Below are 63,803 nucleotides of genomic sequence, written 5' to 3'. Positions count from 1 at the left end.
CACAAAGCAGATCTACGGTATCATTTTCCTATAGTAGCCTATTTAATGGACGGATGAACTACATCTCCTCACCCGCACAAACAAGGACTTTTCAAACTCTGCTGCCTTGTGCTTCACAGAAACCTGGCTGAGTGAAGCCATTCCGGAGAGCGCGTTACATCTGCCGGGCTTCCAGCTGTTCAGAGCGGATCACATCGCGGAGTTAACGGGGAAAACGAGAGGCGGTGGATTTTACATCAATGAAAGTTGGTGTACAGTTGTAACAATGTTAAAGAGGATGTGCTGTCCTAATTTAGTAGTGCTCTTTATTAACTGTAAGCCTTTCTACTCGCCGCGGGAGTTTTCCTCGTTTATACTGGTGAGTGTGTATATCGCACCAAACGCGTGTTTGAACACAGCACTGCAACAGCTGTTCGATTGCATGGATTTAAGTGTTTTTGAGGCTGCAGCCACAGACCTGGACGAGCTCACAGATACTGTTACATCATATATCAGTTTCTGTGAGGATATGTGCATTCCTACTAGGACTTATTTAAAGTTCAACAATGACAAACTGTGGTTTACAGCAGAGCTCAGGCATCTTCGTCAGGCCAAAGAGGATGCTTACAGAGTTAGGGATAAAGTCTTGTACAATCAGGCCAGGAACACACTGAACAGGGAAATCAAAGTGGCTAAAAATTGTTACTCTGAGAAGCTGAAAAACTTGTGTGGAGTGGCATGAAACAATTCACAGATTACAGGACTCCTACCCCCAACCCTGTAGGGAACCAACAACTGGCTGACGACCTAAATTTGTTCTACTGCAGATTTGAAAGGCCCAATTTCACACCCCACACCCACTCTGACCTTCACTTCACACAAACACCAACACCTCCTGCAACCCCCCTCCTCCCCCTCCTGCTACTCAACCTGCACTTAAGATCTGTGAAGATGATGTGAACCGCGTCTTTCGGAAACAAAAGATGTGGAAGGAGTCTGCGTAAACTACGCCACCACCTGGACTAAAGCACTGAACTGGTAAGCCAAAGGTTGGTGGTTCAATCCCCACAGCCACCACCATTGTGTCCTTGAGCAAGGCACTTAACTCCAGGTTGCTCCAGGGGGATTGTCCCTGTAATAAGGGCACTGTAAGTCGCTTTGGATAAAAGCGTCTGCCAAATGCATAAATTTAAATGGAAGGCTTCAGGCCAGATGGCATATCACCAGCGTGTCTTTGATCCTGTGCTAACCAGCTGGGCCATCTTCACACTGATTTTCAATAGATCACTGGAGCAGTGTGAAGTCCCATGCTGCTTCAAACACTCAATCAGTATCCCTGTCCTAAAGAAACCAAAAATCACTGGACTTAATGCCCTGATGTCTGTGGTGATGAAATCATTTGAGAGACTGGTGCTGGCCCACCTGAAGAACATCACTGGACCCTTTCTAGATCGAGCAAACAGGTCTGTGGATGATGCAGTCAACATGGGATTGCATCATATCCTGCAACATCTGGACAGACCAGGGACAAATGCAAGGATCCTTTTTGTGGACTTCAGTTCAGCTTTCAACACCATCATCCCAGCTATACTCCAGAATAAATTACACCAACTCTCTGTTCCCATGTCTATCTGTCAGTGGATTACCAGCTTTCTGATGGACAGGCAGCATCTTGTGAGATGGGGAAATTCACTTCCAGCACCTGTACAATCAGCACTGGTGCCCCCCAGGGATGTGTGCTTTCCCCACTACTCTTCTCCCTCTACACCAATGACTGCATCGCCAAGGACCCCTCTGTCAAGCTCCTGAAGTTTGCAGATGACACCACTGTCATCAGCTTCATCTGAGATGACGATGAGTCTGCATACAGAAGGGAGGTTAAACAGCTGGCTGTCGGGTGCAGTCAAAACAACCTTGAGCTGAACACGCTCAAAACGGTGGAGATGATTGTGGACTTTAGGAGGAACCCCCCAACACTGTCCCCCCCCTCACCATTCTAAACAGCACTGTGGCAGCAGAGAAGTCATTCAGGTTCCTGGGCACTACCATCTCACAGGACCTGAAGTGGGAGACCCACATTGACTCCATTGTGAAAAAGGCCCAGCAGAGGTTGTACTTCCTTCACCAGCTGAGGAAATTCAACCTGCCACAGGCGCTGCTGATACAGTTCTACTCAGCAGTCATTGAGTCTGTCCTCTGCACTTCAATAACTGTCTGGTTTGGTTCAGCTACGAAATCAGAAATCAGAAGACTACAAAGGACAGTTCGGACTGCTGAGAGGATTATTGGTTGCACCCCCATACACTTCCAGAGGGAGGAAAAAGGCTGGAAAAATCACTCTGGCCCCCACTCACCCTGCCCACTACCTTTTTGAACTGTTGCCTTCTGGCCGACGCTTCAGAACTCTGAGCACCAGAACCGTCAGGCACAGGAACAGTTTTTTCCCTCAGGCTATCCATCTCATGAACAGTTAAATTGCCCCATTGAGCAATAACTATGCGCAATACACAGTTTAGTCTTTCTTATTTATCCAACACATCCAACCTCTTCTGCCATTTCATTCCTCTGAAAAAAAAAAACAAAAAAAAAAAACATTTGCACTGTACATAACAGATTTGTATTTGCACTATCCATGTGTATGTATGTATGTGTGTGTCTGTACGTATGTGTATAATTCGTTTTATTTTTTATTATTATCTATGTCTTGCTGCTGATTTTGTATTGTTGTGTACTGGAAGCTCCTGCCACCAAGACAAATTCCTTGTATGTGTAAGCATACTTGGCAATAAAGCTCATTCTGATTCTGATTAAACTGCTGAGCATGACTTTTATCAGAAAAGAGGACAATAATAAACAAATAATAATAATTTTGAGTTTCAATAATGTTCTTTCGTCATTGTAAAGGTCATTTCACATGACTTGAGTCGAGGCGTCAACGCTCTGTTCAACGCCAGCGTCAAGCGCCGCATTGCCCTCCACATGACAAGAGTTGCAGAAACGTCACAGAGGGGTGATTTTATGAGTTTGCCACATAAAAAAGCGGGAGGTGTGCACAATAAACATTGAAAACATGTATTTGGAAGAGAGAAAAAAAGCTTGCAGGTGCTTTGATAGCAGAAAATAATAAAAGGACTCGTTTATGTTTAGGTCTAAGCGTTTTCTTGGTGAATTTAAATCAGTTCAATAACTGGGGTCTCTGATATTCGTAAATGATAAGGTAATATTTAATTAAAAGAAATTATGAGACATTCGATGTCTCTTCACAAATTTGGATAGTTTTTAAATATTTCTTGTTGCTTTGTACTTTCATAGACATTAATGTGAAACAAAAACATGTGTGTGAAAAACACTTTGGTGTAAAGTGACGTCACTTCATAGACTTCAATGTATTCTGCAGTGCTGACGTGAGTCATGTGAAAGACCCTTAACGTGTATAAATATGTCACATTTGCATATTAATCATTGCTCTTCACAATCACAAAAGTGACCAATTATGGTTTCAAAATGGCGAATTTCTCCAAAAGATGAGTTTGGATCCCTGAAATTATTATAATAATTTTTTTCATGCATTTATTTATTTTGTGGTATTTGATATTTTTCTACGCTACACCCGTGGCACAGTGGTTGGGAAACACTGCTTTATATCATGTATATGTCTATATTCAGAATATGTTTCACACTCAAATATAAGTGAGAAATGAGAGCAGTCTGCAGGACTCAATAACAGATCTGACATCAGAATGACAGTTTGAACAAAAGGTACACCTCTTTACTAGTGTCACAAAACAGAATACCTACTGTATGTCGTTAAATTAATAATCAAAGATAAATACAATTCCATTATCTTAATATGTAAAAGCATTGCAAAGAAACAGCCTAATATTTCCATTCATTTGACGAGGGACAGCCGCATAGGATCTGTACAGGAAACAGAAATGCCTCTGAAGTACGGAGCCCCTAAAGGGTCAAGGTGGTGGGGAAAAAATTAGTGGCACGGGAAAAAAAAAAAGCAAATGCTTTTACGTTCTCTCGCAAAACTTTTGTATTCCCCCGAGAAACTATGTGTTCTCTCGCAAATTATTTTGCATTCTCTCTCAAAACTTGTGCTCTCGTTTATGCATACCTGCTCCTGAATGCTCTGCAGACTATTGCATTTATGAGAGATACTATAAGTCAAGATGACCGGTGCCGGTGCCTATTTTTGTGGAAAACTTTATCTTGTAAACATGTAAAGTGTGAGAAGATACAGTGACTCCTTTCTGTATTGCATCATTACATCATACATACATCTGATATATGGAATATATATATATATATATATATATATATATATATATATATATATATATATATAAAAAAAGAAAATAAAAAAAGAAAATATATTATTTTAATGCAATTCAAAATGCAGTATATTTTAAGAATGCTACAAAAATGACCATTTTTATATACCGTATGCAGGATTGCGAGGGTTACTTTTGAAATGTATTCCACTACAGATTACAGAATACATGCTGTAAAATGTAATTTGTAACGTATTCTGTTAGATTACTCAAGGTCAGTAATGTATTCTAAATACTTTGGATTACTTCTTCAGCACTGGTAGATTTTTTCACTTGTTTTGACTATAAAAACTCTGCCAGTACAGTAAGACAAAATACACATGTTAAAAATACATTCTCTGAAAAACCGAAATATCTTATGCAGTGTTGTTTCTAAAAAAAAGATAAAGCAAATTGATCTTGTTTTAAGGATTTTTAGACATTTTTACAGGAAAACAATAAAACAATTATCATCAAGAATACGATTTTTGGGGGGGGTGTATATGGAATCTACGCCCCTGTATGTGACTATTTTATCAGTAATGTACGAATGTTAGAGGCTCATTTTGCTCAACACAGGGGTAGAGGGGCACACAGTCGTCATGAGAGGGCGCACTTCTGACAAAAACAAAAACAAATAAACAATCCTCTCCTGTGGCACTGCCTGTCAACCGCCTATGTCCCTATGCTATGGGCCGGCCCTGGTCCTCATGTCCCCTTTGTTGGTGCATTACAGGAAAATATTTTGAAGTATTAACAAAGATTTTTATAACAGAACTTTTGACCAGCATGGTCTGAAAATCACTTTAAAAATTATATGACTTATTTAAGTCAAATTTCACAACTTTTTGCAAAGTTTCTGCTTATAGTCTCTCAGCCAGATAATGAAGACAATATTACAACAATAGGGCCTCCTGCACATTACTGAAACATGTTCAATAAGAACAGCAGACAGACCGAAGATTAATAGAGAAGTTGAGAGTGATCTGAGAGCTCAAGATGGAGAGAGTCTTTTTAAAGATACAACACATACAACACCAACTCACGAAAACAGAAATATGTCTGATTCAACACACAATCCAAAGATTATTACAATAAAATAAGATACAAGTATATAAAATATGAAGAGACGAAAGACACCAAAGTTACAACATGTACACAAGTCCATCATCTTTCACATGAACACAGACAGATGCATTTGTTCTGTAACACACAGTAATAACTGCAGTCTTCACTCTCATCATCACTATAACACAAAACATTATATATATATATGAACAGAATAAAGAATACATGAACACTGAGACAGTAAATCTACAGTATAGACCTGTGCACCCACATCACCATCATTTGTTTTATCTTCAGCAGAATATATTTTCTAACACACACACACACACACACACACACACACACAGAAATAACAGAAGATAATATAGAATATAATAAAATACTCACAGAGTATAAGAGGCAGCACACTGGACTCCATACTGTCACATTAATGATCTGTTTTAACAGTGATGTGTGTCTAAACCAAACACTTCCTGTGTTCAAACGTCATTTCACACCACATAGACAGGGTGGGGGAAACCATTGCTTGCCAAAAAAAAAAAAAAAAAAAAAAAACGATATTTAACTTCTCTTTTAGTGCATTCAAGCTGTTGAAGCTGTGTTCCTCTTTAATTTGAGTAAAGACTTGAACATGAACACTAAACACACACATGCAAATCATGTCGACTGAATCAGACACACAAGTGACTCTGCAGTGAATTAAATTCAGACTGTCTGTGATTCACAGTAAGAATTAAAACTTGTTCATTTCTCCTCTAAAGGAGGGCTGAACCATAACAGTGAGAAGAGGAGCAACATTCAGGCCTTTCTGAACACAGAATGATTTCTAAGAAGGGGAAAATAAATGAACTGCTCACACACTGGCTGAAACCACATATTTCTAAGAAGAGGGATGTACAAATAAACTGACGTGAATCTGCTTGTGGTAGCATTTAAAACATATCAACCAAAGATGCAGAAATGTATTACTATCTTTTGTTCCTCCCACACTGAAGCTGCAGATGAGAAACAGAGCAGAAGTCAAACCACAACTATGAGCTCATTTCTTTTATTAAACAAAAGTAATATGAAATAAATACATTAACAAAATGACAAAGTGATTTAAACGCAATCAGAGTAAGTAAAAATCAAACAAACTTTAATCACAGTAGTTTTCACACAATAACAGGATTGCAGTGGAAAATGCTGATAACGATAAATGAGCCGATAGTTTTTAAAATATATTTATAGCATGTATGTTGCATATTTATTGCATATAGCACATGGTTACTGTGCAACCAAAATCACTTAATAACCAGGAACAAAATTAATATTTGATGCATAACAGGGACTTTTAACTATAAACAAGTCCAAAACATACATCATGGTGGTGCCGCGGATGGCCGCCTCGGTGTGGAGTGCTTCTATTGTTTTGTTGTTTTGTTTGTTTGTCCTGTGTTTAGTAATCTTTTTTCAGTCAGTTTTACCAGAGACGAACTGCTGAACATTCGACAGCATACACCAGTCAATCTTTTCCCGGATTTTGAATATTTGGACGTTTTGTTTGACATTTTAGTTGGAGACGCGGCTGTGTTTAAACGCGCCATGAGACGCAGGCGAGGGAGACGAGCTGGCGCGCTGGTCAAACTCCGTCGGCGCGGCTTTCGAACAACGCTGCCGAGCATTCATCTAGTGAATCTCCGCTCTCTCCCTAACAAAACAGATGAACTACATCTCCTCACCTGCACGAACAAGGACTTTTCAACCTCTGCTGCCTTGTGCTTCACAGAAACCTGGCTGAGTAAAGCCATTCCGGACAGCGCGTTACATCTGCCGGGCTTTCAGCTGCTCAGAGCGGATCACATCGCGGAGTTAACGGGGAAAACGAGAGGCGGTGGAACATGCTTTTACATCAGTGAAAGTTGGTGTACAGATGTAACAGTGTTAAAGAAGATGTGCTGTCCTAATTTGGAAGTGCTCTTTATTAACTGTAAGCCTTTCTACTCGCTGCAGGAGTTTTCCTAATTTATTCTGGTGAGTGTGTATATCGCACCAAATGCGTGATTGAACACAGCACTGCAACAGCTGGCTGATCAAATCACAGACACAGAACAACAATACCCGGACTCAGTTATTATTATTTTTGGGGATTTTAACAAAGCAAACCTCACATGTGAACTGCCCAAATACAAACAGCACATCACATGCCCCACCAGAGACAGAAATGTACTGGATCATTGCTACACAACATTAAAGGATGCATATCGCTCTGTCCCTAGAGCAGCTTTGGGACTATCTGATCACAGTCTGGTTCATCTTCTTCCAACCTACAGACAGAAATTAAAATCTGTTAAACCTATATTAAGGACTGTAAAGAGATGGACCAACGAAGCAGAGCTGGAACTACAAGCCTGCTTTGACTGCCCTGATTGGAGTGTTTTTGATGCTGCACACACAGACCTGGACAAGCTCACAGATACTGTTACATCATATATCAGTTTTTGTGAGGATATATGCATTCCTACTAGGACTTATTTAACATTTAACAATGACAAACCATGGTTTACAGAGGAACTCAGGCAGCTACGTCAGGCCAAAGAGGATGCTTACAGAGTTGGGGATAAAGTCTTGTACAATCAAGCCAGGAACACACTGAATAAGGGAATCAGAGTGGCTAAAAGAAGATACTCTGAGAAGCTGAAAAACAAGTTTTCAGCTAACGACTCTGCATCAATGTGGAGTGGCATGAAACAATGTATGAATTACAGGACTCCTACCCCCAACCCTGTGGTGGACCAACAACTGGCTGATGACCTGAATATGTTCTACTGTAGATTTGAAAGGCCCAATCTCACACCCCACACCCACTACGACCTTTACTTCACACAAACACCAACACCTCCTGCAACCCCCCTCCTCCCCCCTCCTGCTACTCAACCTGCACTTAAGATCTGTGAAGATGATGTGAGCCACGTCTTTCGACAACAATGGATAAGGAAATCACAGGGCCCAGATGGCGTCTCACCAGCGTGTCTTAGATCCTATGCTAACCAGCTGGACCCCATCTTCACACAGATCTTCAATAGATCACTGGAGCTGTGTGTAGTCACATGCTGCTTCAAATGTTCCAATATCATCCCCCTCCCAAAGAAACCAAAAATCACAGGACTTAATGACTACAGACCTGTCGCCCTGATGTCTGTGGTGATGAAATCATTTGAGAGACTGGTGTTGGCCCACCTGAAGAACATCACTAGACCCTTTCTAGATCCCCATAAATTTGCTTATTGAGTAAACAAGTCTGTGGATGATGCAGTCAACATGGGATTGCATCATATCTTGCAACATCTGGACAGACCAGGGACATACGCAAGGATCCTTTTTGTGGACTTCAGTTCAGCTTTCAACACCATCATCCCAGCTATACTCCAGAATAAATTACACCAACTCTCTGTTCCCATGTCTATCTGTCAGTGGATTACCTGCTTTCTGACGGACAGGCAGCAGCTTGTGAGACAGGGGAAACTCACTTCCAGCACCTGTACAATCAGCACTGGTGCCCCCCAGGGATGTGTGCTCTCCCCACTACTCTTCTCCCTCTACACCAATGACTGCATCGCCAAGGACCCCTCTGTCAAGCTCCTGAAGTTTGCAGATGACACCACTGTCATCGGCCTCATCCGAGATGACGATGAGTCTGCATACAGAAGGGAGGTTAAACAGCTGGCTGTCTGGTGCAGTCAAAACAACCTTGAGCTGAACACACTCAAAACAGTGGAGATGATTGTGGACTTTAGGAGGAACACCCCAACACTGACCCCCCTCACCATTCTAAACAGCACTGTGGCAGCAGTGGAGTCATTCAGGTTCCTGGGCACTACCATCTCACAGGACCTGAAGTGGGAGACCCACATTGACTCCACTGTGAAAAAGGCCCAGCAGAGGTTGTACTTCCTTAGCCAGCTGATGAAATTCAACCTGCCACAGGCGCTGCTGATACAGTTCTACTCGGCAGTCATTGAGTCTGTCCTCTGCACTTCAGTATCTGTCTGGTTTGGTTCAGCTATGAAATCAGACATCAGAAGACTACAAAGGACAGTTCGGACTGCTGAGAGGATTAGTGGTTGCCCCCTGTCCCCCCCCTTCAAGTACTATACACTTCCAGAGTGAGGAAAAAGGCTGGAAAAATCACTCTGGACCCCACTCACCCTGCTCACTACCTTTTTGAACTGTTGCCTTCTGGCTGACACTTCAGAGCTCTGAGCACCAGAACCGTCAGATACAGGAACAATTTTTTCCCCTCAGGCTATCCTTCTCATGAACAGTTAAATTGCCCCATTGAGCAATAACTATATGCAATACACAGTTTAGTCTTTCTTATATTTATCCAACACATCCAACCTCTTCTGCCATTTCATTCCTCTGAGAGAGAGAAAAAAAAAAAAACATTTGCACTGTACATAACAGATTGTATTAGATTTGCACTACCCATGTGTATGTATGTGTGTGTGTGTGTCTGTATGTATGTGTACAATTCGTTTTTATTTTTAAATTTTTATTATTATCTATGTCTTGCTGCTGTTTTTGTATTGTTGTGCTTTGGAAGCACCTGTCACCAAGACAAATTCCTTGAATGTGTAAGCATACTTGACAAAGCTCATTCTGATTCTGATTCTGAAATACAATGAACTTTTATTTTAAAATGTTGGTGCTTCTAGCTGCTCAAACAAACAGAAAAGGAAACAAAGAGAGGAAAGTTGAATTGGTTAAAAAACCTATTGAGAAAATAACGTGCCGATCAATAAACGATGTAAAGATATTTTCCCTCTTAAAATCTTAAGTGTCTTAAAATCTTGAGTATCAGAGTGTTAAAGGGAGTTAAAGAAGATGCTGAAAGTCTGACCCGTCAAGACAACAGTGTGAAACTGCTGTACCAGATCTGCTATCACAACATGTTCTGTGTTCCTGGAAACAAACACAAACAGAAAAGCTGTGAAAACAGAGTGAGAATGTTTAAAGACACATGTGAACAGAAGATAGTGATAATGATAAAACAACAACATGGCAAAAATATACATCTCCATATACATACAATACTCTTCATATTTTATACCACATATAGGTATTGCATTTACAATTTTAATTTAAATCACTTTGATTTTTGAGCTTTCTAACATAAGACTTCAATGCATCTGTTGTAAATAAGTTAATTTTATTGTCAAATTTATTTTAATGTCTACCTAGATACATAATAACACTATAGAGAACTGTAACTGTACATCAATATTTCAAGTTGCTATTTCACTCATAATTCACATTTTCAGAGCTTTGTATTTTAGACATTTTAATTAAAATAGCAACAGATCCAGTGAAAATATTTACAGCAATGAAATGCTCAAGACACTTTCTGAAGTGATTGACTTTACATTTTTACATGCCTTTCAAAAATGTGACAAATTCAATGAATGACTAAAGAATAACACGAGGGAGAGAAAATGACAAAACAAACAGAACAACCCTGCTGGCTTACAGAACTGTGTCAGAAAAAAAAAAAAAGTTCCAACAAGAAGAGTGAATAAGACTTAGGGCTTTTTCACACCTGTCTCGTTCATATGTGTTATTACTAATCATAAGACTATTAATTATTCAAAACAAATAAATGAAGCATTTGTGTCATGCGCACTGAGATGAACTGAACAAAAGATCTTGAGCGGGAAACTGCCGCCGCTTGTTTGAAAATGACGATCCGTACAGTCATTGGTCAACTGTGATGCGTAGACGTCCATATCAGCCAATCACAAGCCTCTTCACCCTCCCCACACAGAGCGCGTGCTCGAACTAGCCTTTAAAAAGCAGCGGTGTAACGAGCATCTGCATTTTTTGTGAAGAACAGAGAAGAGATTGTTGAAGTCATGGCAAGAATCAAACGACCGCTTGCAAATCCACCGGTGGAAAAGCCCAGAGGAAGCAGCTCACTACTAAATCCGCCTGTAAGAGCTGTTCTTTAATAACTGTTCTTTTGGCAGTACTTTTGAGTTTACCTTTGGGATATGGTGTGCGTGCATGTAAAGTAAGTGCAAGTGGACTTTCTGTTCTTAATTAAGATCAGTTGTTTGGTCTGCAGCATCATAATATTAAACTAGCGACATTCTACCTTCATTAATATTCGATCTAGAATGCTTATGAGTGTCTGAAGACTGTGCTTCACTGTACCTTTGAATCTGTATTGCACACTATTATTTATTATTGATTACATGCAATCCAAGGTGTTGTGTTGAAGATTGTGTAATTTAGCAATGGTCAGTTAGTTGCATAATGTTCACATCTACTGGTGTTCAGATAGGCACTATTCATGGTTTAGTGGCTTCACCTTGTGGGCTATGAAAGAATAACCACCCAACAGTGTCATTTAACTGCTTTATTAATACCTTTTGTTCTGGTAGTCAATGTAGACATAAAAGGTATTGTCATATATTCAATTGGGTATTTATGTTGTGAAATAAGAATGTGTTACTAAGTTTATTTAATGTGTTAATTAGTTTCAGAACCACACATGCATGCCCAACAAAGTGATATTCAGTAAACTCATTGAAAGAACTTGGAAACTGCCTGTTGATTCTCTTCAAATAAGTGTCATCACACACAGTTCTGACCGACTGTCTGCAGCGTTTCGAATTCATCCGAATTAGTGCCTAAATCTAAACCCCCCTCTGTTTCACAATGATTAAATAAGATAAAATAAAAACAGCATTTTGCCCCAGTGCTGTTAGAGCTTTATTGAATCCAGAATATTATTTTAAATGTTCTTCTACAAGTATGATTTCAAAAGTCCACCACAAATGACCGATAATCATAAAAAAATAAATCATATAAATCAACTATTTTTACACTCATGATCACTTCATTAAGAACACCTCTGTATACCTATTTATTCATGCAAATATCTAATCCAATCGTGTGACAGCAGTGTAATGTATAAAATCATGCATATATGGGTCAGGAGCTTTAGTTAATATTCACATCAACCATCAGAATGGGGAAAAAAATGTGATCTCAGTGGTTTGGCATGATTGTTGGTGCCAGATGGGCTGATTTGAATATTTATGGTGATAAAGCTAACAACTTGATTTACATATTGATTCAGGTCTTAGTACAGGTGATAGTAAATGAAGAGTTCATAGCATCAAAGTGAGTGTGTTATGAGACGTTATAAGCAGTTCTTTTCACTTACACAAATGTTATGAGATTTGTAATCACTTTCAAATGACTCTGTTTCTTTTATGTGACAGTGATGAACATTACACAGTCTGCACAGTTTTCAATTAACTTACTGTGTAATTTATTTTACAAAAAAAAGTCAAATATATATTACAATGTAACTTTTAATTCCAGCCCATGTAATATTATTATCCGTTCCATTTATGAGAATATTTTGCCAAAAACTGTCTCTCACATTCATTCCAATGGGAAGATCTACAGAGCTTGTCAGAATGACCGATGGTTATCAAGGGGGCGGAGCTTATCGAAGGGTCAATTGGGTAAATAATAAAAATGCTCAAAGTTTAACTTGTAACATTATATACATTTAATCCCTAATTTATGTAAATGTCACTGAAACTCAATGTAGTGGCAATAACACATCTAAAAACATTACATTCAGTACACACTTAAGTATGTTCTTTGAAATGATATTTTCATAATAAGTACACTTTTCAGAAGTACACTTAAATGTACTTTTGTTCACTCACATTGAGAATGTTTCAGTAAAGAAACAGAATGTTAATGAAAACATTGAGACTTAAAATGAAGTGTCTAACTTTATTTAACATATTTAAAAAGCAAAATCCAAAAGGTATATGTTATAAATCAAATACAGAGTGATATGTAGTAAGAGAGAAATTTAAGGACAAATACATACAGAATATATGACGAATGTGATTAACAGAATGAAATACATCATTATTTTCTGTAAAGCTGCTTTGAAACAATGAATGTTGTGAAAAGTGCTATACAAATAAAAATAAAATAATGCAGAAAATTAACTGTAGGTTATTAGATTATACTGGATACAGGTGAAACCTAAAAATCTGAGTTTTAAACAGAAAGCAAGTTAAGAAAACAATGAAATGCTCAATTAATACAGAATGTGCTTTTTTATCACTTATGCATCAAACACATTAGTAGACACTGATTACAGATCTATAAGGATGACTGCCCACACTAATATACTAAGTACCCTTTTTTCTTGAAATCTTTTTTCAAAAGCCCCTCTTTTATAAATATATTGCTGGAATTAACTATTGAGTGTTCATTTATGTATAATTTATTATTTTATTTATTTTTTCTATCCACTCTGCATGGCCACCATGTGAAAGATTTGTCAGCAGTATTTAACTGAAGCACTTGGTTAACCTTAGAGTTAAACAGACCTGATATATTTTCCCAAATTTGCAGGTGGCAGTGGGACTTCAGTTGGTGGGTTAGGCTCCTTAACAATCTTTAAATCACAGCAGAACAACACTGGTTATTGACCAAGACCCAGTTTGTACTGCCAGATATATAAACATTCATTTGGCTTCAGCTCAAATGTTAGTTGCTCTTCAACTTCAGCCGCTACACTCCAGCTTTCGTTTTCAGTGCTGACAAATGAACCTCCATATTCTTCAGAAAGGGAGAACTGCAACTTCAGAATTAACCCTAAGAGGTCCCCAGATTCAGTCGAGCCTGACATGGCTATCTTCCAGTTAAGCGTGATCTGGGACATCATCTTCTTACTGTATCCAACATTTTTATTAATTTTCTTTTGCCATGTCACTGGTGTATTGCTGTCATTAGTTATAGTTTTAATGTTCTCCCAAAAGCCAAATGCTGGGCCTTTAGTGACTGACAGCCCACCAGGCAAGAAGTTAAGAACATCAGGGTGAACAGAATAGACTTCAACACACTTGTCTTCGGTTAAGTTGATACCTTTGTAATATTCAACTCCCCACTCTGAGACTGGCTTGAGGAAGTAGAAGTTGTTTGGCAGGCCCCAGTAATAGAGACCATTTCTGCAGTTGGGATGAAGGTTGTATTCTTCAGCATCGGAGTCTTGATTCATGTTTGTTGTGCTTCGGTAAGTGCCCTTTCCTTGGAAGATGATGTAAAACTTGCCATTGGCTGAGAGGTAGCGGTCTCCACCCTGGCAGTTGGGATGAAGGCTGGAAACTACAGCACTGCTGTCTGTTGTCAGGTCGGTGACTCTGCGGTAGGATTTGCCTTTAATGATGTAAAAGTAGCCATCCTCATGACCAAAGTAATGGTCTCCATTTTGGCAGGAAATAGTGAGGTCTAAACATTCCTTGAAGTTCCTTGACTGCATATAGCAGCCGAGATCAGAGCGGATAATGTAGTAGTAGTTGTTCACTCCACAGATATCAATTCCTTGTTTTGCTCTTGGGATAATGCCTTTCATTGTGCCTTAACCTGCAACACAAGATAACACAGACATTCAATGTCCAGATCTAATGGATGATGTTCTTCTAGTCTGTCTATAGATTGTAATGATTAGGGTTAAGTACTTTTCTAAAGGCTACAACAGTCAGACACCTGTGGGACATGAGCCTGCAGCATGTGGGGTTTAAATCCAGGTGCTTACCACTAGAGCCTGACCGATATGGGATCTTTGAGACGATACCAATTTTAGAGGGGGAAATTCACCGATTACCGATATGGTGGCCGATATAGTTCATTTTTGAGCTGGAATGAAAACAGACCATTTCTGTGGATTGTTCACCGATATGACTATGCAAATGTACTCAGAAGGCTGCTTTCTTAAACATTTATCAAAGAATATTTGACTATTATTATACATTGTCAACAAATTCTAGAAAATGAACACTGAGAAAATAAATAAATAAAAATATAATAAATAGCCTAAAAAACATCAGTACTGTATATTCAGTATCAGTCAGTTGCTGACCATTTAAATAAAGAATACATTCAAATAAAATAAATAGCTAAATAAACATCAGTACTGTTTAGTATCAGTCAAATGATGACTATTTTAATACTGCCAGTAAATTAGGGGCAGTTTCAGGGAAACTTTCAACGGTGGAAAACCAGATTTTAAAATATTACATTTTATAAATGCAACGACTGGAATTGTTCGGTTGAAGGGGGTACCAAACTGTGAACCCTGAACAAAACAGTTTGGAGAATACATGTTTACACATTAGCTTCCACTCAGCTGACAAGCAATGAATGTAGCTACGTGGTTAGCTAGTTAGCTAGAAGCTCATTGTCACAGAGAGTAAAAGATGGACCAGCATTGCGTCTCACCAACTAGGTAACAAAGTAGTGTGAAAGCAACACTCTACAGACACAATCAACCACCGCACCGTTGTCTGCTGAGCTGCAAAAAGATGCTCTGCTTACATTTCAATCTGTTACATTACTTACGGCACTGACAAACTATAGCTGGCTAACAGCAAATAGACATGAGTGACATGGTTGATGTTATATTAGTTATATTGAAAAGGGAAAATGATGGGGTCATTGTTTATTAACTTTCAAGTATGTATTTCACAAACTAGTTAGCAACTTACCGAGAAGACGCTGCTCAACTCTGCACCGCTTAACTCCGCCCTGTCTGCAGAGCCACTGTCAGTACAGCTCTGTAAACAATGGAGTCGGAGCGCACGCTGCTGGACAAACAACGTTATAACAATTCTAAAGCATTGTTTTCTGCATTATATGTTCTGAAAAAGTTTTCATATCTGCACATATCAGTAAACATATATGCCGATACATCGGTGAAAGGCTTATATCGGCCGACCGATATATCGGTCGGGCACTTACCACTACGCTATCTGAATCTGTTGTGCACTATAGATGGTTTTTTAAGACAATTTCCAAGAACAGTACTGCAGTTAATGCTTCTGACTGTTTGATTTCACTGGGAACTAAATGAACTTCATGTAATCGTTTTGTCCACAAAAACATCCGGCAAAGTTAAAAATCACACTATAAAACTGAATTACAAAAGTGTAAAAGAATGATGAACTTTAGAAATGATAAAGCAGACAACTCCCACAGAAGGACAAAACTGTTTCCTCTGTGATTAATAATAATAACAACAAGATATAGAAGTGCCTGAACAACAAAGAGGTAGAATAGACTCGACTCAACTGTGAGAGCATAAGTCAAAACCTTAAAAGTACTTACCGTCCAAGTATGAGGACAACACAAGTCAGTTAAGCAAAACAAAACCTAATTCAACAGCTATGCTATTTTATATTTTTTTAGCAATATTGGAGATGCTGTATGCATTCCCTTGTTAGAGTATCAGGTGTCCTTCATCTCTCTTCAGCGGATTTTATACTCATTCACTTCCTGTTCGGTACATGTGGCAAAAAGTCTCAAATGACTCATGACCTTGCTTATTTTCCCAATGTCATGTCATTATTCTGTAGACTCAAGGGTCCTCCTCTACTGCATCCTTTGCATTTTTTATTTTGTTTTCTCCCGTTTTCTCACTATATCAGATTATTCCATTACTCATACAACAACAATATCCTCTCTCTTAATCTCTAACACAGGTTACATTAAGTTCAAGCATACATCCACATGTTTTAATACTGGCTCACATGTTTCACACCTAAACCACACCTCATCTATATGTCTATCAAGCATAAGGTCAAGAAGTCAAGCATCCTGCTCTAAAACACACAAGTCATCAAGTCGTATACATGCTCAGAAGCTTGACACGTTATCAAAGTTTAGCTGTAAATGTACACAGTATAATGACATAAAAGCATTCTCCAAAACACTATATACAGTATATAGTTTTCATTAGCCTCATCTTAATATTCAGTATCTTCTTGTCACTTAAATATTAGCAATGCAACCGCTCTACCAGACATTATTTGCATTTAGTGTCCATTTCTATTGTATTTTGTTAATTAAGATTTAGCATATTTAGTACTGGATGTTTTCCCACTATACAGCAATACAAAATAATCTTGGATGAAACGTTTTAACATCCGTCCTTTCATAATTTCTATCCAGTTTCCTGTCTACACCTTATTTACAAAGCTGCAAATGAGCACTGCAACAAAAACACAGGTCTTCATATGAAGATAGTATACAGTATAGTTGCTTCATAGTTTATGAGCAGAGGCTGAGGAAAAACAAATTACACCAGTTTATGTTCTATTTACAAAAGCAACTGATCCAATTTAATGTGGAAAGCTGAAAATAAAAAAAATAAAAATAAATAAACACATCTGTCTTCTGCTTCCAATATGTATTATATTCTGAGTTAGGGATGTATGAGATAATTTTATTGCATTTTGTCAGATATTCTGCTTATTAACAGTATCTGAAATGTTGTGTCAAGCCCAGAGACTGTTAAACAGTATTAAATACATTATTTAATTTGATTAAATGTATTTTATCCATAGAAATTCAGGTAAAATGTTAATGAGAAACAGTACAGATAAAGGTTCCAGTAATAAACATTTAACAAGTAATTGGATGAAAATAGATTTATGCTCAATCTTATTATGTGAGAGCCAAATGTATAATTGGATTCAGCTGGAAATGAGTCGTCCCTCATGTGGATAAATTGTGAATTGTTGTGGTTTAGCAGATAATCACGTGATCTGTATACATGACTGCCATTAAACAACATGAATAGATGAATGTGCACCTGAATACTTTCAAATATGGTCTATAAAATATACATAGTTCTGAATCATTTAATAATACTATTCCCTCTGCTCAAAGACTTTTTACCAAGTTAGTCAGCAAAGACACAGTGATCAAATGATTTTATAGGAGTCAAATTCAAGTCAATGAAAATATAAAGGAATTTAATAGATTAACTTTAAAATAACAAAACACCAAAAAAAAAATAAATAAATAAATAAAAATATTCATCTGAATACAAATGTAACAATTTGTCTGTTGCTCTTAAAAACTGAGAATTTAGTTTAACGCAAGTCTATCAACAGCTGCTCTACTCCATGCCAGTGTGATAAGTTTTAGGTTGAAAAATGAAACATGGCAAATATGATTTTATGATTTCTCTGAAGTAAATACAACTGGTCATATTTTAAAGTTTCAAAAATCAGCTTAAATATTAAAATGCAAACCTGTCACGTAGTATGGTAGTAGAGATGAGGCGATGGATCAATTTGCAGGCTTTAATGAAGATGAAGATATAAAACAACGTGGAGAACAATAAACCATATCTACAAACACCCAAGTGGTACACAGACGAGAACTGACAATGAATGAACAAAACTAGAGGGTATTTATGCACAAAAGGAACTAATGAGGGAATGGAAGACAGGTGAGGATGATGAGGAACAGATGGAAGTGATGAGGGTTGTGAATTCTGGGAGATGTAGTCCAGGGGAAAACTTCAAAATAAGAGTCCTAGGAAAAACATGAGGGAGACAGACTGTGATATTACCCCCCCACCACCACCACCACCAAAAGGCAACTCCTGGCGCCTAAAGGTAGAGGAGTGCAGGAGGTCTGGGGGGGGGCGGCCTCGGGGCTGGGATTGGATCGGGAGGCCTGGGAGGCGGCCTCAGGGATGGGAACAAGGGGCGGAGCCATGAGAGGCGGAGCCGTGAGAGGTGGAGCCATGAGAGGCTCGAGGGGCAGAACTGGGGATCTTAGTGCCCGGGGAGTAGCCGAAGGCTCGAAGGACAATGGTGGAGCCGGAGGCTCGGAGGACTGAGGCGGAGCTGAGGGATCAGAGGACTGAGGCGGAGCCGGAGGGAAGGAGGTCCCTGGTGGAGCCGGAGGCATGTGACCAATGGACTAAGGCGGAGCTAGAGAGACGAGGGACCCCGGTGACGCCGATAGGCTGATGGCCCACGGTGGAGACGAAGGGACGTAGAGCCAAGGTGTTGATGAGGGATCGGAGGGCCAAGGCAGAGTCCAGGGCTCAGAGGCCAAGGCGGAGTCAGAGGGTTGATAGATCTCCTTTTTAAATTAGCATAGGAGGGAATAAAAACTTCAGCCCATCAAATGAATCTCATTGTTTTGTGAGTTATTAACATCCCGTTTTCTCAACCAACACAAAAGCTCTTCTAAGAGCTACACACATTATCTTTAAATGAGCTTGTATCTAAACTGTTGATTCTCTGGCAATGACTTTTGCATTTATAAATGTGGAGAAGAAATGAGTGTCAGTGGAGCTCCGTATCAGTTCACTGTTTCTCCACTCAATGATCATATACAGTATTTATCATTTCAATGTTCAGTGTATCCACCTGCTTTACAAACTGAACTGTTATTGAACTCCACTGACACTCTCATTCTCAATGACACAAATTAAATACAAAACTATTTCATTGCAACTTTTCTAGAAATCTTTTATTTTGTTCATCTGGGACTTTAAATATAAGCGGTCCAGAATCTTATTTTTATCTGATGTCTGTCTGAATCTCAAGACAAGTTATTCTGAACTTGGGAAAAACATATTTAATAACTTTCCATAAGTGTAACTATTGTATTATATAATGTGTTTCCTCAAGGTTTTTCTCTCTATTTAAACATATAGAGTTTATTTCTTGTCACAATCGCTGCTGGTTATTTTATCTGTGGACTTTTAAGGCACAATTTTCAGTAAAGCTGCATTGAATCAAAATGTATTGTGATATGTGCTATACAAATAAACCTGAGTTGACTTTCAAACAGGAGAAATCATGTATCTTTAATTTCATCATAACTCTTCCATCCATATTTTATACAAGCAAATCAGACAAAAACATGATATAAAACTGCACACTGTATTATTCAACTATATATATAAAAGTGTGTAACACTAACTCATGTTATCAAATTCTGTTAAAATGTACATGTCTGCAGTTGTTCTAAAGAAATCATCTTTTTCTCCATTACAAAATAAATGTATTAAATGACATAAGTGAGATTTACATTTGGCTGAAGAAACAATGTCAAGAGTTTAAGATACTGAGAGCATGAATCAGCTCATCACAACATGAAGATGATGATATTTGTTTCTAAATGTTTTTATTATTTGTACATTTATCAGCTCTTTTAAATGTCCATTTCAAATATATTACGATATAAAACAAATCCACAAAATAAAATAACTTCAATATAATTTGAATTATAAAAAAATCAATGATAAAATAAACATGGTGAAATAATTAACAGAAATGTAAGAAAAGTCTTCTGAACATTTTTAAAGAGATTCAGATTGAAGTTTCTTCCTCTGTTACTGCATACTGACTTTGATCTTCAACAGATGAAACTATAAAATACAAAAACAATATTATAAACATGTCATTGAACTAGACGTTCATATTGTTTCCTCTGCTGTTATTGTCTTTGTGAACAAACATTTCATCTGTTGATTATATTGATCTCTTTTACCTCTCGCTCTGTAGCATTTAAAAACCAGCACGACTGTCACGATCAGATATGGACAAACTGCCAGAAGAGAACTGAGAGTGTGTAAGACAGAAATCTGATCTGATGAATGTGAAAAAGAGACACACAAGCACATGATGATTGAGTATATCTGAACAAGTGCACATGAATGAATAGAAAAGAGAGAATAAACTCTCACCTGTGACTGAGATCCAGCTCTCGGGTGACTGTCCTCTCTCTCCGTGTTTACAGGAGTAGAAACCCTCGTGTGACTTTGAGACAGTAGGGATGCTCATCTCTCCTGTCGTCTGATTCTGGAGGAGTGATCCATCTTTATAGAAATCAGCTGTGAGGTTTGAGGAGTTTGTAGATCGATGTAAACAGTGTAGAGTCAGAGTATCTCCCTCAATCACAGGATGAACAGAACTCTCCAGAATCACATCACCATCTACACAACAGAGGAAATGGAGAAACAGCAGGAAGAAGTTTAAGCACGTCACTGAATTTTAAAATGCTTAAACTAACATATTCAGCTCTGTTTTCAGTATATGTATCATGACACTATATCTGGTGTTATATAGACTCACCATGTACTGTGATGTTAATTTGTTGACTGTTTTCTCCAGATTGAGACTGACACCAGTACACTCCAGTGTCAGATGTTTTAAGGGAGCTGATTTTACATGTAGATCCTGTAGATGAACAATCTTTCATTCTCTCACTGTCTGTGTTTCTTCTCACTGTCCATCCAGTAGAGTTATTGTGATCCTCACAGCTCAGAGAGAGAGAGTGAGATGAGAAGTGTTGACTTCTGCTGGGACTGATGATGAGGGAAACAGGAAGCCATTGACCTAAATAAATTCAAATGTTATTAAATAAGTGGAAATGGGAGACTGGTAAAAAGTTGTTTGCTCCTAAATGATCCTAATGGCCTATGATACCTTTTTCTCAATGCAATGCCTCACTAGCACTACATGAGACATGGTGTTGATTAGGGATGGGAATCGTAAAGAATTTCACGATTCCGGTTCCGATTCCTTAACTGTTCCGGTAACGATTCCAGTAATTATTTTAGTACCTTTAAAAAAAATATATATATATATTTTTTGTAAATGAAAAATGCAATTAATTTTGTATTTACTACCATCTGCTGTCTGTTACCAAATGATGAGATCATTTCAGGCTTCTACAGAGCAGATATTACAAATCAGAAATAAATTCAATAAAATTCTTGAAAAAGGTGTGTTTGCAGACTTTTTAGAGACATCAATACAATCCAATAATATATCCTAAAATCTAAACCATCAAGAAATGTGATGGCATATTTCATTAATTCATTTATTCTTTTATAAATTGCCACTTATTACAACAAAACTCGTATATCTTTAATTATACTTCATCATATGAACAATCCATCAGTAACTGCAGTGGTTCTCAACCTTTCTAACTCAAAGGCCCCCCACTGTCCAAGACAACATTTGAAGGCCCCCTCCTGCAAAACTGTACGTGTCTGATTAAAATAATTAATCATGGATACATTTTTTTTAGCATTAAGTAGAATTATTTTAAGTACTTTAAAATATTTCTTATTTTAAATTATTTTTAAGTCAACTTGAGGCCCCCTTGGAAGTGTGCTGAGGCCCCTTAGTGGATCCTGGCCCCCTGGTTGAGAACCTGCAACTGCACTGCTTGATTTAATAGAGACACAGGTCATCATTAAATAAACAGTAAGAGTTCCAGAGACAGTTTAGACTGCGTTATGTCGACTAATGTTGTACTTCAGGCTTGTACAGGTGCATCTCAATAAATTAGAATGTCGTGGAAAAGTTCATTTATTTCAGTAATTCAACTCAAATTGTGAAACTCGTGTATTAAATAAATTCAATGCACACAGACTGAAGTAGTTTAAGTCTTTGGTTCTTTTAATTGTGATGATGTTGGCTGTAATTTAACAAAAACCCACCAATTCACTATCTCAAAAAATTAGAATATGGTGACATGCCAATCAGCTAATCAACTCAAAACACCTGCAAAGGTTTCCTGAGCCTTCAAAATGGTCTCTCAGTTTGGTTCACTAGGCTACACAATCATGGGGAAGACTGCTGATCTGACAGTTGTCCAGAAGACAATCATTGACACCCTTCACAAGGAGGGTAAGCCACAAACATTCATTGCCAAAGAAGCTGGCTGTTCACAGAGTGCTGTATCCAAGCATGTTAACAGAAAGTTGAGTGGAAGGAAAAAGTGTGGAAGAAAAAGATGCACAACCGAGAGAACCGCAGCCTTATGATTGTCAAGCAAAATCGATTCAAGAATTTGGGTGAACTTCACAAGGAATGGACTGAGGCTGGGGTCAAGGCATCAAGAGCCACCACACACAGACATGTCAAGGAATTTGGCTACAGTTGTCGTATTCCTCTTGTTAAGCCACTCCTGAACCACAGACAACGTCAGAGGTGTCTTACCTGGGCTAAGGAGAAGAAGAACTGGACTGTTGCCCAGTGGTCCAAAGTCCTCTTTTCAGATGAGAGCAAGTTTTGTATTTCATTTGGAAACCAAGGTCCTGGAGTCTGGAGGAAGGGTGGAGAAGCTCATAGCCCAAGTTGCTTGAAGTCCAGTGTTAAGTTTCCACAGTCTGTGATGATTTGGGGTGCAATGTCATCTGCTGGTGTTGGTCCATTGTGTTTTTTGAAAAGCAAAGTCACTTTACCCGTTTACCAAGAAATTTTGGAGCACTTCATGCTTCCTTTTGCTGACCAGCTTTTTAAAGATGCTGATTTCATTTTCCAGCAGGATTTGGCACCTGGCCACACTGCCAAAAGCACCAAAAGTTGGTTAAATGACCATGGTGTTGGTGTGCTTGACTGGCCAGCAAACTCACCAGACCTGAACCCCATAGAGAATCTATGGGTATTGTCAAGAGGAAAATGAGAAACAAGAGACCAAAAAATGCAGATGAGCTGAAGGCCACTGTCAAAGAAACCTGGGCTTCCATACCACCTCAGCAGTGCCACAAACTGATCACCTCCATGCCACGCTGAATTGAGGCAGTAATTAAAGCAAAAGGAGCCCCTACCAAGTATAGAGTACATATACAGTAAATGAACATACTTTCCAGAAGGCCAACAATTCACTAAAAATGTTTTTTTTATTGGTCTTATGATGTATTCTAATTTTTTGAGATAGTGAATTGGTGGGTTTTTGTTAAATGTGAGCCAAAATCATCACAATTAAAAGAATCAAAGACTTAAACTACTTCAGTCTGTGTGCACTGAATTTATTTAATACACGAGTTTCACAATTTGAGTTGAATTACTGAAATAAATGAACTTTTCCACGACATTCTAATTTATTGAGATGCACCTGTATGTCTTCAACATTTATTTAATTTCAAGCTTGACATTCATAACTTGCACATCAGTATAAGATTACTTGTATTTTGGACTATACTGGAAGCGATGTTTGTTTTGCGCTGTAGATTCAAAAGAGCTGGCTCAAGAATCGTTCGATCAGGAATCAAATACACTGGTAGAGCTGTGTGTTTTACACTGCAGAGTCAGTAGAGGGCAGTGTTGCTGCAGAAATTTGCTGCTGGAAACACTGTCAGAGTATTTCAGGACGGTGTTTGAGCTGCATTGGCAGAAAATTGCATGCAGGAGAACCATTAACAGAACCAAAAGTCATGAATATCATACAATTCTGTGATTTATTTATTTATTTTGGGGGGGGGTTCCCCTTTTTCTCCCAATTTGGAATGCCCAATTCCCAATACATTCTAAGTCCTTGTGGTCGCGTAGTGATTCGCCTCAGTCCGGGTGGCGGAGGACGAATCCCAGTTGCCTCCGCGTCTGAGACAGTCAACCCACGCATCTTATCACGTGGCTCGTTGAGCGCGTTGCCACGGATACATAGCGCATGTGGAGGCTTCACGCCATCCACCGCGGCAACCACGCTCAATTCACCATGCGCCCCACCGAGAACAAACCACATTATAGTGACCACAAGGAGGTTACCCCATGTGACTCTACCCTCCCTAGCAACCGGGCCAGTTTGGTTGCTTAGGAGACCTGGCTGGAGTCACTCAGCAATTCTGTTATTTTTTTAAAGAATGGAACCAGTTCTGAACAAAAAACCGGTTCTCGGTTCCCAACTTTAGCATTGATACCAATAATGTTTCCAGAATACATTCAAAATTAATACAAGTCAAACATAACTATTGCTTTGGACTCCCGAACCAAACTTCTTTTTTATAATGACTGAATTAATGCCTGGATAATATAACACAAGGTAAAGTGCTATAAATACATGTCGAATAATGTGTGGTTCTGCAATTCGTTTGTCTACAGTAATATGTTGCATGTAAAGAGTCTTTTTATGGGATTTTTAACATTTAAATTGCATGTTATGACTCCGGCTCTCAATATCTCCCAGACATGATTACAAATGATTGCGATGTACAGGTAAGCTCCAACCATGAGATTCATGCTATATTGAGGCATCTGCTGCAGATGATAACAACACAAGAGACCGTATGTCAGTATGTGCAAAATGCAATGGAGTAAAACCAGCAGCTCAGCCATCATGGTGTTTGAGACCATTGAACATGAGAGTAAATTGCACTGAAGATATTCTTGTTTTTTAAAGTTCTGTACACACCATCTTCTGTAATCTGTAATACAGATGATTTCTAGTTTGTTCACAGGGTCATTGCTTACTCAAGTGATTTATTATTATTATTATTATTATTATTATTATTTATGTTTCTATGCACCACTACACTCTTAATACAGTATTTTCTCCTGTACAGAGCTGAATGAGAACACTCACTTGATACAAATAATACAGGCTGAGCTGACTTTAAAGGGTTTCTTCACCCAAAAATGAAAATTCTCTCATCATTTACTCAAACTCATGCCATCCCAGATGAGTATGACTTTCTTTCTTCTGCAGAACACTAATTAAGATTTTTAGAAAGATATCTCAGCTCTGTAGGTCCATACAATACAAGTGAATGCTGACCAAAAATATGAATGTGCAAAAATCACAAAGTCAGCGCAAAAGTAATCCATCAGACTCCAGTGGTTAAATCAATGCCTTCAGAAGTGATACGATAGGTGTGGGTAAGAAACAGATAAAAAAAGTCATTTTTGCCTATAAATGTCCACTTTCACTTGCACATTCTTCTTCTTTTGTTTTATGGCCATTAGCATTCTTCATGCATATCACAGTCTACTGGTCAAAGGTGGAGATTAAAAAAAAAAAAAGAAAAAAAAAAAAAAAAGACTTAAATATTGATCTGTTTCTTACACACACTTATCATATTACTTCTTAATCGTGGATTTACCCACTGGAGTCATGAATTATTTTTATGCTGACTTTTGCAGATTGAAAGGTCTGATCACCATTCACTTATATTGTATGGACCTACAGAGCTGAGATATTCTTCTAAACATCTTAATTTGTGTTCTGCAAAAGAAAGAGAAAGCGAAACTTACCTGATACAGTCAGTAAAAGAGCATCACTGATGTCTGATCTCTGTGAGTCTTGTTTCCTCTCTCCTCTACAGCTGTATTTACCACTGTGAGATTTGTCAGATGTGATTCTGTACACTCTCTCAGTGCTGACTGGATTGTCTAAACCATCTTTAAACCAGCTGTATCTCCACTCAGTGTGTGTTTCTCTCTGTATGTCACATGTGAGAGTGACTGTCTCTCCTCTGAACACATGATGATCTGGTGTTATCTTCACTACAGGTTTGGGCCTCTCTGTTTAAAAGCACATACAAATAAACATTGATGGTTGGAGTCATTAAAAAACAAAAACAGCTGACCAGTGTACTGTACAGTTATAAAATAAGTATATGATATGAATAATAAAAATAAAACAGCTCCAGGATAGACTTACATAGTATATACACCATCTCAACTCTCGGTTTGTCTAAATGCCTGGAGAAACGATATGTTTTAAACTGAGATTTAAAATAAGATAAATTTGAAGCTGTTCTAATGTGCAGGAGTAAACTGGTAAACTGGAAAAGTCAAAATCCTTTGATAAGTGGATCTATGGGGCTTGTGTAAGTGCAAAAGAAGAGAGAAGTAGAATGGCGATAACCAATTTAATGATTTCAATACAAACAGTCAAAGTTTGAAATCAATACTATGGTGGACTGGCAGCCAACAAAGAGAGGGTTATATTGGGGAAATGGGATCTTGCTTGTGTGTACCCGCTATGAGCCAACCAGCAGAATTCAGGACAATTTGCAGATGAGACGGCTGACTCTTACTGTATGTAGAGGGAATTACAATAGTACAGTCATGAGGAAACAAAGGCACTGCCCTGTTTTAATAAGCCTTTTTTGGAGTGGTAGAATGGTTAGAGTGGTATTCTCATTTTCCTTTCCTTTCCTTTCCATGACCCCACATCATAGTAAACAGTCCAAACAAATTCTATTTAAACAAAACATCAATGGATAATGAATGCATATTTTTTTTTAGCGGCGTAAAGTTAATTTGAAGTTCAGTATTCGTTGAATATTCACCTATGGTGCGTAAGAGACCACCTGAAAAGTCCACATACTGAGATAAAACTTGTCCAAGTGTTCAATTCAAATGACTTGCATATTTTATCTTAACAAACACTCTCATTAATTTACACATGATGCATTACAAGGTTGTAATTTTTATGTATAACTTGAGACTTTTGAGATGGTCCCTTACATCCTGGAAGCAATCATAGCACACTGGGGCATTTTCAGTCACAATTCGCCAGCTACAACAAGCGTTGACTGTTTCAAGTACAGTGTTTTATTATGCCCGTCTGATATAGTTATATATATTTTTAATTAATTGTGCTAAAGATATCTTTTTATAAGATGGTGTAAAAGTGTAAATTAAGTTTACTTTAATAGTGCGATATTCCAGGTTATTATAATTTATTATCATGTTTGTCTGGTTTTTATTTCTGAAACAACATGCAGTTTACAGAATGATGTTACACACACACACACACACACACATATATATAGTGCATTCAGAAAGTTTTCAGACACCTTAATTTTTTTCACATTTTGTTATGTTATAGCCTTATGCTAAAATGTTTATTTTATGCTAAAATGTTCAATTATTATTTTTTTCACATCAGTCTATACTCCATATCCCATAATTACAAAGCAAAAAACAGATTTTTGATACATTTAAAAAAAGAAAAAAAGAAAGAAAAAAAAACTGAAATATCAAATTGACATAAGTATTCAGACCCTTTGATTTTACACTTGAAATTTAGCTCAGGTTCATCCCATTTTTCTGGATCATCTTTGAGATGTTTCTTCACTTTGATTGGAGTCCACCTGTGGCAAATTCAATTGATTGGACATGATTTGGAAAGGCACACACTTGTCTAATGGCACTTTTCCACTGCACGTTATGGTTTGACTCGACTCGACTCTGCTCACTTTACTTTTCTGAGCTTGCTTTTCCACTGCAGTTTAGTGCCGCCTCAACGTGGGTGGGATTATAGGCTGATCGTCATAGCTGTGCCGCCTCTACTGCTGTGACATCATCTTAAACGCGACACAAACATTACTGACCATAAACAATAACACGACCGCTAGCTGTTAGCTACTAGCTCATTGTGCTGCATAAAGCAGTTGTTGCATGGTGATTTTACACAAGTGTAACAGTTAAATTGGCCTGGTTATTTTAGAAGCAAGCTTTCCAGTAGCTGGTCAACTAAATAAAGTAGTCAACCACTTCCACTTTCTTCTGTTTGAACCACTCTGGCTGTTGTGGTCCTTGATGGTTCTGTAGTCACTTTTAAGTTTTTGTAACTTTTCCCTACACTCTTGGTAGGTCCAGTGGTAGCCGTGTGCGGCCAACAGCTGAGACACTTCCTGAAAGATTTTTTTTGTTTCGCGTTGTTTCGTTCATCACTAACGAGAGGAACATCTGCACCTCGTTTATTGACCACGGCGTGGTTTTGCGCACAGCCATTACAATTCGAAAGTCGCGTGAACAAATGATATTGCTGTCGCTGTTGCTTACTTTAAAACTAGCAGGTTGATGTCCTGTGTCACAAATCCAGTGACGCTGGTAGTGACAATTCTCTCTGACCAATCAGTGATCTGCAGGTCAACAAATCAGTTTTGACATCACATTTAGTATCGGCTCGGCTCGCTTGAAACCTCGACCGAGGTGGTACTAAAAAAAGTATGAGGTACCAGGTACTATCCACAGTGGAAAACCCCCAAAAAGCGAGCAGAGTCGAGTCGAGTCGAGCTGTACCGTGCAGTGGAAAAGCCCCATATATAAGGTCTCACAGCTGAAAATGCATATCGGAGCAAAAACCAAGCCATGAGGACAAAGGAACTGTCTGCAGAGCTCAGAGACAGGATTGTTTCAAGGCACAGATCTGGGGAAGGCTACAGAAACATTTTGTCTGCATTGAAGGTTCCCAAGAGCACAATGGCCTCCATATTACTTAAACGGAAGAACTTTGGAACAACCGGGACTCTTCCTAGAGCTGGCCGCCTGGCCAAACTGAGCAATCGGGGAAGAAGGGCCTTGGTAAGAGAGGTGACCAAAAACTGATGGTCACTCTGGTTGAGCTCCAGATATCAAGTGTGGAAATGGGAGAAACTTGCAGAAGCACTGCAACACTCCACTGACCTGGGCTTTATGGAAGAGTGGCCAGACCGAAGCTTCTATTTAGTGCAAGACACATGAAAGCCCGCACCTAAAGGACTCTCAGACTGTGAAAAATAAGATTCTCTGATCTGATAAAACAAAGATTGAACTGTTTGGCCTCAACTCTAAGCATCATGTCTGGAGGAAACCAGGCACCACTCATCACCTGCGTAATACCATCCCAACGGTGAAGCATGGTGGTGGGGGTGTTTTTCAGTGGCAGGGACTAGGGGACTGGTCAGAGTTGAAAAATATCTGAATGCAGCAAAATACAGAGATATCCTTAATGAAAACTTGGTCCAGAGCACTCAGGACCTCAGACAGGGCCGACAGTTCACCTTCCAACAAGACAATGACCCTAAACACACAGCCAAGACAACACAAGAGTGGCTTAGGGACAACTCTGTGAATGTCCTTGAGTGGCCCAGCCAGAGCCCGAACTTGAACCCAATCGAACATCTCTGGAGAAATCTGAAAATGGCTGTCCACTGATGGTCCCCATCCAACCTGACAGAGCTTGAGAGGATCTGCAGAGAAGAATGGCAGAAAATCCCCAAATGGAGTACAGAGTGTAGATTGATGTGAAAAGAATAAAATAATTTAAAGCATTTTAGCATAAGTCTGCAACAACAAAATGTGATTTGTTTTTCTTTTTTTTTTCTTTTTTTTTTTTTAAATGAAGGGGTCTGAATACTTTCTGACTGCACTATATATGCCAAATGTTCACCATCATTCATTTTGTTTTGCACTGTATAATGCAGCTGATTTCATTGATAGGTCTAGACTTTTTAGTTTATGGGGCTAGCTGACAGAAAATACTTTTGGGAAGTAGGCATGTCCTGTGGTATGGCATGCCACCCTCCATCTAAATCTTTTTAAACAGCAATTTCTAATTATGTATAATTATTCTGCATTCAGTTTTTTTTTTTTTTTTTTAACCACATAGTAATTAAGTTACTACATACATTCTGTATGTTTAAAATGTTCTTTTAAAAACTGTAGGACCATTTAAAATGAACTAGTGAATTTCAAAATTAAATTAAAACGGGGCAGTGGTGGCTCCACTGTTAAGGCTCTGGGTTACTGATCAGAAGATTGGGGGGTTCAAGCCCCAGCACTACCAAGATGTCACTGTTGGGCCCTTGAGCAAGGCCCTTGACCCTATCTGCTCCAGGGGCACTGTATCATGGCTGACCCTGCACTCTGACCCCAGCTTAGCTGGGATATGTGAAAAAAAGAATTTCACTGTATATGTGCAAATGTATAATGTGTGATAAATAAATAAAATAAAAAATAAAAATTAATTAAAAATGGCAACAAGCATGGCAACATGGCTTAAAGTTTGTGGGTAAAACCAGAATTTTAGGTTGTATTGACTCACTGAAACAATTGTCATGAGCCTTTTTGTTCATATAATTTTGGTTAGCGAATATTAAAATAGCAAATGTTGTTATATATGTGTATTGGGGACATTTAAGGTATAATGCAGCTGCCCCCCTACAAGCACACCCGGTCCAACCCTGCACACGTTCAAAAAACATTTTCACTGACTGTGAATAGTGAGACAGTCCATAAACACTCTCACCCACAGCTGAATGTATTTTCTAAGACACACATTAAAAATATAGAATATAATAAAATACTCACAGAGTATGAGCAGCAGTGCTTTGGACTCCATACTGTCACATTAATAGACATTAACATTGACGTGTCTAAACCAAAAAAACCCTTCCTGTTCAAACAGTCATTTCACACTTCAAACAAAGACACAGAGAGAAAACAAACTCTTGCGAAACAAAAAGATAGAAAAAGACAAGTTAAGACTAACTTATATTTTTGTGCATTCAAGCTCCCCTAAAGCACAGCTAAACCATGACTGTGAGAAGTTGTGCAAAATTCAGGCCTTCCTGAACACAGACAGAGATTTCTAAGATTTGAAACTCAATGACAATAAATTGCCTATGTTGATTTTAATCTTCTAGAGGTTGGATTGAGAACTTGATAATAAAAGGTTGTTTCTGTTGTCTGTTGTGTTTTTTGCACACTGGTTGAAACCACAAATGAGAAACAGAGCAGAAGTCAAACCAAACCTATTAGCTCAACTCTATAATCAGGCCCATTGCACTGAAGATGCTCAGTTATCATGAAATTAATTGGAACAAGATTTAAACAAAATCAGAGTGACAATCCAATCAAACTTTAATCACAGTATAATCACGGCAGTTGTCAATCACGAGGCGATGGGTGGGACAAACATTTAGAATCCCCTGATTGGCCCTTACATTTCCAACAAAGCTTCAAATGCCCAATGAAATTATTTAAGGGGTTGGCCCATGAAGAGTCTTTTGCCCCCTTCTAAATTAGCATAGATGACCCGTGTACTTTTGTTTGCCTGTTATAGGTGTTGCACTTGTTGTGATGATTTTGATTCATCTCAGTGACTCAAGTCTTTTCAATCTGTTCACCAAAAGGATTTGTTGAGATTCGTTGTTGTTCTGTAAATTACGCCTTTGTGCCAGTAGATGGCGCCATCTTTAAGTTTTTGAATGAGTACCAAACTGAACCAAAAACACATAGTCAATCACGAACAAGTCTTATTATTTTCTATTCAAATTAGCGTATGTACAAACATACTAAGAGACATCAGCACTGCAGAGTGTTTAAGCATCATCATTTCTTTGTTATTGTTTACATACTTGAAATGGTCAGTAGGAACTCTTTACTCTTGTTCTATTCTCTAAAGGTTCATTTGATAAGGCACCATAGTACTATCTACAGGAAAGACCCACTACACATCACAGGTGTTTACCTGCAGTGGTGCACAATAGCGTGGATACAGGCAGATTACAAGTAGACATTTTTTTAATTTTAGAAATGTAATCAAGATTTCTGTTGGTTTCACAAATTGCTTTATATATATATATATATATTCAGATACATCTGGAATGCAAGTCAAATTCAAATCAGTTATGGTGTTGTAAAACTTCAGGAAAGAAAATTGGTCAAAAAATGGGCAGATGTACTAACTATGGACACAATTGCAACATCGTGCATCAAACGTTTCCCTCCCAAAGTTTCTTCATTTTATTTCAATGTAAAGTATGATACTGTTCACTTTTATTACATTTAGGGCAAGGCAGAGATTTCTTAATCATTGTGGATATGTGATGAATTGGCAGCATGTTATGATTTACAAAATAAAGAAAAAGGTGTAACAATAGAGTGTAGCCTAGTGTTGTTTAAACATGATCCTGGATACAACAATGGCTCAAACAATGGTGTGAGTTTGGGGCAGGACAATCGGTTTGTGTGGTTGGCAGGTCATTATTCTTGCTATTATTTATTAATTAATAAATTTTTATATTTTTAGGGTGATAATGGCACTTCACCTCTTAAGACAAGATTACAGACTGGACAAATTTGTCAGGAAAGATATCAGGGCTTTTATTATTATTATTTTTTTTTTTCCTCCCTTTGCCTGATTTAAAGTCACAACATAATTGTCACACCCTGAGGTTAGATGCCTTGTTCACAGCAAAAGCACAATGGTCATAGCTCCTGGATCAAACATAGCTACATTAATAATTTTCTTTATTTATCACACATTATACATTTGCACATATACAGTGAAATTCTTCTTTTTCACATATCCCAGCTAGGCTGGGGTCAGAGTGCAAGGTCAGCCATGATACGGCGCCCCTGGAACAGATCGGGTCAAGGGCCTTGCTCAAGGGCCCAACAGTGGCATCTTGGCAGTGCTGGGGCTTGAACCCCCGACCTTCTGGTCAGTAACCCAGAGCCTTAACCGCTGAGCTACCACTGCCAGATACGTAGAGCAATATAGAAATATCATTCAGCATTATACAGGTTGTCATAAAAAAAAAAACAATAAAAAAAAAAAAAAACAATCCTAGTCATTTGTACTTACGTATATGTATGTGTTTGTGTGGGTACAGTTATTAAGACATTTCATATTTGACCACCAAACATGGAAATTGCCCATATTTCTATAATACAGGCTTTTTTTTTACACTATCACTTAAAACTCCTACTTCATTTGCAATGTGTCTAAAAACTCTTCATAACTGAATAAAATAAATATAAGTTTGCTCTGATTGGTCAACTGGCCCAGTCTGTTGTGACTGGTCAGCTGCTTAGAGAGTGTGTCGGAAATGTACCATAACCAAGTTTCAGCTCCCAGGCATTAGCTGGGCATTATGCAAATGTGTTACATAGTGACCTAGCTATGTCACGGAAGTAATGGCTGGACTGCAAACCAGGCATTTCAAGCAGTTCAGGAGTAGTGTTTGAGAGTAACTCCTTTTGGCGTGAACTTTGTGCTTTGTAAGTTTGCAGACCTTTTACATGCACAAACAGCTACATGTATATTACACACTAAAGGAAAGGTAAAATCCCCAAAAGCATAATAGGGCTTCTTTAATATTTAGTCCTTTCAGATGGAAAACATTTCTACATATAAATGATGCGATCCAAAGTGCATTTGAACAGCGGTGAAACACTTTCTTATGATGTGTTACATTCATACGAGCAGACAGAGAAGTAAGTTTGAAGCAAGTTTGGAGAAGAAATAGAAATAAACCTTGTGTAAATTGTCAGCTTTACGCTAAGATAAAATGCTATTTCTAGCCATTTTACATGCACGTTATCAGGCACGATCACATTTTTTTATCAAGAAAATTCACATTGGATCATAATTTATTTTTTCTAGTAAGAAATTTGATATAAGGGCAAAAATCTTATTCTTGATAATAATTTTTTTTTATTGTTTTCCTGTAAAAATATCTAAAAATCCTTAAAACAAGATCAATTTGATTGATTTGAAACAACACTGCATAAGATATTTCAGTTTTTCAGAGAATGTATTTTTAACATGTGTATTTTGTCTTACTGTACTGGCAGAGTTTTTATAGTCAAAACAAGTGAAAAAATCTACCAGTGCTGAAGAAGTAATCCAAAGTATTTAGATTACATTACTGACCTTGAGTAATCTAACGGAATACGTTACAAATTACATTTTACAACATGTATTCTGTAATCTGTAGTGGAATACATTTTAAAAGTAACCCTCCCAACCCTGTATATATATATATATATTTACAGTACTGTGCAAAAGTTTTAGGCAGTTGTGAAAAATGTTGCATAGTGAGAATGTCTTCAAAAATAATGACATAAATAGTATGTAAACATAAAAAAGCTAAATCAATATTCGGTGTGACCACCTTTGCCTTTAAAACAGCACCAATTCTCCTGCGTACACCTGGATACAGTTTTTCTAGGTTGTTGGCAGATAGGATGTTCCAAGCATCTTGGAGAATTCACCACAGTTCTTCTATCTATTTAATCTGTCTCAATTGCTTCTGTCTCTTTATGTAATCTCAGACTGACATGATGTTCAGTGGGGGGCTCTGTGGGGGCCATGACATCTGTTGCAGGGCTCCCTGTTCTTCTATCTATTTAGGTTGTCTCAATTGCTTCTGTCTCTTTATGTAATCTCAGACTGACATGATGTTCAGTGGGAGGCTTTGTGGGGGCAATGACACCTGTTGCAGGGCTCCCTGTTCTTCTATTCTAATCTTTTCTATTTACAAAAGTAATGTTTGGGAGTCTAACATTTATATTTCCTATTGACACACTAAAGCTGAAGATTTAAATAACCATCTTAAGACAAATGCTTTTGTGAAACATCTTATGTGCCTGAGGGGCCGTTTACATGACAATGTTTTCAACTACAAACGGAAAACTTTTTATGCATTTTGGCTGTTTGTTTACACGACAATGACATTTTGGGGCCTGAAAATGCAAAATGGGTTTCAAAGTGCAAGTTTTTAAAAATGATGCCGTTATCGTCTCCGTGTAAACATGCAAATACACAAATTTGTGAAAAAGATGACGTCACGCACACGCTTATCATGTGTTCAGTCTATAGGCATGCGCGCAAGTACATCAAAACAACGCGCGAGACATTCAAAACTACAATGGCGGAATACAGCACTGTGTTTGTGCTGCTCAAGATTTTGTCCAGACAAAATTGCTCGATGCTTTCACCATCTTCGTTGTTTGTACGAATGGTTCAGATACTCCACCATTGGGTTGATTGTGTTCTGGTAATCGTTGATGATCTCCTGGATGCTTTGACGCAGGTTTTTCTGCTTTACCATGTTAGTGATGTTAGAGGCTGCACCTGTTGCTCCACCAGCTACTGCAATGCCAACACCCATACCTGTGACAGCTAATGAAACACCGAGAGTGAAAGGAGCTAAAATCAGACCCACTATGGATGTGATTCCTCCAGCTGCTCCCATTACTGCCCCTGTCAGACTGCCCACTGTAGTTGCCTTATGCATGTACTCAAGGCTGTCTGTGATCTTATTCAGCTCCTCAATTTGACCAGTGAGACTTTGATGCTTTTCCTCAAATTCTGAATTCAGTTCCTCGATGCTCATCTTCAGGACATCATGAAGGGCTTGAAGTGTCCTGAAATCATTTTTAGAAAAATATTGCAATGACTGAGAAACTACTACTATGAACTTTATATTATCTTTTGTATCTAATGTAAGCTATCGATGTGCAAATATTTTCAACATCACCTAGGCGGTGAGTTGTCTGAATAACTAGTTGCCTCGTTAGTCTTAAAATGATATTCTGGGTTCAATATAAGTTAAGCTCAATCGACACTACTTGTTACATAATGTTGATTAACAGATGTATTTTTCGGCACATCCCTCATTTATTTAAAAATTGCTGTTTCAGTAAAGCACTAACAATGGAAGTAATTGGGGCCAGTCCATAGAAATCAAAATACAGACACACTGTTTCAAAAGTATAGCTAAACATTTTATGTATTAACGTGACTCTAGTGTGATAAAATATCTGTTCTACATATCTATTAGTGTAAAATCACATAGGTTTTGCTGGCGTGTTGCACCGTCAATACAACAAAGTTGTAATAGTGAATATGACTTTAACTGATAAGGTTGGAAAGCAATTTTTAAGCACACTTAAATCATTTTAAGATGTATAATGTTTATGTCTTGTGGCTATACTTTTTGAAACTGTGTATTTTAATGTTATGTACTGGCCAAATTCACTTCAATTGCAAATGCCTTGCTGTAACCGATATATTATTTTTACAGATTAATCGGTGTCGATAACCGATAGTTCTAAAAAGTTGCCAATAATTGTGTGTGTGTGTTTATTATTATTATTATCATTCCTCTGTGGCCAACACTGGAGGATTTTACAGTTAGAAAGGCTTGGTTGTACAGTATAACAGTGGCCTCTAGAGGTGAAATATACAAAAAATAATTGATCCATCTAAATTTTTCATCATTGACAATATTCATCCATATTTGTATCCTCAATTCATTGCATGTTTTGTTATTTTGATTAGTTAATCAAGTGTTCTAAATTGAAATGAGGGCACACAAAGAAAATGCGACAGTATGGACATGTGCTCTGTCCGCACATACATCATGTCTCCAGCTTCATATCTTGTAAATAATAATAAACCTTATTCCTCATTAAACCTCATATGATGAAATATGTACACTGGTGGCAAAAAGTTTGGAATAATGTACAGATTTTGCTCTTATGGAAAGAAAAATAACTGCTTAAACTACTTCAAAGAGTTCAGGCCAGTCAATTTCTTCCACGCCAGACACAGTAAACCATTTCTTTATCGATATCACTTTGTTCACTGGGGCATTGTCATGCTGGAACAGAAAAGGGCTATCCCCAAACAGTTGCCACAAATTTGGAAGAACACAAACTCAAGCCATTACATAATGAAAAGTTAAGATTTTTCTTTACTGGATTTAATGAAGTAACCAAATTCGTTAATTAGAAGGGGGTGTCCACAAACTTTTGGCCATATAGTGTAAATGTAGCTACTGTTCTGTTGAGTTTACATCAGTATTTTTATGTAGCATGACAGTGAAGGAGAATATCAATGGTTCGACCCGCTGAACGAATATGTCCCTTCACTGAACCAGTAGTCGTCTTTGAGTCTGAACGAGATGAGATGTTATTCATGAACGAACTGAACATACTGGTAAACTCGTTTACGAACGAAATGAATGACTCAGTCATCTCACTAGTTTGTTGTTGGACGATTAATGGAACATCATGTCCCCGTGTAGGATGTGTATCTTTAGGCTATATGACTTCTGTCTGCATGTTTTCCATCTGTCATCTTAGGTGAGTCATTGAAATGCTCACAAACAGCTGATTTAAGTCGCTTTTTCAGTGAATACAAGTCTAGTAGATCGAATTCCTCTGTTATGTTTTGGAGTTTGTGTGTAAGCCCCAGTATCACATGAATTGAATGTTCATATTCAGTTCGCGACACCTGGCCAAGCACCATGTGGCCACTGTTCGTAACCATAATAACCACTGCTCTAACCACCCAGGCACAAGCAAAAGATATAGGCTTACATGGCAAAATACTCTATGTTATATTACTGTATATATTATATACTGTACATAATATTTTTGCCACGTGTAAATAAAACATGTCATGGTTTTTAATGATAGATTCTAAATTCTTGCAGTTAAATTAACCATGACAGTTTTTTTCACTGTCACACACACACACACACACACACACACACACACACTTTAGCCAATTATAATTAAACAGAGAGACTTGCACACATAACATTATGCATCCAGATCAGCGTTCGAATAATTGCAGTGTGTGTTTTGGGAAGACAAAAACACACACTGTGTGAGGGCTAGTCAGAAACTTTGCTAGCATTTTTTTCCTTCACAAACAGAAATCAGAGAAACTTTTTTTTTGAAGAGGCGACAGATGCTATTTACACTAAGTGCAAAAAGTGATAGATGCAATTTACATAATGTGCAAATTGCGACAGATGTTATTTACACTAAGTGCAAATGGTGGCAGATAATTTGACACCCATGTTTTAATGCTACCATACAGCATAGTGGCATCACTGCAGCATTTTGTTGTGTTTAGAGTTCCTATGACATCCTACACCAGGGATGGGCAACTGGCAGCCTGCTGGACAAGACTGAGGATTGATTTTATTTGACTGAAGAAAGGGATTATGTAAAGATTGCATTCAGGCTATAATATTATTACAACTATCCACCAGAAGAGGTCGCTTGTTCTTAGCAGACCTGCTGATCACTGTAGGATTCAAGCATGCAACATCTAACACTTGTTCATCATTTGTAAGGTATATTGTGCACAATTTTACCTCAGCTAGTCAGCGAGCTAGTGCGCACTAACATTAATGTACACAGGGGAAACCCATGCCTTTTGTTTGCCTGGATACAAAATCGGTCATTAAATATCAGTTTGATTCGCCATTTCAACACCACTGATCAGAGAGACATACAGGAGAGATATACGTATACACCAGTGCTGCTCTCCTCACAGATGTAAGGGTAAAATATACCGGCATCAAAACTTTACAAAACCCGTGACAGCGCAAGGATCAACAAAGACATCTTTTTCTGTTTCGCTCATGCTTGCATAAAACAAAATCTGTTGTCAGAGGGAGAAACTTATGATTTTCTGTTTCACTATTGAGATGCCTGTATGATTGTTAAATAATCTTGCGAATAGTGGGAATGTTTTTCTGATGCACAGGACTGTTCGCCCTGCGAGTGTTGCAGAGCTGGTGTGGTGCTGAAATTGTCAGGAACATCAGAAAGAACCAAGGATGTGGTGAAAAAATGAGTTCAGTTTATTGACAAGCACACAGGGCAAAACAGAATAAATCCAAACGAAGATGGCGAGAGGAGAAACAAACAGTCAATAGGAGGGTAATGATGCAGATCAATGTGGACAGGAGTGAAGGCAGCTAGAACCAGGTAAGTAATCCACAGGTAAACAGTTCAGATAATAATCCACAAGGTAAAATCCACTAGGCAGAGGTCCACACACCGGTATCTGCGGTGGGAACACACTGGGCAGAGAAAACACAATTAGAATGCCGATCAACGTGGGCAGGAGCAATGGCGGATGGAACCAGGTAAGTAATTCACAGGCAAATACAGTTCAGATAATAATCCACAAATTTTGGTGGTGTTAAACTGTCCTTCTTTCTTGTCCCTGTACTGGTATTTGGCTGCTCTGATAGTTCTGTGGAGAACATAACTGGCTTGTTTATCCTGTAGCGTTGAATCTGATTGGTCCGACCAGCACTGGATCGTTCTGAGGGTGGGTGCTTCCTGTTTCAGTTTCTGCCTGTAAGCAGGCAGAAGCAGAATTGAAGAGTGGTCCGATTTGCCAAATGGTGGGCGGGGGAGGGATTTGTAGCCATCCTGGAAGGGAGAGTAGCAATGGTCCAAAACCCGGTCCCTCTTGTGTTGAAACTGATGCGTTGGTGGTATTTTGGTGCGACTGATTTGAAATTGGCTTTGTTAAAGTCCCCGGTCACAATGAACACGGCCTCAGGGTGCGCAGTTTCCTGCTCACTTACACTCCCATACAGTTCCTTGAGTGCCCGGTCTGTGTCGGCTTGTGGTGGGATGTACACAGCTGTGATAATGACCGCTGTGAATTCCCTCGGTAGTCAGAATGGTCGACACAGAAGCATAAGAAATTCCAGATCAGGAAAGCAGAAAGACTTGACAGAATGTACATTCCTGTGATCACACCAGGATTTGTTGATCATAAAACATACACCACCACCTCTGCTTTTACCTGAGAGGTCTTTCGCTCTGTCCGCTCGGTGCACGGAGGACCCCGCGGGTTCGAAGGCTGAATCTGGAATCTCAGCAGACATCCAAGTTTCCATAAGGCAGATAATGCAGCAGTCCCTTGTCTCTCGTTGGAAAGAGATCCGTGCTCTCAGCTCGCAGAGCTTGTTTTCTAGAGACTGAACGTTTGCCATAGAATACTGGGTAGCGGGGGTTGATTTGCACGACGTTTTACTCTGATGAGAACGCCGGCTCTCCTTCCCCTTTTCCTTCTGCGTTTCCACGGCCGGGCTGCCCAGACAAAGGGCTCCACTGCCGTGTTTGTAAACAGCGGGTCGGCATTGAGGAATATGATGTCCGGTTTATGGTGTGCAATTGCAGAACCAATGTCCAAAATTGTTTGTCTGTCATAGGCAATAAGGCAGACAACATCCAAGACAAAAAACATAAGAACTGTAAACAAAACAAACAAAAAACTGCAATGTTGTGTCGGAGCTCGCAACGCAGCAACCATACACGGCGCCATCTTGTGTGGTGATATTATTCTCACCACAATTATACAGAATGGTTATCTGAGTTACCGTAGACTTTGTCAGTTCAAACCAGTCTGGCCATTCTCTGTTGACCTCTCTCATCAACAAGGCATTTCCATCCACAGAACGTCCGCTCACTAGATGTTTTTTTTGTTTTTGGCACCATTCGGAGTAAATTCTAGAGACTGTTGTGTGTGAAAATCCCAGGAGATCAGCAGTTACAGAAATACTCAAACCAGCCCATCTGGCACCAACAATCATCCATGCGATTATCTAATCAGCTAATCATGTGGCAGCAGTACAGTGCATAAAATCAAGCATATATGTGTCAGGAGCTTCAGTTAATGTTCACATCAACCATCAGAATGGGGAAAAAATTTGATCTCAGTGATTTGGACCATGGCATGATTGTTGGTGGGCTGGTTTGTGCTAGATGGGCTAGTGACATTTTTTAATTGCTAACGGAGGATTGGACGCATCATTTGTTTTGAACCAGCAATGGCAGATTCTGATCCGTCACATAAAAAAGTAGTTCCATGCACAAATGCATTTTTTTGTGACTGAACTCAGTTTTTCCTACTTTTTTTTTTTACATGTATTTATTTTTTTTTATTTACTTGTTCATTGAACTGTCACACACACAATTATGCGATATGGCCCTAAATCAGCACTGCTGTGATTCGGCCGCAGGCACAAGGCCACAGGCCGAGTGCCGTAGGTGCTGATGTAGGGCCATATCGCACTCTTACTCTTGTGTGATATTGCTTATATATATATATATATATATATATATATATATATATATATATATATACATATATATATTGACTTGTCCCAGGTTATTCACTGCTAGATTTAGCGTTGGTTGTCTAGTGTGTGTAAAACTATCGTGGTTTTTAGTGTCTATAAACAGTGCTTCACTTGTTTTATAGTATTATTTATTGCTAAAGTGCAGCATAATTTATTTGCGGTGTTAGTTTCGGTTGACCACGTGACTAGCTTTGTTGTGTTAAATAGCATTAAGTCGTGTCCTGCTTTTTTCATTGAACGGCTCGTTATCGCCGTGTATATATTTGACTTGAATGCTGACGCGGAACCGGCAGCGGAAGTGGTAGCCCTCGTGTAAAGCCCTCCTCGTATGAAGACCTACTTGGGTAAAGACCAGCGAGTCTACCTGTGCGAGTTCACCGTGCAAGGACACCGACAAGGCTTCACTCACCATAGCACTTAAGTATCTGATTATTGTATCTCTTGTCTTATTTTCCTTCTATATACTAACATGTCTACTTCACGAATAACACATGCCTTCATGCACATCCCTGTTATCTGTTTCAGACCGTTTACACGATATTGATGCAAGACCAAACACAACCCACACAACCTATGGCCACTTTGCACTTCAGCACCTGCTCTGCTCTCTTTCTCAGTGGGACTCTGGAACTGCCAGTCAGCTGTGAACAAAGCTGACTTCATTCCAGCCTTTGCCATGCAGTCCACCCTCAGCATCCTGGCACTGACAGAAACATGGATACATCAAGAGGATACAGCAACACCTGCTGCTCTCTCCAACAACTTATCCTTCTCTCACACCTCTCGACACACCGATAGGGGTGGGGGAACAGGTTTGCTCATTCATAACAACTGGACTTTTTCACCACACTCTTCACTATGTAACAATACTAGTTTTGAATTCCATGCTATTACTACAATGCAACCCACATAAATAAATGTTGTTGTCATCTATCGCCCTCCGGGTCAGCTGACAAACTTTCTTGAGGAGTTGGATGTCCTGCTGTCCTCCTTGCTGGAGGATGGTAGGCCACTTGTGGTTATTGGTGATTTCAATATACACCAAGACAAGCCCCAGGCCACTGAACTGAATACTCTCCTGGCCTCATCTGACTTGGAAAAACTACACACCACAGCAACTCACAGATCGGGCAACCAGCTGGACCTCATTTTTACACGTAACTGTACCAACTCAAATATTCTTGTTACTCCTTTACATGTCTATGATCACTACTTTGTTCAATTCAACATGACCCTCCCATCTACATTAAAACAGTCTCCACCTTTGGTTTCCTTTCGCCATAACCTCCGTTCTCTTTCACCCTCATACCTTTCCACTGCTGTCTCTACCTCTCTTCCCACACTAAATGTATTTACCACGCTTGATGTAAACACTGCCACAGACACACTAAGCTCTACTTTAACAACCTGTCTAGACAACACCTATCTCCTCTAGGCCAGCACGTGCTACACCACCCAGCCCCTGGCTGTCTGACGTCCTTCGTGAACATCGGACTGACCTTAGGGCAGCTGAGAGGAGATGGCGGAAATCTAAAGATCCAGCAGATCTAGGTAAATATTAGTCTCTGCTTGCAACTTTTTCAGATAACCTTAAATCTGCAAAAACCTCCTATTACCAGAACAAGATCAACAGCACCACAGACACTCGCAGCTTGTTTAGAACATTCAACACACTTCTCTGCCCTCCCCCTCCACACACAAGACACATCACTGACAGCAGATATCTTCGCCACATTTTTTACTAATAAGGTTACAACCATCAGCGATACATTCTCAGCACCACACCCTGTCAAACACCTGTCTCCTGTATGCAACTCTTCTGTCTCTATGTTCTCTCCTCTGACTGACACTGAGGTCTCTAAACTCCTCCTCTCCAACCACCCCACCACCTGTTCCCTTGACCCCATTCCTTCTCACCTTCTCCAGGCCATTTCTCCATCCATCCTACCTGCACTCACACACATAATTAATACATCTCTACTTACAGGCACTTTTCTCACTACATTTAAGCAGGCTCGAGTAACCCCGCTGCTGAAGAAACCCGCACTTAATCCCACACAAATAGAACACTACAGACCAGTCTCTCTCATCCCATTCATGGCAAAAACACTTGAAAGGGCAGTTTTCAATCAAATCGCTGCCTATCTCTCACAGAACAAGCTGCTGGATTACAATCAGTCAGGCTTCAAAAGTGGACACTCCACTTAGACTGCCCTGCTGTCTTTCACTGAGTCACTGAGACGGGCCTGATTCTTCTGGACCTTTCTGCAGCCTTTGACACAGTCAACCATCAGATCTTACTCTCTACCCTCTCCTCGCTGGGCATCACAGGAACTGTGCTTGACTGGTTTAAATCCTATCTTTCAGGTAGGTCCTTCAAGGTAGCCTGGAGAGGTGAGGTATCCAAGCTACATCAGCTACTTACTGGGGTACCTCAGGGATCAGTACTTGGGCCACTTCTCTTCTCTATATACACAACATCACTGGGATCCATCATTCAGGCACATGGTTTCTCTTACCACTGCTACACTGATGACACGCAACTCTACTTGTCTTTCCAGCCCAACGACACCACAGTGACAGCTCGAATTTCTGCCTGCCTGGCAGACATCTCGGCCCGGATGAAGGAGCACCACCTGCAACTCAACTCAACCCAGCCAAGACTGAACTCCTTGTCTTTCCAGCCAACCCTGCTGTTGAACACAACATCACCGTGCAGCTGGGTGCAACTACAGTAACGCCTTCCAAATCGGTCAGAAATCTAGGGGTAACCATCGACAACAGAATAAATTTCACAGACCACATCTCAAAGACCGCAAGATCATGTAGATTTACACTCTACAATATCAGGAAGATAAGACCCTTCCTCTCTGAACATGCCACACAACTGCTTGTCCAGTCACTTGTCATAACTAGACTGGACTACTGTAACACTCTCATTGCAGGCCTCCCTTCATGTGCAATTAGACCCCTGCAAATGATCCAGAATGCAGCAGCACGTCTGGTCTTTAATGAACCAAAGAGAGCATGTTACACCACTCCTTGTCTCTCTCCACTGGCTACTTGTTGATGCACGTATCAAATTCAAGGCTCTGATGCTGGCATACAGAACAGTCACTGGGTCTGCTCCAGCATACCTAAAATCATTTATACAGAGCTACACGCCCACTAGAAGCCTGCGGTTAGCTAAGGAACGTCGCCTTGTTGTACCAACACAAAGAGGCACCAAAACACTTTCCCGGACTTTCAGCTTCATCATACCACGTTGGTGGAACGATTTTCCCAACTCCATCCGTGAAGCTGACTCACTCTCTGTGTTCAAAAAATGACTTTTCCATGAGCACTTAACCTGTCATTAAAAAAAAATAAAAATAAAAATAATAATTTCCTGTTGCACTTTATTCTGTTCTGAATACTATTATGATACAAGTGAAACTTTGTAATACAGCACTTTTCATACCACTGTCTCCTTAAGATGATTCGCTTATGTTTTCCTATTTTGTAAGTCGCTTTGGATAAAAGCGTCTGCCAAATGAATAAATGTAAATGTAAATATAGTAAATCAAACTGCACTTAATGCATGTGTTAAACAACTGCATACACACACACACAAACACACACACACATGCATACATACACATACACTGAAATAGGGGAGACCAGGACAAGATGCCACATGGGGAAGTTGTCACAGGGGCTAGTATATCTAAGCAACTAAGGTGTTGAGTAAAAAGTACACAAATGTGTACTTTTTTTCTTTGTAATTACAGTTAAAATGTGCAATATAGAGTTTTGTATGGTGCCTATGCAGGAGCTGACCTAAAGAAATACCCTGAAAAATATTAACTTACGAACCATCTTGCCTACTCAAATATTTGAAAATGGCTCACGAAAACGTGAAACTTAATGCACAGTTTCACACACCTGCCAGCAACCCCATGGATGCACATATACTGTGTACTTAGAAAATGCTCGAGCATTAATGTCACTTGATGAATGATCAGATACTTGTGAAAAACACGTAGCATGTACATAGCCTATTCTTAAGAAAAACATACTTTCATAGTCTGTGGAGGTAAAAAGTTACCAGCCACTCCCTCTCGTGCATATGCGAAAAATGGATCGACTCACATGTACTTAAATTAGAAAATTACTGTTCAAACGTGAAACTCAATGGATCCGCACATATTTCTGAAATAATCACGCATATATGCAACTCGATGGATGCACACATGCATATGTTAAATACTCAGGATTACGTGTCTCTCCTCTTAATCATTAGCATAGCTACGGGTGTGCCAGGGTGTACAAATACAACCCACAACATCACCTTGCACACCAAAATGAAATGACTACTTGATGCTTAATAATAGTTTGTGGGGCAAGGGCATTTATAGGGTTTGAACATTGGTGGGGTTGTATTGTGAGGCAGGGGATGGGGGTGGGGGGTGTTGTACTTGCTAGTCTTGATTATTGGTGGGTTACCTCCCTCCATCTCCCAGAATCTACGCCCCTGTGTGGGGGTGTACAAATGTATCAATATGATGCTAAAACATCAGTGCATTGATTATGGCTATTTAATAATATTGATGACTATAATAATATCGAATGTGTTACAGAGGCCGTCTTCGATTACATCTCACAAAAGGAGCAAATCGCAAAACAAGCACACACTTAAATTAAGAAATGTGTCCAAGTCTATTACACTTAGATGGTCTACTTACTATTTGTTTGTTAGTTTGCATCAAGTCAGATATGATGATAACCTGCATTTATTGTGGCTCAATAATTAATGTAAAATTACTATTATTGTTTTGCATACTTTTGCTGTCACAAATGAACAAAACTTCCCTGTACTCCCTAAATCCAAAGAATTATGCATGTTTCTTATCCAAAATTAAGTTTCCAGGCCCGTGAATATGAAATCCTGTGTATTTTTGTCAGTGTATGTATAGTACAAAATGTCCCAACATTTACATGTGTCTTCAGTATATTTTGGAAATTATACAAGTTTCATTGATTTCTTAAGTCATTATAAAGCAACACAGGACTGAAAAATAGTTCTTGCACACCCAGTTCCCTATCTGTCACTCACTCGACGTTGGTGTCGATGTAGTGACACTAGGGGTCACACTTGGGAGCCAGGGACACCTCTGGTCTTTGATAAAAGGCCAATTAAAATTGGCGAGTGGTATTTGCATGCCACTCCCCCGGACATACGGGTATAAAAGGAGCTGGTATGCAACTACTCATTCAGATTTTCTCTTTGGAGCCGAACGGTCATGCTCATTGAGCTGAATACTACTGTTCATTCACCTCTGCTGGATCTGACGGCGCATTTCAGCGGCTTCTCCCCCTTCTGCACTGGTGCACTGCAGAGAACGCCCCTGGGCGCATCGGCAGAAAAACTAGAGAGTATATTTTCTGAAAGAGCATTTTTCCCCCCTAAAAGAGTATATATTTCTCTAAAAGAGCGCACACACGGAACGTCTTTTTAAAGACGCGTCTTTTTAAAGATGCTTTTCCAATTGTGTGTTATTCCTGGTTGTGCTCGTTATCTCTCGCCTTCTAACGGTCACGATCACTGTCTTTCGTGTCTGGGCACTGCTCACGCGGAGACAGCGTTCGTGGATGATCATGTTCTCATTGCGAGAATATGTCCATGGCAACGTTGCGGTCGCGGCTCGTCTTCGTAAGAAAGCGAGCCACCCCAGAGGCTCCCGCCTCGGTCCTTTTACCCACGGGTATGAGGCCAGCGCGGCTAGCACTGGGGGCGATTTGGGGACCCCAATGGGACCGCCTCCGCTGGGTATCCCCCCGCGGACCTTCCATTCCCCAGCATGCTCGTCTGCCCCGATCGGGCTTCCGGGTGAGTCCGCCGGCTCGTCTCACGGCGAGTTCGACCTCTTATTCGGAGCCCGCAAAAGTGATGAGCTCTCGAGCACAGCATTAGAGAGTATGCTCCTCCCTTCGGGGTCGATTGCCCAGTCACAGGCTGACGCGGAGATGATGACATGCTTTCCCGGGCAGCCGCGATCGTCGGTTAGAGTGGATTTCACTGCTCTTCCCTGAACCCTCGCGGCTCGGTGACTGGTTCCTTGGCTTGCGGCGCCGCTCAAAGCCACGCCCTGCCCCCGTTCCTTTCTTCCAGGAAGTGCATGAAGAGCTGACAAGGTCGTGGGAGGCACTTTTTTCTGCCCGGTCCCGATCTTCTCAGCTTCCCTGCCCTCACTACCCTCGATGGTGGGGCGGCCAAGGGCTATTCGGCAATCCCCTGGTGGATAAAGGCGCTCACGGTGCACCTATGCCCGCAGAGCACCATCACCTGGCGCGGGTGCCCAAAGCCCCCATCCAAGGCCTGTAGGTTTACATCATCTCTGATGGCCAAGGCCTACGGTGCCGCTGGACAAGCCGCCTCCTCCCTGCACGCCATGGCTCTCCTGCAAGTCCGCCATGGCGCTAAAGGAACTGCATGAGGTTAGTTCCGCCCCGGGATTGATGCAGGAACTGTATCCGGTGTGTACGGCCGTCATCATGACCACCGTCCACCACTCTATTTGGCAGGTTTGGCGCTCCAGTGGCGGTCTCCTGCCCCTGAGCACCCAGCTGTGGCACAAATCTGCCCCCGATGTGACAGTCTCCACGGGTCACGAGGACAAGCCTCTTCCTCCCCCGTCCCAGGCTGTTCCGGGGTGGTCACAAGGAGCCAGGTAAGTGCTTCAATGTCCTTAGACTCAGCACGGCCACAACGTGGTGTGGCACCTCGAGCTCTGCCCCACTGCGAGGCCCCACCTGCCGGTACATCCGATGACGTTCTCCCTTTGGTCCCCCTTGTGCGGAACTTGGACGCATGGCTTGCGCTTTCCAATCCGTCACGAGGGCTGGTCCAGACCGTCCGACTCAGCTGCACGGTTCACTTCGCCGGGCATCCGCCCAGGTTCAGCGGTGTCCACTTCACCTTGGTGAAAGACGAAAACGATGCTACCTTGCACGGAGATCACTACCCTCCTACGGAAGGGCGCGATAGAACCTGTCCCTCCAGCCGAGATGAAGAAGGGGTTTTTCAGCCCCTACTTCATCGTACCGAAAAAAGGCGGTGGGTTGAGGCCAATCTTGGACCTGTGAGTTCTGAACTAGGCTTTACACAGACTCCCATTCAAGATGCTGATGCAAAAACGCATTCTGGCGTACGTCCGGCATCAAGATTGGTTCGCGGTGGTAGACCTGAAGGATGCGTACTTCCATGCCTCGATCCTTCCTCGACACAGACCCTTCCTGCAGTTCGCGTCCTTATGAAGGTCGCAGAGGCTGCCCTTGCCCCGTTAAGGGAGGTGGGCATTCGCGTTCTCAACTATCTCGATGACTGGCTAGTCCTAGCTCACTCTCGAGACATGTTGTGCGCACACAGGGACCTGGTGCTCTCACACCTCAGCCAACTAGGGCTTTGGGTCAACTGGGAAAAGAGCAAGCTCCTCCCGGTTCAGAGCATCTCTTTTCTCAGTTTGGAGTTGGACTCAGTCTCCTTGACGGCACGCCTTACAAACGAGCGTGCCCAGTCGGTGCTGGCCTGTTTGAAGGCGTTCAAACAGAAAACATCGGTTCCACTGAAACTTTTTCAGAGGCTCCTGGGGCATATGGCATCCTCGGCAGTGGCCACCCCGCTCGGGTTGATGCATATGAGGCCGCTTCAGCACTGGCTCCAGACTCGAGTCCCAAGATGGCCATGGCGCCATAGGACACACCGCGTGGCCATCACGTTGGTCTGTCACCGTCTTTTCAGCCCTTGGACCGACCTCTTGTTCCTACGGGCAGGTGTTCCTCTAGAACTGGTCCCCAGGTGCGTCGTGGTCACGACAGACGCCTCCAAAACGGGCTGGGGCACTGTTTGCAACGGGCCTCTGGACAGGTCCACGACTGCATTGGCACGTCAACTGCCTTGAGTTGTTGGCAATTCTGCTCGCCCTGCAGAGGTTTCGGCCGTTGATCCAGGGCAAGTACGTGTTAGTTCAGACAGACAACACAACAACGGTAGCATATGTCAACTGCCAAGGTGGTTTGTGCTCTCATTGTATGTCACAACTCGCCCACCATCTCCTCCTCTGGAGTCAGCACTTCAAGTCGCTGCAAGCCACTCACATCCCGGGCAACCTCAACACTACAGTGGACGCGCTGTCACAACAGGTTACCCTTAGGGGAGAGTGGAGACTCCACCTTCAGGTGGTCCAGCTGATTTGGAGTCGATTCGACAGGCACAGGTGCACCTGTTCGCCTCCCAGTAATCCTCCCCACTGCCCGCTCTGGTATGCCCTGACCGAGGCCCCCCTTGGCATAGACGCGCTGGCACACAGCTGGCCCCCTGGCATTTGCAAATATGCATTTCCCCCAGTGAGCCTGCTTGCACAGACCCTGTGAAAGGTCAGGGAGGATGAGGAGCAGGTCATCCTGGTAGCACCCTACTGGCCCACCCAGACATGGTGCTCGGACCTCACGCTCCTCACGACAGCTCCCCCCTGGCAAATTCCCCTGAGGAAGGACCTTCTTTCTCAGGGAAGGGGCACCATCTGGCACCCGTGCCCAGACCTCTGGAATCTCCATGTCTGGCCCCTGGACGGGACACGGAAGACCTAAGCTGTCTCCCACCTGTGGTGGTAGACACGATCACTCAGGCTAGGGCTCCCTCTACGAGGTGCCTGTATGCCTTTAAGTGGCATCTGTTCGCTAAGTGGTGTTCTTCCCGTCAGGAAGACCCCCAGAGATGCGCAGTCAACACAAGCGGATAAGCCCGGGATAGCTGGCCGGGTGTATCACTTGCACATAGCGCCTTCCACCTTCCTTGGAGCTGAAGATGTGCGCCATTAATTCCCAGTACTGTTCACAGACTTTGTTCCCTGGTTGAGTTCCTCTGAGCCCTGTGGCAGTTGAGTTTTCGGAGAGACTCGCTGCCGGCCCAGTACATGCACTAACTAAGAGTCCTGTTCTGGGGTAGGTGCTCCGCATGTGGCAGTTCCCTGTAAGGCTAACCCCATGTGATCTATATCTTCCGCTAGTTCGTTTCCCTGCTGGCAAACTGCGTCTTCCTTGGACAAAGCCCCTCTGCCCCAGTCTCCATGTTTGTAGTAACTCCTCCCCCATTGGGCAGGATCTACCTTGAAGGCTCTCCACATGGTTGGAAAGACCATGTGACGTATTCTTCCACTTAAATATCCCCCCCCTCTTGAGGCGAGGTGTGGTCTCCGCGGTGTCTTCCCCTTGGGAGGGACACCCCCGACTAGACCTGGCGGCCCAGTCGGATAATCCCCCTTCATTTTTAGGGAGTGGAAAAAGAGAAGGGGAAAAGAGGCCATGACTGGGTTAAGCCTGTCTCTATCTTTGGGTAGTCAACTTGTCCCCAAAAAGGGCCGTTCGACACTCATAACTGTGTTGGGGGAGGTTACGTGTCGACCTGGTGTGCTGGCTATGAGGCACACAGCAAGTCTGCCCACCACACACCGCCAGTTCACGTAACACAGTTCAGCCTTGTGGCGTTTTGTATAGGGACCCCTAGTGTCACTACATCGACACCATCATCGAGTGAGAGACAGATAGGGAACGTCATGGTTACTGGTGTAACCTCCGTTCCCTGAATGGAGGGAACGAGATGTGGGTCCCTCCTGCCACAACACTGAACTACCTGCTGAAATAGCCGGACCTTATATCGGCTCCTCAGCGTAAAACCTGAATGAGCGGTTGCATACCAGCTCCTTTTATACCCGTATGTCCTGGAGAGTGGCATGCAAATACCACTCGCCAATTTTCATTTTCATTTTATCAAAGACCAGAGGTGTCTCAGGCTCCCAAGAGTGACCCCTAGTGTCACTACATCGACACCAACGTCTCGTTCCCTCCATCAGGGAATGGAGGTTACACCAGTAACCATGACGTTTCCCCATGGCACACCCAAGCCTGGTTTCTGGCTGCTACTGCTATGAATATGTTCATCGGGCTGTACACGCACATCAGGTTTGGGTCTCTCTGTGCAAAGATCACAGAACACAATCTACATGTTTGAAAATCATCATTGTTGTTGCATGATAATTTGAGTAATATTACAATAAAGTCACTCAAAATGAGCTCTCACTGAAAACAAGGTAAAACATCACTTACCAGTTACTGTTATAACAGCAGCATGACTGTAATGTGTGTAGTAGTTTCCTCTTTGAGCCCTGCAGTGATACTTTCCTCCATTAGAGACTTTCACATCACTCAATGTTCCAGTTTGTGCAGAATCAGCATTTATATGCTTTAAGTTTTTAGACCAGAGAATCGTCCATCCAGTTGAGTGTGTGAACTCACATCTCAGAGTAATTGTGTCTCCAGTGAACACTGAATTCTGGGGCGACACAGTAACAATTGGTTTTGGTGTGGCTGTGAGTAAATTATGATATAGTATAAACAATACATTACATACAATAATTGGCATTCATGTCTGTCTCCATTCATTTATCAATGGGGTTTAAAGAAACGTTTCTTTAGAACATCTGGTCATCCTACACAAAAAGTAGCATTTTCTTTATGGTAACTTTGTCACTGTATTTACTTATAGTTTTGAGCTTAACTAAGAATTTTAATCATTACTAATCATTTTAACAGCTGATGTTCTTTTTAACTTGACAAAATAACGTAAAAAAACGTGTTGTGTTCCTGTGTGAGTTGCTGAAAATATAGTGATATGAGGCACAACGGTGAAATGTGTCCACCTGGCCAGCACATGTTTACACAGAAAAACATTTGAAAAACACCACGGTCTGACACAAAAACATGTTTGTTGGGAATGGCCCATTTTTGTTACTGCAACAGATTTCCTCTACATCAGTGTCCTGATTCTACACTAATAGAATGTGATAAACAGGGCACGTCTTGTTAACAGAGTGATTGTGTTCGATCTGAATGTGAACACTCACCTGATACAGTCAGTGTAACAGCATCACTGATGTCTGATCTCTGTGAGTCACTGATTTTATCTCCTCTTCAGCTGTATTTACCACTATCAGACTCATAAACAGAACTGATCTTGAACTCTGGAGTTGATGTGTTTGAGTGAATGTGTCCATCTTTAATCCAGCTGTATCTCCACTCAGTGTGTGTTTCTCCCTGTATGTCACATGTGAGAGTGACTGTCTCTCCTCTGAACACATGTTCATCAGGCTGTATGCGCAATACATGTTTGGCTCCTGCTGTATAAAAAACACATACAAGTATACATATTTTTTGGAGGGTTTAAAGCAGGGACTACAAACTAAATGTTTTTAATTTAATTTTTTGTTCTAGTTCAGGAGTTCCGCAACCTCTTTTCCAAATGGTAACCGGTTAGAACATAATAAAAGAATGGTTAAAAGTAACTTATTATCATAAGTTCCTTAACAAATATAATATGATATAACATATGTCAGATCTTCCAGTCGTGCTAATTCCGACCTGGCTAATTCTCTTCTTGAAGTGCACATTCGAGTTTTGATATGATTTAGATGTGGTACCTTTGTTATTGAAAAGAGGAACACAAACCAATGCTAGAAACTATGATCAGCCATGCAGTGATTGTTATTTAATGGAAAATATGTCAATGTGACGATGGCAGATACTCCAATAAAATATACACAAATCATATGTGTTTGTGTGCAAAGATTTTGAACTATTCAGAGTTTAGGTAGCAAACAGGACGCAGAATTGAAATTTGTTTTTGAATTTAAGAGGGTAGAATTAAAATGGGCTGAAATTCATTTAACTGCTTTATGTGTAGATTTTATTATTATTAGTATTATTATAAATGTCATTTTCAAGTATGAATTATCCATAAATATGTTATCAGACACATCATATTGACACATCCATTAACATTAGATGTTAAAAGTAATACATTTTTGAAATTCCACCTATATGGACTTATGATTATTTATTTATTTATTTATTTATTTATTTATTTTAAATCCCCTTTTCTCCCCAATTTGGAATGCCAAATTCCCATTACTTACTAGGTCCTCGTGGTGGTGTGGTTACTCACATCAATCCGGGTGGTGGAGGACAAGTCTCAGTTGCCTCCACTTCTGAGACCATCAATCTGCACATCTTATCACATGGCTCATTGTGCATGACACCGCGGAGACTCACAGCATGTGGAGACTAATGCTACTCTCCGCGATCCACACACAACTCACCATATGCCCCATTGAGAGCAAGAACCACTAATCGTGACCACGAGGCTGTTACCCCATGTGACTCTACCCTCCCTAGCAACTGGGCCAGTTTGGTTGCTTAGGAGACCTGGTTGGAGTCACTCAGCACACCCTGGATTCGAACTCGCGACTCCAGGGGAGGTAGTCAGCGTCAGTACTCGCTGAGTTACCCAGGCCCCCAATGAAGTTATGATTTATTTGTGATTTATGTTTCACCTTGAGTGTGTCCAGGGTAGCCGAGAGACATCAGCACTGAAAGAAAAAAAAAAAACAGATATTAAGCAATTGATATATTTACTGATGGAGTGAATCTTGTTTTTTGTGTCGACTTATTCAATACTTGAACGAGTACAGATGAAAAAAGTACTTTGTGGTTTGCTGTCAAGTGAAGTTGCAGTTGTCTATCATGTATTTGCCGACATTCAGCATAGCCTTCTGAAAATATTTTTAATACTGTAGCATCAGTTAGTACCACAAAATCCACAGAACGCAACTGCCTATGTTAAAAAAAAAATTACTATATATTTGCTCAAAAAATCTATAAAAATACCAGGCCATCAGAGACATCATGTACAATGTATTTAGCACTATCCAAAGAACAAAAGAACATCAGGACTGTGGTTTTAAGTCATTTTTGTGAAAGTTTATGAGCAGATGTGGCAACATTTAAAAACATTGATCCAGTAGGTGGCACTTTCTTTAAACTTTGCTGGTACATTCAAGGCATTATATCGGGGTTACATATTACATTTAATTTTAAAATATGAAAGGGTTGCAAAGATACAATCTCACATTTCTGTTTGGTGTTTGTGCTATTAAAATATTTTAATATTTTTTGATGGGCATGGTCATTAGATTATCTGAGTTCAAATGGGGGAAGATCAGATGAAAGCTGTATGACAAGTTGCAACTTTGGTTACCTGGTTGGAGTGAGATTTGATGACATGGGGTGAATCAATCATGCACACATGCAATTGAAACTAGAACTATCTTTAATTTGTAACACCACAACATAACCTAATCAAACCATACTATGCAAATAACGATCAGGGATTTGTATGCTCACTCATGGCAATTAATGTGGCGTTCACAATTTCTAATACACACATATGCTATGGCACAACCAGGATTTTTCCTGGTCAGAATGGTCTTTTGTGGTGGCAAAAGTACACAGTCATCCACACACTCAAATTGACTGCAGTTACTAAATAATAAACATAATTACTTAAAGGAATTTTCCGGGTTCAATACAAGTTAAGCCCCTCCTTTTCTTTAAAAAAAAGCAAAAATCTGGGTTTCAGTGAGGCACTTACAATGGAAGTGAATGATGATGTAATGTCAAAAAACCCTAAAACCCTTAAATTACTTTAAAAATGACAATTTAAACAACATTTTTAGCAGAAGAATTAATGTAAGTGCTTTTTTTTCATTTCTGCCTTTAAACCCTCTAAAAAGTTGGCCTCATTCACTTCCATTGTAAGTGCCTCACTGTAACCTTAATTTTATGCTTTTTCTTTTCTTTATTTTTTTTCAAGAAAAGGAGGGACGAGTTAAAATATATTTTTGTGTTAATCAACTTTATGCCACAAATACTGTCGATTGAGCTTAACTTGTTTTGAACCCAGAATATTCCTTTAATTGTATTTCATGTTTACATTGGATATAATGGATTTATTTTTCATCACCTGAGCATCTGGAAACTTTTTAAATTATTTATTTATCTATTTATTTTTAACTTCAAAGTGCTATTGGAAATCAAACTAAAGTACGACCAAACCACATATTGGCAGGAATACAACTTCATGGCTGCGTAAGCAGAGAGTGCGGGTGCTATATTGGCCTGCCTGCAGTCCTGATCTGTCTCTGATTGAGAATGTGAGGCACATTATTAAGTGCATAATACGCAGGGTTGGGAGGGTTACTTTTGAAATGTATTCCACTACAGATTACAGAATACATGCTGTAAAATGTAATTTGTAATGTATTTCGTTAGATTACTCAAGGTCAGTAACGTATTCTAAATACTTTGGATTACTTCTTCAGCACTGGTAGATTTTTTCAAAATACACGTTAAAAATACATTCTCTGAAAAACTGAATTATCTTATGCAGTGTTGTTTCTAAAACAGGAGAAATCAAATTGATCTTGTTTTAAGGATTTTTAGATATTTTTACAGGAAAACAATACAAAAATTATTATCAAGAATATGATTTTTGCCCTAATATCAAAGATCTTACTAGAAAAAAAGAAATTATGATCCAACGTGAATTTTCTTGATAAAAAAATATGATCGTGCCTGGTAACGTGCATGTAAAATGGCTAGAAATAGCATTTTATCTTAGTGTAAAGCTGACAATTTACACGAGGTTTATTTCTATTTCTTCTGCTCCAAACTTACTTCAAACTTACTTCTCTGTCTGCTCGTATGAATGTAACACATCATAAGAAAGTGTTTCACTGCTGTTCAAATGCACTTTGGATCGCATCATTTATATGTAGAAATGTTCTCCATCTGAAAGAACTAAATATTAAATGAAACAAATGACAATAAAATGCAAAGTAATCTCTTCAGTAATCAAAATACTTTTAGAATGTAACTGTGTTCTAAATACCAATGATTTAAATTGTAACTGTAGTAGAATACAGTTACTTATATTTGTATTTTAAATACGTAATCCCATTACATGTATTCTGTTACTCCCCAACCCTGATAATACGGTAATGAAGGCCCCGTACAATCTTGAAGCTGAAGACCTGCATAATGGATGAATGGGGGAAAATTCTGCTTGCTAAACTTGAAAAAATTGTGTCTTCAGTGCCCAAATGCTTAAATTTTATTAGAAGAAATGTTACTTAAATGTTAAATAAATAAATAAATCTAATTGTAAGGTAAAACATCACATAATGTACTTTGAATAAAGCACAGTTTTTACAAACATGTTCCATTTTACATCAATGCATTTGGCAGATGCTTTTATCCAAAGCAACAGTGCACATATTACAGGGACAATGAGGTGGTAGCTGTGGGGATCGAACCAGCAACCTGTTTACCAGTGCTGTGCTTTAGCCCATTACGCCATCACCACATGTTCCATATCTTTTTTTTTTTTTGCACTAGAGTTGTAATTAAGTCTTATTTCTATAGAGCTAGTTATAATATTGTGACTGTATCCATGAGGAGACTTTACTGATCTTGGACTGCCCTTCTAGTGAAGATGTTTGTTTCCTTGTGAAATATTGGTTTCCATTCATCATCAGGCTTTTATTAATTTACAGTTGGCCTACTTGGGTGCTGTGAGAGTGTGAGACAAAGCATTTCTCATCCAAATGCGTGAGAGTTGACAACCCTACTGAGCCACTAATGAAAAAAATTAGTAAGGAGGGGAAAAAATAATCAATGCTTTTGCATGCTCTCACTAAACATTTGTGTTCCCCCAATAAACTTTTTTGTTATGCTCACACATACAGCACTTGAATGCTCTGCAGGCTATTGCATTTATGAGAGATCTTTTTAGATGACGTGTTGGTGCCTACTTTTTTGTGGAAAAACTGTACCATGTAAACTTGTAAAGAGTGAGATGATACAGTGACTCTTTCTTTATTGCATCACACCATACAGAAATCTGATATTTGGCATATGCAAAACACATAAAATAAATGTTCTTATATGGTTTTTGCTGACCCTTTCACTGAAAATTCACATCCTTGTACATATGCAACATATTTCAAAATGCTACAGAAATGTCAGTTTATATATATGTAGTATATGTTTTCCCAAATAACAGTTGAATTTGAATATTATATAGGCTATGCACCAATATCTGAACTGTTATTGTACATGTACTGTATATACAGTATATGGCCATTTATATATTCCCTCCATATCGAGGGAACGCAAATGTTTTGCGAGAGCATGCAAAAGCATCGATTATTTTATTCCATCTCCCTATTACTATTTTATTCCCAATCACCATTACCCTTTTGGGCCTCAGTATAACCCTGACTTCAGTTTGCAACAAATTTCAAAATAGCTGTCAGGTAAAAATGCTGCTCTTATTAAAGGAAGATAGGTATCCGTGTGTCTACGCTCTATGAACACAAAACAAAGTTATTAAAGGTTTTTGATGATTTTACCAACTCAGGTCACCTTGGGATTTCTGGTCACAAATAAGATATTTGAGCAAACAGGAAATATTATCAGATGTTATCATTCTCTCAAAGTTATCTCTAAGTTATCAACAAACTTTCTTGTAGTAACGTTAATAGAACGTTCTTTCAGAGTTGTCTGTCATTAACAGACAACAGCAATAGAAGTGTTAGCATGAAAACAGTATTCATACATTGTTAATGGAACATGCTTTAAATGTTACTATTTTAAAGAAAAAAAAACAAAAATCCAGAATTTTCAAACATTTTCCAGAGAGAAAACCAAGAAATTTTCTTAAAATATAGATATAAAAAAACAACACAATTTTGAACATTCCCACAACTTTTAAATAACGTTTTCAAAATCGAATGGGAACGTTAATAACATTTTCATAGAAAATAAAATTGTTAGCTGCAAAGCACCAAACCATTAAAAAAGTATTTTATGACAACATTTTAAAGAGGTCGACAGGCATGCCAGACTTTCAAACTTTGAGACCAGAATCATGAATTCTGGACAAATAATTGTGAAGTTATTTAAGCATATTTTAAATTATGCATGTGAAATGTCTTTATGTGTATGTGTGTGCATGAGTACAGTCATATGTTTTATTTTCATTTGAATGTATTTTCTAAAACAAACAAAGAAAAAAATAGAACATAATTTAGAATATATTAATAAAATACTCACAGAGTAAGAAAGGAAGTGCACTGGACTGTATGCTGTCTAATTAATCAACTGTTTAATCGATTCTCCAGAAAGTGAAAGACAGAAAAAAAAAAAGATGAAGAAACATAAGCATGCAAGCAAAACCACTTGCAAAAAAATCAAAATAAATAAATCTATTTTAAGAAATGTTACTCCTGTTTTTGTGCAGTCCAGCTGTTAGAGCTGTGTTCCTCTTTAATTGGACCAAAAAACTATCAGAGACTCACTTGAACAGACATGTGCAAATAATTTAATTAACTGAATCAGACACACTATCACACACAAGCAATTTGATTCAGATAGTCTGGAGTGTTGAATCACTAAAACATGATTTTCAACATGTTCATTTATCTCCTAAAGGAAGCCTTATGACAGTGGATACTTTATAAAGCGAGATATGGAGCAACATTCTGGCCATCCAGGACACAGACTGAGTGATTTCTAAGAAGAAGAAAGTAAATAAATAAATGTTGATGTGAATCCCCTTGTTGTAGGATTTAAATCAGGGGTGCCCAAACATTTTTGGTCGGGGGCCAAATGTTGAAAAAAAAAGAAGGTGCCGTGGGCCGCATCATTGTAATAATTAAAAAAAATGGCTAGAAGCTACTAGATTGCCACTATGCATAATCTTTATATTGTGTGGAACATATAATGGAAAAGTGAAGCGTCTTATACAAAATATTATACTCACTTATTTGCATTTTTATCTTTTTTGATATTCAGTGGCACTGTAAGGAACATATAGATCTGCTACTGAGTGTTGGGTGTGACCTATCACAATAATCAGATTCAGATTACATTTGATGAATAGCCGTTGTGATTTGGTCACACCACCCATGTAATCAGGGTGTTGTGCAGTGAAGTTGGTGTAGGCATTTAGTGTGGCAACATCCAGCACATTGTGCCATAGCACCATGGGCCACCTCCGTGTTCTCCGCTTGAGTAGGTGCAAACCATCTGATCCATTGTGTCCACTCCCCTTTGTTTTTGTTATAGTGCTGGATCACTTCTGGTTTCTTCTTAACACTATTGTCATCCACTGCTTTTTCATCATGCATAGTGCTCAGGAGGACAACAGCCTTTCCCTTCTTCAGCACATAGCTTACCATGGTCATGTTGCCATTGAATCCAAATTCTGAGCTATGCTTCTCCCTCAATTTGGATGGCTTCATGACAGGCGGTATGTCCGGCTTGTTCTATCGAAGAGTCCCCACCATGGTCAGGTTCTTCTCAGCCAGAAGGACACTGGTGAAGAATTTTCCATTGTAATGTTACGACCTATGATTAAAATAAAAAACAATGGTCAATTTACTCAACATGGATATCGTCGTGGTTACTTGCATAACCTCTGTTCCCTGATGGAGGGAACGAGACGTTGTGTCGATGTAGTGACACTAGGGGTCACTCTTGGGAGCCCGAGACACCTCTGGTCTTTGATTAAAGGCCAATGAAAATTGGTGAGTGGGATTTGCATGCCACTCCCCTGGACATACGGGTATAAAAGGAGCTGGTATGCAACCATTCATTCAGGTTTTATGCTGAGGAGCCGAGATAAGGTCCGGCCATTTCAGCGGGTGGTTCAGCATTTCCTCCCAAGGGGAAAACACTGCGGAGACCACACCTCGCCCAAAAAGAGGGGGGGATATTTAAGTGGAAATACGTCACATTGTCTTGCCGACCATGTGGAGAGTCTCATGGTAGATCCTACCCAACGGGGGAGGAGTTGCTACAAACATGGAGACTGTGGCAGAGAGGGCTCTGCCCAAGGAAGATGCAGTTTGCCAACAGGGAAATGAATTAGCGGAAGATATACACTGCATGGGGTTACCTTACAGGGAACCGCCACATGCGGAGCACCTACCCCAGAACAGGGCTCTTAGTTAGCACGTGTACTGGGCTGGCAGCGAGTCTCTCCAAAAACTCGACTGCCACAGGGCTCGGAGGAAGTCAACCAGGGAAAATAGTTTGTGAACACTACTGGGAATTAATGGTGCACGTCTTCAGCTCAGAGGAGGTGAAAGGCGCTATGTGCAAGCGATACACCCGGCCGGTTATCCCGGGCTTATCCGCTTGTATTGCGTGCCACTACCTGGGACGAAACCAGTTCCACCCGGAGGTTGTAGAACCCTGCAAAGGTGTTGGGTGTTGCCCAGCCCGCTGCTCTGCAAATGTCTGTTAGAGAGGCACCCCTGGCCAGGGCCCAGGAAGCCGCTATACCCCTGGTAGAATGGGCTCATAGCCCTACCGGGGGCGGCATGTCCTGGGCGTGATATGCCATAGCTATGGCGTCAATGAGCCAGTGGGCGATCCTCTGCTTGGAGACAGCGCTTCCTTTCCGCTGTGCACCAAAGCAGACAAAGAGCTGCTCAGAGATCCTAAACTCTGCGTACGATCCAAATAGATGCGTAAAGCGCGGACCGAACACAGCAATGACAGGGCTGGGTCTGCCTCCTCCTGGGGCAGTGCTCGCAGGTTCACCACCTGGTTCCTAAAAGGGGTCATGGGAACCTTGGGCACATAGCCTGTTCGGGGTCTCAGGATCACGTGAGAGTAGCCCGGATCGAACTCCAGGCACATTTCACTTACAGAGAATGCTTGCAGTTCTCCTACCCTCTTGATGGAAGTGAGTGCAGTCAGGAGGGCAGTCTACAAGGAGAGTGCCTTAAGCTCAGCTGACTGAAAGGCTCAAAGGGGATCTCTGTAGACCCTGAAGAAGTACAGAGAGGTCCCATGAGGGAACGAGGTGCGGTCTGAAGGGATTCAGCCTCCTGGTGCATCTCAGGAACCTGATGATCAGGTCGTGCTTCCCTAAGGACTTACCATGCAATGTGTCGTGGTGTGCTGCTATAGCAGCAACATACACCTTCAAGGTGGAAGGGGACAGCCGCCCTTCCAACCTCTCCTGCAGGAAGGAAAGTACCGATCGGACTGCGCATTTCTGGGGGTCTTCCCGTTGGGAAGAACACCACTTAATGAACAGACGCCACTTAAAGGCATACAGGTGCCTCATAGAGGGGGCCCTAGCCTGAGTGATCATGTCTACCATGTGGGTGGCCAGATGGTGCCCTGTCCCTGAGAAAGAAGGTCCTTCCTCAGGGGAATTCGCCGGGGGGGCTGTCGCGAGGAGCGCGAGGTCCGAGAACCACATCTGGGTGGGCCAATGTGGTGCTACCAGGACGACCTGCTCCTCGTTCTCCCTGACCTTGCACAGGGTCTGTGCAAGTAGGCTTACTGGGGGAAATGCATATTTGTGTAGGCCAGGAGGCCAGCTGTGTGCCAGCACATCTATGCCGAGGGGTGCCTCGGTCAGGGCATACTAGAGTGGGCAGTGGGAGGATTCTTGGGAGGTGAACAGGTCTACCTGTGCATGTCCGAATCAACTCCAGATCAGCTGGACCACCTGAGGTGGAGTCTACACTCTCCCTGAGGGTAACCTGCCATGACAGCGTGTCTGCTGAAGTGTTGAGGTCACCTGGGATGTGAGTGGCTCGCAGCAACTTGAAGTGCTGCTGACTCCAGAGGAGGAGACGGCGGCCGAGTTGTGACATACAATGAGAGCGCAGACCACCTTGGCGGTTGATATATGCTCCCGTTGCCATGTTGTCTGTCCGAACTAACACGTGCTTGCCCTGGATCAACGGCTGGAACCTCCACAGGGCGAGCAGAATTGCCAACAACTCGAGGCAGTTGATGTACCAATGCAGTCGCGGGCCTGTCCATAAGCCGGCGGCTGTGTGCCATTGCAAACAGTGCCCAAGCCCATTTTGGAGGCATCTGTCGTGACCATGACGCGCCTGGAGACCTGCTCTAAGGGAACACCTGCCCGTAGAAATGAGAGGTTGGTCCAAGGGCTGAAAAAATGGTGACAGACCGGCGTGATGACCACGGGATGTGTCCCGTGGCGCCATGCCCATCTCAGGACTCGAGTCTGAAGCAAGTGCTGAAGTGGTCTCATATGCATCAACCCGAGCGGGGTGGCCACCGCTGAGGATGCCATATGCCCCAGGAGCCTCTGTAAGATTTTCAGTGGAACCGCTGTTTTCTGTTTGAATGCCTTCAAACAGACCAGCACCGACTGTGAGCGCTCGTTCGAGAGGCGCGCTGTCAAAGAGACTGAGTCCAACTCCAAACCGAGGAAAGAGATGCTCCGAACTGGGAGGAGCTTGCTTTTTTCCCAGTTGACCCGAAGCCCTAATCAGCTGAGGTGTGAGAGCATCAAGTCCATGTGTGCACACAATAGGTCCCAAGAGTGAGCTAGGATTAGCCAATCATCGAGAAAGTTGAGAATGCGAATGCCCACTTCCCTTAACGGGGCAAGAGCTACCTCTGCGACCTTCGTGAAGACACGAGGGGACAAGGACAGGCCAAAAGGGAGGACTTTGTACTGATACACCTGCCCCTTGAATGCAAACCGCAGGAAGGGTCTGTGTCGAGGTAGAATCGAGATGTGGAAATACAAGTCCTTCAGGTCTACCGCCACGAACCAATCTTGATGCCGGATGCTCGTCAGAATGCATTTTTGCATCAGCAGCTTCAACGGGAGTCTGTGTAAAGCCCGGTTCAGTACTCGCAGGTCCAAGATTGGCCGCAACCCACCGCCTTTTTTCGGTACGATGAAGTAGGGGCTGTAAAACCCCTTTCTACATCCCGCCCATAGGGACAGGTTCTATTGCACCCTTCCGTAGGAGGGTGGCGATCTCCGTGCAAGTAGGTGCAAACCATCTGATCCATTGTGTCCACTCCCCTTTGTTTTTGTTATAGTGCTGGATCACTTCTGGTTTCTTCTTAACACTATTGTCATCCACTGCTTTTTCATCATGCATAGTGCTCAGGAGGACAACAGCCTTTCCCTTCTTCAGCACATAGCTTACCATGGTCATGTTGCCATTGAATCCAAATTCTGAGCTATGCTTCTCCCTCAATTTGGATGGCTTCATGACAGGCGGTATGTCCGGCTTGTTCTATCGAAGAGTCCCCACCATGGTCAGGTTCTTCTCAGCCAGAAGGACACTGGTGAAGAATTTTCCATTGTAATGTTACGACCTATGATTAAAATAAAAAACAATGGTCAATTTACTCAACATGGATATCGTCGTGGTTACTTGCATAACCTCTGTTCCCTGATGGAGGGAACGAGACGTTGTGTCGATGTAGTGACACTAGGGGTCACTCTTGGGAGCCCGAGACACCTCTGGTCTTTGATAAAAGGCCAATGAAAATTGGTGAGTGGGATTTGCATGCCACTCCCCTGGACATACGGGTATAAAAGGAGCTGGTATGCA

The 63,803-nt window shown here is 40.6% G+C and overlaps 1 protein-coding gene across 1 annotated transcript; it reads right to left on the bottom strand.

Moving 5' to 3' along the window:
- Window positions 1-20,027: 20,027 nt before the first annotated feature.
- Window positions 20,028-59,636, bottom strand: LOC127440295 (sialoadhesin-like). The gene is made up of 8 exons (XM_051696794.1): window positions 59,435-59,636; window positions 52,479-52,670; window positions 51,601-51,861; window positions 26,237-26,506; window positions 21,329-21,592; window positions 20,941-21,189; window positions 20,745-20,852; window positions 20,028-20,622 (listed from the first exon to the last, which is right to left on the bottom strand). Exons 1-8 carry the CDS (start codon window positions 59,634-59,636, stop codon window positions 20,564-20,566), a joined length of 1,605 nt encoding a protein of 534 aa, XP_051552754.1. The 3' UTR covers window positions 20,028-20,563.
- Window positions 59,637-63,803: the final 4,167 nt, after the last annotated feature.

Source organism: Myxocyprinus asiaticus, chromosome 1 (assembly GCF_019703515.2).
Source record: "Myxocyprinus asiaticus isolate MX2 ecotype Aquarium Trade chromosome 1, UBuf_Myxa_2, whole genome shotgun sequence".
In the NCBI taxonomy this organism is placed as follows: Eukaryota; Metazoa; Chordata; class Actinopteri; order Cypriniformes; family Catostomidae; genus Myxocyprinus; species Myxocyprinus asiaticus.
Note: the sequence above shows the minus strand (reverse complement) of the source record. Positions and strands in the feature narration are given on the sequence as shown.

Bases quoted from the DNA above. Each gene is read 5' to 3' on its own strand.
- LOC127440295 (XM_051696794.1), bottom strand. From the start codon at position 59,636: ATGACCATGGTAAGCTATGTGCTGAAGAAGGGAAAGGCTGTTGTCCTC. The intron at 52,671-59,434 runs GTGCTATGGCAC...TTTTTTATACAG, and splicing joins GAACACGGAGGTGGCCCATG to CAGGAGCCAAACATGTATTG. The intron at 20,853-20,940 runs GTGAGAGTTTAT...TCTCTTTTTCAC, and splicing joins GAGCTGGATCTCAGTCACAG to ATTCATCAGATCAGATTTCT.